The 72,089-nt window shown below is 38.1% G+C and overlaps 3 protein-coding genes across 9 annotated transcripts; 2 read left to right on the top strand and 1 right to left on the bottom strand.

Moving 5' to 3' along the window:
* Positions 1–34,824: 34,824 nt before the first annotated feature.
* Positions 34,825–38,969, bottom strand: LIG4 (DNA ligase 4). Of its 2 annotated transcripts, none has more exons than XM_014252751.2 (2): positions 38,945–38,969; positions 34,825–38,412 (listed from the first exon to the last, which is right to left on the bottom strand). In XM_014252751.2, exon 2 carries the CDS (start codon positions 38,396–38,398, stop codon positions 35,660–35,662), a length of 2,739 nt encoding a protein of 912 aa, XP_014108226.2. In that variant the 5' UTR covers positions 38,399–38,412; positions 38,945–38,969; the 3' UTR covers positions 34,825–35,659. The 2 variants fall into 2 exon arrangements, with proteins under 2 accessions (XP_014108226.2, XP_005516544.2); XM_005516487.3 differs by having other exon boundaries at positions 38,897–38,968.
* An 84-nt stretch (positions 38,970–39,053) lies between these two features.
* ABHD13 (abhydrolase domain containing 13) lies at positions 39,054–46,422 on the top strand. Of its 3 annotated transcripts, none has more exons than XM_005516488.3 (3): positions 39,054–39,206; positions 40,924–40,959; positions 45,054–46,422. In XM_005516488.3, exon 3 carries the CDS (start codon positions 45,089–45,091, stop codon positions 46,100–46,102), a length of 1,014 nt encoding a protein of 337 aa, XP_005516545.1. In that variant the 5' UTR covers positions 39,054–39,206; positions 40,924–40,959; positions 45,054–45,088; the 3' UTR covers positions 46,103–46,422. The 3 variants fall into 3 exon arrangements, with proteins under 3 accessions (XP_005516545.1, XP_014107026.1, XP_087908012.1); XM_088051886.1 differs by having other exon boundaries at positions 39,103–39,206; positions 40,928–40,959; XM_014251551.2 differs by lacking the exon at positions 40,924–40,959 and having other exon boundaries at positions 39,085–39,206.
* A 7,268-nt stretch (positions 46,423–53,690) lies between these two features.
* TNFSF13B (TNF superfamily member 13b) lies at positions 53,691–71,090 on the top strand. Of its 4 annotated transcripts, none has more exons than XM_088051430.1 (7): positions 53,691–53,799; positions 59,193–59,371; positions 59,455–59,560; positions 67,347–67,403; positions 67,723–67,835; positions 67,927–68,077; positions 69,752–71,090. In XM_088051430.1, the coding sequence occupies exons 1-7, from the start codon at positions 53,766–53,768 to the stop codon at positions 69,862–69,864; spliced, it is 753 nt and encodes a 250-aa protein (XP_087907556.1). In that variant the 5' UTR covers positions 53,691–53,765; the 3' UTR covers positions 69,865–71,090. The 4 variants fall into 4 exon arrangements, with proteins under 4 accessions (XP_087907556.1, XP_087907555.1, XP_087907554.1 ...); XM_088051429.1 differs by having other exon boundaries at positions 53,751–53,799; positions 58,959–59,371; XM_088051428.1 differs by having other exon boundaries at positions 53,752–53,858; positions 58,959–59,371.
* The last annotated feature ends 999 nt before the right edge of the window (positions 71,091–72,089 follow it).

Here is a 72,089-nt window from a genome sequence, read left to right as displayed (position 1 = left end):
CCAGCTTTATACTGATAAAATACATCTGCTTTTATAAAAAAAAAAATATTGAATAGAATTAAAATATATTTTCCAGAATTTTCACCAGGTTATTGTGTTGTCAAACTTCATATATAATGAAAATTCAACCAAAAATAAAAATATTTTTCACATTTTTTATTTAAAAACCACTTTTCATCCACTTTGTTCTTAAGATTTATCATTTGTCTTTAATTGTGAATTCCATTTTCTATTCCAAACGTCATTTAATCCCCAAATATGTGTTTCCCTAAACAGACTAATTAAAAAAAAAAGCTGCAGAAATCAGTGTTATAACTGAGATAATAATCACCTTAAATCCTAGCTGACTTTTTCATAATGTCACATAATTTTACCAAAGTTCCCTTAGTGAAACATGAATTGCAAAAGAAAAGCAGAAGAAGCTTTTTTCTTTTGGTAAAATGGAACAGAAATTATGCAATCTACAAAAAAAAGCTGATCCTTTCGTTTTCAGTCCAAGGTTAACAACAGCAATATGAGACTATTCCCACCTAAAGGTGACAGAGGACTCTCCACTGATCAAGGATTACATAGAATTTCACTGGACATGTATCATTACATAAGGATATTTCTTTCCCCATTTCTCAGCCTTCATTGCATACCTTGATTTGACTTCCCGTAATTTAAATAACATTTCATATCTTCAAAGCACTGTACATGCATTAACTAATTTCACTCATTAAAATTTGACACTGCTGTCTAATGATAAATTCTCAAATGCAGTGGATTTGAAAACTTTCTGTTAAGCATGTCTTGATAAGCCTCTTCCAGTACATAGCTGTAAACCATCTTTTGATGTTGTTAGATCTGTAACCCTTTGCTGGTTAAACACTTCCAGCTAATAAGGAGTTACTGGGTTTCTGCTTCAGGACAGGAGGCAGGACTTTCCTTTTCTTGGGGGAATTTGCATAACCCAAGCAGGCATTGCTTCATTTCAACGTTTCATTTCAAAGTCTCCATGACATCTTTGTCATGAAGACACATTGCCTGATAGACGAGTTTGGGACCATATTTCTAGCGCTGTATGATAAACTTTTTGTTCTAACCTGAATGCACAAATGGAGACACCTGGCATGTATTTATTTATTAGGTCAAGATATTAATGTCCTTTGCAGCAGCAGTGCCCTACACGGCCTGCAGATGTTATCACAGATTGTCTCCACATAACCTTTGTATTTGTATTAGAGCACCTCTCCTCTCAAAACAAGCTACGAAAGTTGGAGTTGTTCATCCTGGACAGCAAAAGGCTCTGAGGAGGAGTTATAGCAGCTTTCCAGTATCCAAAGGGCTACAAGAGAGCTGGGGAGGCACTTTTTACAAGGGCAGGTAGAGATAAGTCAAGGAAGAATGGGTTTAAAATGAAAAAGAGTAGATCTAAACTAGATATAAGGAAGAAATTCTTTACTGTGAGGGTGGCAAGGCACTGGAACAGTTTGCCCAGAGAAGCTATGGATGCCCCATCCCTGGAAGAGTTCACGGCCAGGTTAAAATGGGCATTTTAGCATGGATGGTCTAATGGAAGGTGCTCCTGCCCAAGGCAGGAGAGATTGAACTAGGTGGTCTTTCAGAGCCCTTCCAATCCAAATCATTTTGTGATTCTGTGTCACTGCTGGGTCACTTCTACATTTTTCCACTTTTCAGAGGCAGGTCTGAATGAGTCCAAGCAAAAGACCTGGTAAGTAACTACAAGGAGCAGGTATTAGGACTCTGTGTCCTGAATGTCTCAGGACCATAGGTCAGTGTGGATGTTGCCTAAATTAATCCTGGAGCACAAGATATCCCAAATATTGCTGAAAAATGGAGATGATAATCTGTTTGTCAAAGGAGATCAGTGGAGAGAGCAGGCCATGTGTCCTATTTTTTTTATTGTCCCCACTTTTAAAAAGACAATTTAGATAAAACCATCTGTTGAAGAGATGGAAGGATGGAAAAAGGGTGCGCAGGAATGACCATAGAGAAACTCTTTAAGGGTTCTGACAGTGTTTCAAATCTTGGAATTTCCTGTTCTGAAGAGCATTAGGTGGTTCATTAGATGAATAGGTCTCTTCAGTATTACTGAGGCTGCCTTGCTTTTTTTCTGACATACCAGGCTGCAAACACTGAGTGTAAATCCCTCTTCTGAGCAGTAACACCCATTAAGCATTGATAATACGATCTGCACTGCAGAAACCTGTCAGAGTGATAGGCTAAGTAATCATTAGTCGTAAACAATAATGTGCATAATAACAGTGAATCATCAGACAGAAAACAGAGCAGTATTTAGTTCTAAAGATGAATTAGGACAATTTGCTTTGTGCATTAAATGAATTTCCCTGCAGTACTTCAGACTGCTTTGTTTTCATACCTTCAGCTGCATCTGCTTCTCCTGAGAGTTGCTGTAGTCGCTTTACCGAGCTCCTGTTTTATAAACAGAGAAGTCATCTCTCTTACCCTGCCCTTACCAGCTTGTCTCAGCATATGCTGCTAGCTTTCACAGTTGACAGACACTCTGACAACTGGCAGTCTGTCTGTCAAGAAGATCCTAAAAGATGAAAGTGTTGAGTAGAAAGTTCAGTTCAGGATCATCTCCATGGCTTTAGGAGAATGTTTGCAGCAGAGATATTAGAGCAGGATGCTGATAAAATCATCAGCTTTGCTCTCCTGTGAACATGAAATCTACTTTAAAGGGGTAATATTTACTTTATAAAATGTTTAATTACCAAAAAATCACATATTTTAAAAATCAATCTCTCTCTTCCTTTCTCTGGGCCAAGTACAGTCCTCACAAAAGACAAATAGCCACCTCTCACCGTGCTGTGAGAAGTGGGCGCTCTGCCTCAAGGTGACCCTCCTAGATTTAACTCCCTCTCCCTCCTCTCCCAGTTTGGACACTTCGCCAGGTTGCTGTCACCTTCTTCTTGATTCTTCTCACCTTTCAGAACATTGTCTACTTTCCTTCTGCCTGGCTTATGTCAGGTGAGGAGCTGATCCAACGCCGTCACACCAGGCAACTGGCGCTGGGCCGAGCAATATTGTCCCTTTGCTGCTGGCAGCCGAGAGAGGAGGAGAGGAGGCGGTGACCTGCCTTGCAGTGCTGACAGCAGGGGAGGGTTGCCAGTGGCAGGGCTGGGATGGTGCCAGGACCCTTGCTGGGACAGTGCTGGGTCGGCATTGTGAGACCTCCACAGGAATACAGCAACTTCGCTGATATGCCCGACAAGCACACACATTTTATTCTCCCAAGTGTAGTCCTTGAGTTTAGGAGCTGAGGAAGCAGCTTTGTGCTGCTGTCACTGCTTCTAATTACATATCTGTAATAAGGTTTCATCCTGATTCCTTCTTCTTGTCTTCTAAACTGATTCTGTGACCTCCTGGGTGAGTGGGTTTTGCTTTCTGATAAGCCAGAAGCAAGAGCAAATCTACAGCACCTGTTTGAATATGAACCGGACTGACTTAAAGTAAAGTACAAGTGCAGAATGTTATGCGAAATGTTAATCCCTGAAAAAACAAGACTTAATACAAATAGATGACGGGAATGGTATGCAATCCTCTCCCTCATCTGCGGTTTATTTCAATTAATCATTTCAGGCAAATTTTGATCAAGAAAAACATCTTTATATACTGTATACTACCCTCTTCTTTCTGAATGTATATTTGCTTAAATAAACCATTTGTCTTTGACAGTTGTCTGAAGGACTTTTGATATAGTCACCTTGTAAATCTGCAAACTGACAATGCTACATAACTTGTCCCAGATGTAGTGCACAGATTTTAGATGACACTCTAGTTCAGCCCTTTCAGAGTCTGTGCAGTTAGATTTTAGGAATTTTTCAAAGTGAGTTTTCTTCTTTCTTTCTCAGTGAGTTGATTCACCGAGTCACACCATTTATTTCGTTTTTTTTATACGATAAACCTGAAGGATAATTTAAATTAGCGCAAACCATCTAAGATACGCCAATCAATTCCAAATGCCATCTGTCACAGTACACTCAAAGTGAAGGAGAGAAGAAAGCACCCACTGGTTCAGTTCTTCCACACTAACCAGCAGGTGCCTGACTGTCTGTCAGCAGCCCTGTTTTCCTGATTTCTGAAGCTTAATAGGACAACCAGTTGTCCTGATTAATCCTGGGATCCAAAGCAGACTTTGTAAAAATTACATCCAAATCTAAGATTACACTTTCTCTTTTCAGAGCAGTCAGAGCAGCAAAAATCTCTTAATTTTCCTTACCAGATTTAGAGGTTAATTATCTTCTTATCTCTCCATTCTTTACAATTAAACATATAAATATATCTGCTTTGCTGTCCGTAAGTACAAAGCTCCTTTTTCAACCTCAGAGCATCTAAACTTCTCATTTTGCCCCAGAGTATCATTTACATTTCTGCTTTTATGTTTCCAAAACAAAAGTGCTCAAGAATAATGGTTTGTGGTTTTCTGCCTTTATGTTTATTTTAGGTTTGCTGGGGCAAGTAAGGAGGGTGACTGGCTTTTTTTTACGGTGGGAGAAAGTGGTGCACATATATAACAATGCTTGTTTAAATACTGTCATGCTTTGCTTTACCTCCATTCTCTCATCTGTGCAGGCATTAGCTGTTACATGGACACTTGTGCCATCATCAGTACCAAACACACCAAGAGCAGATTACTTGGCAGAAATGGACCATACCTCAGGTCATTGCTTCCTGTCTGTAAACCAGACTGCATTTAGTGGGCTACACCATAGAAAATTTTCTTCTTGTTTTTCCCCCTCTGCTGTTATCCACAGCCACAGTAAAACAAACACTGCAGCTGTTTCTTCAGCACGAGGAGTTTTCTTAGATTTTCTAAATCCTTTCCCCAGGATGTCTCTGGTCTCTAAGTGGACCCCACCATCAAGACATTTTTCTGCTATTCCCTGGCTATTATTAAAGCACAAACAACATATGAAACTCTTGTCATTTTTAGCCCAAACTTTCCCCAGACAGCTGTCTTTATTCAGTCACTCAAGGGATCTGTGAATTTATTACCTTCATTCCCTCATGAAATTAGGAACTTCAAAATACTTTCCATCTTCTCTGAAGCTTTGGTGAGTGCCAATGATAAAAGCAGCATTCAGGTTGTTGGGATTTTGGCAACAGCTGAGAGCACTGAAATGTTCTTTCTTTGCCTGAGAGGGTGGCTCAGAGTGGGTGAATTGCTTGATCTCTTTTTTCTCACAGGACCTTTAATCTAGGCGCTGGGAGGTTATGTCCTACGCCTCTGAAGGCAGGCACAGGGAATAAAACTGTCTACTTACAAAGTCTTATCTATTTGCTAGAAAAAACAAAGCTATTGCAGCAGTGTCAACAGCTAAAGTCAGAGCTTCACTGTGCAAGGAGAAGAGGAGGAACTAGGTATTGTCCTAAATAGTTGCACAAACAAATTAAACAAAGGAATGGTTGAGAAAAAGCTTATTAAACCCCTAAGAGTCTAACCATAGCTTCTTCTGAATTTTTATGGCTATTTTGTGCCTGCTGTCAATCAGATACTGTTTTCAAATATAAATATAAAATACAGCGATGCTGGAAATCAGGACAGCTACAGGTCATTAAACAACATATGTTCAGATGCACTGATGCCATGAAGCACCCACTCAGGGGATGATGTACAAGATACAATCTAATTTTATATTTGATAAACAGAATGCATGTTAAGAGTGGGCAGGTTTAAAACAGCATATTTTTTTATAGTAGTTGTTTTTTCCTAAACAAATTATATCTACCTGCACTAGAGAAGCAAAATATACAAACTTTTAAAAATTATTTGTAGATTTTAATTTATAAAATTTCATTAGACAATAATAAATTATCTTAACTATATTAGATGACATAGAAAAGTTTTTTTGCCTCCTAAATCTGTAGCTTCATTCAACTCAGTATTAAGTAACATTAATTAATTAATATTAACCCACAATATTAAATTCTGAAGTATTAAAAAAAAATTATATAGAATTAATTATATTATTCTGGCTATTATCACTTCTGGAGGATTGTTTGAGAAAAATTCCTAATGACTATAGAAGTAGTCAGGAGTACATTTTGCAAATCCATATGGATATGAGTTTCATTATGGTTTGTACTCACTCAATACACTAAATAAATTAACCTCAATTTCTTTTCTTCTCAGGATGAATTTCAGATGAAAAGATAGAATCCAAGTTGTTTTTTCTTACCCTTTTGATTTAATTTTCCTTGCACAAGCACAAAATAAAAATTAAAAATCGTCTTGTGGAGTCTTCATATATTTGGATTGATTTTTATTAATAGGAACTTTCCATTTCCATGGATAAGGTGTCCACCTCCACCTTCCTCATCCCATCTGAACTAGTCATCACATTCTTCAGCAAGGTGTTCTCTGTGGAAAGGAGCACCTATAGATGTTCCAGCAGCTCCCCTTCCCCTGAGTAAAAAGTACCTGCACAGCTTTCATTCTCAGCAAAGAGAGTGCTGAAACAATCAGATATAAACATTTGACAAAGGGATTATGATCTCTTTTTAGTATAGCCCTTCATACAGAGACACTGCCTTTTCTTCAATTATTTAAAATTAATTTTATTCATGTTCCTTTATTACACTGTAACATCCCCTGGCTTCCTCTGCAGAATTCCTTTGTAATGTCTGAGAGGTCTAAAATGGCTAACATCTATCAGCCACATATCAGGTTGACTGATGCCTTCCATGGTCTGCTATGAGCAGCCTGCCTCTCTGCTCCAGGGCTGCACAGCAAGCTTCTCAGCTCCAATCAACTCCAAAAGCTGCCTGTGCCTACTGGTGCTCAGAAACTCCACAAGCATGATGTAAAATGTATTATCTGTAATCATGTAAATTTGTACAGTCAGAGAGTTGATTTTTATTTGCTTGGCAGGAGGCTTGCAACACTCCAAAGCTTTTAAATTGCTAGGTACGACTGCTGTGACATTTCAATTCAGCTGTGTTCATCCCAAATGATAGAACGACCATCTCTGACCTTTCACATGCACGTATATGCATAAAGCTCAACAGTAAGTAAATGTTTGAAATCTTTCTGAGCAACAAAGGCAGCTTCTCCCTAGCATGTATATGTGCAAAGATTTAGAAAGTTTTCATTAATATTCTGCTAAAGTAAGCCTGTGAAATTTTACTGTTAACAGTAGCACTCAGCCTCAGAGAAATAATAGGTGAAAGACAATATGTGTTATGCATTCACGTCAAACCTTGACAGAAAAGCAAAGCATTATCTAGGGCTGTGCTCCTCACAAAGGTTCACTCCCCTCACCCCTGGGCAGAGCTGCCAGGCTGATGTGGAGCTGTGTCACTTGTGGCCCACTCCTCAGCTGCATTATGCCAGCAAATGTCAGGTAGAGACCTGCATCCATACTGTGCCACTCCATTACTGTTTTCTTCATTCAGCCAGAGAGCCCAAAGTACATTCCCCAGACGAGGAAAGTGCTAGCTATCAGAAAAAAAAATCTGAAAGCATAAGGGCATATGGCATGCAGCAAATGAACTGATTTATTGTGGTTCCCAAGTAATCTCTTGCAAACACAGATCCTCAGAGGTTCTGCCTGTTGATCAAAGCTTGTTCCTCTACTAAACAACAGCAATGCAAATAACAACACATTTCCTCTTTCTGGCAGAAGGTTGAAGGTCACCTTTGAGAGTTTTATCTATTAATGTACATAAATTTTCTGCTCATGGCCCCTTATAGGATTTTATATAACAAAAAGGGACCAAAACTGCTTCTTTTCATGCTGCCCTCCATAACAAGAACATCCTTTTCTTTAATGTGAGGAATTGACTTCTTAAAGGAATAAAATAAATTACTTTATAGCCCTTCTATGAGAAGTGTCTGGTCCAAATCTCATGGCAATATTTCACACAGCTAAACTGCACAATAAATCTGCAGCCTCCCCTGTGTATGTGAATGGAGACATGATCTTTGGATCATGAAGAGAAGGGCCATCACAAACCCTCTTGCACCTCTCTAAAAGCCAGTGAATTTCAATAAAGGCTTTGTCAGCAAATACATTTTTGATTTATACCAGTTTTACTTGTCCTAGAACCCATGCTTACACATGAAATGTGATGCCCACCAAGGGGAATCCCAATCACTTACTCTTAAATCACCGAGAATAAAGCAGAAAATTACTTTCCTTGCCTGTGATATATTTTGACATAGCTTTCCAAAAATCTTTCCCATTCTACAAAACAAAAATGACAAATTTTGATGAAAATCCTAGATATTGTTACAGCATAAAGCAGACAAAAAAACCCTGTGACTGACCTTAAAATACCCGATGGCCCAACAGTTTGAAATAAAACAGACTTGGGAATGATCTATAAAGGTGTTCCACAACTATGAAATCATTAACTTTATGGTTAGTAAGATTGCCTCTAAATTAGAACTTTTCCTTGTGAAAAAAATTAAAATATTCCAGCAAAACTTGCTTTGATTCTGAGGAATATTCATTTTCTGGCACAAAAATCCTTTTGCAAATAAATTTATTACAAGATCACCAAAACAGAGCTCTTCAGAGCAGAATCCAACTAGAAAGTGAATTACAGTTCACCAGAAATTTCAATAGAACTTGTGCACTGCAATGGTATTTTGGAAAATCAGAACATAACCATCCAGGCAAATGATTTTGTCATCTGTATTTCCTATTTAACATGTGAAAAATGTGCATTTTTGTCTAATCACCATTTAGAATTTAGGATTATTACCTTGATTTTAGCTGTTGAACTGAAAAAGTGACTGAGCATTTAGTCTGCCAGAAGCAGGTACAAAAGGAACTCAAAAATCTCATTTTAAAATATGAAGCGACCTTAGGCTGGCACTTCAGATTATTTTGATGAGGTGGGGTCTCTCCCCTTCCACTTCTTCCTCACCAAGGTTTTTATTCATGGTAGTGAGCACCTAATGAAGGAGGAACCTCTTCAATAGTGAGATTTCAGAACGACTATAAGGAGCTTTAAAAGCCCTAGAAAGCATCACAAATGTTTCCTGAAAATATCTAAATCCTGAGAGGAGAGTCCACTTCCTGCCACCTTTTTCACTAAAGTGAAAAGGATGTCTGGCTACCCTCCTGCAGCCCAAAAACTCAGAAAATGCAGACAAATATGTGAGAGAAAAAAAATATTCTGAGGACATTATGACCATTTTGGAACACAAGAGGAAGGCAGATCCATCCAAATCTTAAAAACAATATGGTTAAACACAAACTTTAACTTGTTGTTTTAACTCATCCATTTAGAGTGAATAGTCTAATTAAACCATCATGAACTGAAGATATAAGAGCATATTTAAGGCATTTATATTTATTTTAGGTAGAATAGCCCTATACAGATGAAGTTTGAATCAAATAAATTCCATTGAATTAATGGAATAAATATGCTTGTGTCTTTCTGAAGTATCATCTTCTATAGAACTAAAGGGACAGCATCAAAAGACCCACAAACAAATGAAAAACCACCAAAAAAAAAACCTCCAAACTCCATAAAGAAAAACTTGACCCTCTCAAGACAGAAATGAAAAAAATATAAAATTTTGCTTTAAGGGTGGATTGAAAGGAACAAGAAAGTAAAAAAAAAATATTCATTACAACTGTAATAATAATTTTATTATTTTTGTGGGGCTTTTGTTTGAAGTGTCTTACAGTTGCTGATAGGTCTGAAAAGGTGTATGTTTTTCCTATTTGTTAGACAATTTTTATCAAGGTACTGACTTTTGTGAATTCTGTCTACCTGCTGTGATATTACTACATCCAGGTTTGACCACTTTAAGCCATACTCTTTTTCTCCATGGACCTGAGAGCAAAACTCCTGTTTACTTGAAGTTGTATGAAAGGCCATCATTGTGTTCTGACCATTTGCACCCACAGCGGACAGTCAAACCTTTATAAATGTAACCAAGCTGTTGAAGAGGTTACTGGGACACCAAGACTCACAGGAAAGTTTGTGGGCACTTGAAGGAGGAAGGCACTGGTAACTAGCACAGTCAGCACCTTGTCATGGAAGAGCTGCTAAATTAAATCTATGAACATCCCTCTAAAACATGCCCTGAACATGCTATGCTAGAAAGAATACAGGAATATAAACATTTGTATAAGGAACAAAAAAAAAATATATAAGCCATATTTATTCCTCTGTTGCTGATTTCACACCTTAAAATATTTCTCCATGAGACTACATGAAAATTGCTGGGATAAAGGAATAAAGGGCTAGGAATAAAATATACAGGGCTGAACCTACATGGTAGAGCTGTGTTATCTTAGATGTTATATTACACAATTAAGTATCTGTCTAGTTTTTAATTTAGTATTTTTAAATTCTATTTTTACTTGTTTTAATATAGCTTATTATTTTTTCTTACAGTTAGGGAAAATTCTAAGTCACATAATACTAACCTAAGCTAAAGGTGGATTCGATTTAATAATAAGTGTTCTTACTATTTTCACTTATATTTACATAGATAAATACATTACTAATATTAAAACATTACATATTATAATAGCTAAATGTGCAAGTAATTGTATCATCTGTATCTCATCTGGTTTTCAACTGAGACTTTTTTTTATCTTCAGTGTTCATCTGAAGGGCATGTTAATCTTGAAAGCAGCTTATTTCATTAAAATGAAAAACAACAGATGTAAAGGAGAGGAACCAGGTTCAGAAACTTGTAAAAAATTTTGTGTGTGTGTGTGTGTGTGTGTGTGTGCTCCTGTTATTCAATTGTGTTGAAAATCTTTTATTATTATTCTTATAAATAAGGTACCCACTAAGATAAGGCAGTCCTTTAAATGATGTTAAATTGATATGTTTGATTAACTAACTCTGAAATTAAGCCAGCAAACCAGCATACACCTGTACAAGTTAAACTAAATTTGACATTTTTACTTGCCTTGAATACTACTGACTAACATTATATAAATATTAAGGCATGGTACAAGGACAGCAACTCAGCCTCCTTCCCTGTCACACAGGATTAGAACCAGATCAGTCTTTCAAGCATCCTTGATAACCTATAAACAATTCTTCTTCACAATTGTCATTGCACCCAGAGGTGAAAGATAAATTATTATTTCTACCAGGGCAGGAATGGAAGGAAGATTTTTTGAAATTATGTTATGAACATTCTTCACTTGATTGGGAATGATTGAGAGATTGGCTGATTCAAAGAGACTTCTTGTGCTGAATTTTATGAGATGGATAGTTCTGTGACTGCAGTAGGACAATGCTGACAGAATAACAACTGCAGATATTTCAGTGTAAGTACAACAATGCACAGTTAAGTTGTGATCAATATATCTTTATTTCCTGGCAAGAACACATTTTTATTGTATATGATTAGTGTCTAATCTACCTCACACACTATAGCATATGTATAAAAAACTGGTACTAAGCTGGAGAGAAGAAAAAAAAAATAGACTGATGGCTGAGCATTAAATTATAGCTTTTGAGAATTTTAAGATGAACCTGAAAGAAAAATATTGAATGCAAGCATGAAGAAAATACCCTAGTGATAACTATGTTTCATTGCACTATTTCCTCATGTGTTTGCATCTAAGTGCAGGCACTACTGGTCTGGATGACTTGGGAAGAAATTCACACCTTTTGATTAACTCAGGGAAGGCAATTTACACAACCAGTTGATCCATTTGACTGCCGTTGACAGTCATCCAAAGCAAAGGTCACTCTACATCCCATTTGTGTTGAGGTACATTCAGTTTTCTTTAAAACAGCTGTTCTGATTCCCTATATATTTGTTTTTTAGTTCCATCCATGTCTTGCCTTTTGACCTATGTAAACTGTCCACAACCTTTTGAAAGCAGATTAACAACATCATTGCTCTTTTCTGTGTGTGAGTTTCTAGTAGGTTGATGCTGGCCAGAGGCCTGGCACCCAGCAAAGACGCTCATCCACTCCCCTCTGTAAACTGGACAGAGGAGAGAAAATTTAATGAATGTTCATGAATTAAGGACCAAAAGAGATCACTCATTAAACGCCATAAAAGCAAAACAGGCTCAGCTTAGAAATATGCATTGAATTTATTGCTAACAGCTAAATCAGAGCTGGATGAGAAGTAAAAAGACCTTTCCCCCTACCCCTCCCTCTTTCCCAGCTCTGCCTCCTACCCCAGTGGCTCAAGGAGGGAGGGAATGGGGTTATGGTCTGTTCATCACCCGTGCCTTCTCCCACTGCTCAGGGAGAGGAGTTGTTCCCCTGCTGCACCGTGGGGTCCCTCCCACAGGAGACAGTTCTCTGTGACCTTCTCCAGCCTGGCTCCATCTCACGGGCAGCAGCTCCCTGTGAACTGCTGCAGCGTGAGTCCATCCCACGGGCAAACAGCCCTCCCAAAACTGCTGCAGCCTGGGTCACTCTTCCACAGGGTGCAGTCCTCCAAGGACAGGCTGCTCCAGCACGGGAGCAGGGCCCCTCACCTTGGGTCTCCACGGGTTTGCAGCCTCCTTCAGGCACCCACCTGCTCCAGTGTGGGGCTCTCCATGGGCTGCAGATGGATCTCTGCATCCCCATGGACCTCCATGGGCTGCAGGGACACAGCTGCTGCACCGTGGTCCTCACCACCACCTGCAGAGGAATCTTGGCTCCAGTGCCTGGAACACCTCCTCCCTCTCCTTCTGCAAGGACCTTGGTGTGTGCAGAGTTGTTTTCCTCACATGTTCTCACCCTGCTCTTTGGACACAATTAAAACTGTGCAACAACTTTTGTTTTGTTTCTCTTTCTTCTTAAATCTGTTATCACAGAGCTGTTACCACCATTTCTAATTGGCCCTGCCTTGGCCAGTGGTGCATGCACCTTTGAAGCCATCAGGGACTGGCTCTGCCAGACACGGTGGAAGCTTCCAGCAGCTTCTCACAGAAGCCACCCCTTGGCAGTGGCCCACTGCCAAAACTGGTCCATGCAAACCCAATACAGTATTACATGAAGGGACAAGGCTATTCCTTGTACAGGACAGAATCTTAGGGAGTTTGGCTGGAGCTTGGAGGTAAGCATGTGCAAACACCATTTCCTCAGGGACAACATTTGTATGCTGCTCTAGTGCAGGAGAGAAGCCTCCAAGACATCTGTATAATCACCATTGACATCACTCAGGTTTGTCCCCATTCTCCATCTACTTCTGACCCTGAAAACTCCTCAGCTTAAATCCATAGCTGAATGAATTCCTCTCAGCATTGTAGTACTTCTGTGGCTTATTTTCTGTAAAGCTACCTGCTATAGTTCAAGTATGTTCTGCACCAGGTTCCAGACTGCACCCACCCAGCTGTGGTTTATCAGCCACTATGTCCTAATTAATGGTTTCAAGTAGTGCCAACCTTAACATTTTTTAAATTATCAGTGGTTTGGTTGATTTTGGGTTGTTTTTGTTTTGTTTTGTTTTTTGGGGTTTTTTGGGGGGTTTTTTGGTGTTTTGGGGTTTTTTTGGCTTTATGTTTTAATTTTTACAAGACAGGTCTTACTATGAAAGCATTCTGATTAATAAAAAGCTAAATATTCAGGAAGTTCCATTCCTTCAGTTTTAGAACTTTCCAGGATATTTTTATTTAGAAATATGTTTAGATCAGTGGTGACCAGAACAGGCTGTACTTTGCACTTTTTAGTGGGATAGAAAGAACTGATAAGAATAGGAATTTGGGAATTTAACAGGGAATTTGATATACCCTTCCATCTTTTTTTTTTTTTTTTTTTCAAGATGAGAAGAAGCTGTTTTAAATTTCTTATAAGATGTATTTGTTATTCATGTATAGAGGACTAAAGATCGAAAAATGTGCTAAAACTTTTGGAGATCAAGCCCACCCCCAGCATGTTTTTCTTGGGTTACAGTGCTATATCTTCACCCACTTGATATCTACTGTGGTGAATGCCCTTTTGAAAGTGAGTATCTATTTTGAGGGAATAGCATGGTTACAAAAAAGGCCCTAAATTTTGCATTCAGAACAGCTAAATGGTCTTCCTTCAAGAGCAGATATGTGCGGCGACCTTCTTCCTGCAACACCACAGTCTTGTGGCTCAAACACTTTAAAAACATGACTGTAAGTATTTTAATATGTGTCACTCTATAGAGAGCCTGTAACTCAAATACTCACTTGAGAATTCACATGCAACTACACAAATTGTAATAAAAAAGAGGCTTCCTCTCCTTCTGTCTGCTTTTAAGCAAAAGCTCAGGTTTATGGAATGGGGAAACCTGTGAAGTTCTGAATCAGGGGACACAGGCTTTTGTATAAGAAGTACTGAACCCTTTTACAGAAATTCTTGGCTCCTTATACAGAGAACAACTGCCTTGCTCAGATATCTGAAAGCACTTCTCTCTCCTCCTGCTTTGAAAGCCTAGGCACCTCACCTTGACTTAACAAATTATGGCAAAGAGCCTTGCATTCAAAACATTGCCACATCTGTGTCACAGGCCCAAAATATGTCTGTTTCTATGCAGATTCTGGTCCTGAAAGTTTTTCCCTAAGACAGCTTCTACGCTTCTCTTTCTGTTGCATTACAATCTTCGTTGCCCAACTGAACTACAATTTCTGTGTCTCTCTAAAGGCTATTTTCTCCCTTCTGCTTAATTCAATATCTCTAACATTTGTCTTATACTCCCTGCTTTTAATTTCGAGGCACTTGGTGCTAGGAGATAAGCCTGTGGCAGACGTAATTATCCAGTAGCCTATTAGTCACTTGTTACTGCCACCTACCTGCCTCTTTCGTACTGGTGTTTCTACTGGGAAGGGAGAGATTGGAAAGACTTTCATCTTTCTTATAATTATTTCTTCATAAAAAAATAGCTGTGTGGAAGCTAGACACAAAAATCAGAAGTTTAAACCTGCGACTCATCAGTCCTGTAAATCAATAGATTTTAATTGCAGAACCTACCTCATGCTTTATGCCTATTGAAAAAACAACAAATATAGTCATCTAGTTTAGCCTTAGGCTTTTGATATTTACTGCAGGCCTGTGCCTTCAGCTAGACCCAGACACATCTTTCAGTTATCCAAAGCTTAAAAAAGCTTAGAAAGCCAGAGTATAAGTGAAGTATACACTTTAATGTTCAGTTTTCATAATACTTTTGCTTCAGTTTCCTAGTTTCAATCTGCAGTCTTTGCAGCTCTTTAGCAGGCTTTTTATCAGCTGTAGCTGAAACTCACAGTGGATTTGGACAAATAGATGATGCATCTGAGAACCACTAGCTCTCTTCCATCCAGGGTAATGGAGTGGATTAGGACAGATGGGTAAACAAACAGGTGAAGCACCCTACATCATAAGGATGCTTGGCAACACGGTACAGAGGCTTCCAAGCAGCTCTGTGTAGACTCTAGCTGACAATAATCACTGAATCACCACCTGGACCTGAAATCACTCTCACAGTTGCTTCCTTGTATCAAACTTCCAGTTTGATATGGGTTTACTACTTCCAGTATAGCACTGCCTGTGTGTTGGTTCCATTTTCCTCATTCTGCACCAGAAATGGAAAATTCTGTTAGCAAGACTGATTGTTAGCAAGCCCAAGTGTTTCTGCAGAATTTCCCTCAGACATCCGTGACCTCATTCACCTTCCCTCTGCCCATGCTGGATCTGCACTGGCTTTATGCTGCATCACTCTGGAGGCTCTGTCACTCTTCTCAGAGCTCCCAGCAATGGGAATGAGTGCAGGGAGACCAGGGCATGGTTCGCATGCAGCAGTTCAGGAGCTTCTGAATGGCACAGTTACTGACTCGAGTTCCAAGCTGTGCAAAGTGAACATTTCCAGACACACACAGCCGGATTCATATGGCACTGCACTCGAGTTTAGAAGCCCAGCTCACAGAAATTGGCTCTGCACTGAGTTAGCTCACTGTCTTTGCAAGGATTTAATGGAGTGATTAATCAGGAACTGGATAAACGACCCGCAGATAATTCACAGTTGATTACAGTTTCTTTTATCTGTCTCTGCTCTTGTATTGAAATTTTATGTAATGCACAAGCCAAGAGTGTTTCTGCTAAAGTCATAGTGGATATTTGCAATCAAGATCCCTTAACACAGCTTGTTATAAATGTTAACTTTTCCTCAGGGGAGTATGGAAATGATGGGGTTATTGTAGGTCAGCATAAAATGAAAGGATGTCAGAGTAACAGCCCAGCTTCAGCCAAAGCTGACACTGAAATTTTTAAGATCCTGTTTGTTGAAGGGAAATATTGGTCTTTTGGGGATTGCAATTTGCAGAGGTACGGACTCGTTTGGTTTTAAAAATGAGCCTCCAAGGTGGAAAAAGACAAAAAAATCTTCTCCACTTTGCAATGGAAAAATTGTCTGAGGAAAAATATTTCAGTGGTGCAAAACTGATGGCATGGAAGAATGGACATGGCTTATAAAGAACCTGTGCTCTCAGGTACCCTTGCAGCTTTTTATTATTTCATCCCCTAATGTTAACTCAAAGATCCTATGGGTACTACTTTTGCAATGTTTGAGCAGAACTGATAGCCAACAAATTATTTTGAGAGATACCAAAACCTTAATTAGAAGTTTCTGTGAGAAGAAAAATTACTTTTCTAAATTACCTGCTGGTTTTATGTACTTGCAAATAAATGTACAGACTCCAAGAAGACGGCTCAGTTAAAGACCACGCTGTGCTGAACTAATATCACAAGGGGAACAACCTTTAGACATATTGTATTAATGCAGTAAATGAGGGCAAAAAGGCCTTTAGAGACTGAAAAATACCCTATAAAAATTCACAAAAGAACTCAGGTTTGCAGCTGTGCCTATGAGCTACTCGACAATATGTTTACTGCTTTATCAGTCTTGTAGGCATTTGAAATGCCATAGTAACTATAATTTCATGGATAAACTTGCCCTAAATATCTGCTGCTAGCTTCGCCCAGAATCAACTGCAGCCCAGAAGCTGGTAGACATCTTGCTGATCCTTATGACCCATTAATTATACTGCCCCTCATCTTACCTCTAGAATCCAATCTGAAAGGTGACATCAAAATTCACCTACCCAAAGGAAAAGTAGCTGTGCAGGGGAAGCTGCAGCTGATCACAGCATCTCACAGCCAATGTGGGAGAACCATGTTCACACTCATAAAAAAACTACCTCTGACAATAGAAGCAGGTATCTCACCCCCTGTTTTTCATATGTTCTCCCCATGACAGGAAGTCATGGCCTTGTGGAGGCTCTCTCCCAAGGGCATGAGGACAGAAAGATGCAAATCTCTCTGACATTGGTATACTCTGGATGTAAAGGGAAAATTAAGATGAGTGAAGAGTCCATCCTGAAACACCACAGAAAGGTATATTTTCTGTATGGGATCTGTGCAGTTTCCTTTGTAAATCACCTCATCTTATTGGATGTATGCATCATGTGCACATACATATTGGGTCAGGGGTATTGCTGTAGGCACATCTAGGCTCTAGTCCCAGTGATTCTGGGATTAGACCCAATTGATTTTAGGGCATATGTACAGAAACAGCAGTCTTGGGTCCCTAGTGGACTCTGCAGTAGAGACTGGAAATTCCACTCACCCCAGTCTTAGGTGGATTATCAGAATTACCAGTTTGCTTTTACCTACCTAAATTGCATTTAGATCTTGTTTTAAAGTACTTCATGTCTGTCTTCATATAAAAGACTATGGAACTAATACAGTAGGATTCATGGAGGAAGACAACTGTGTAAGAATTATGTGATATATTTTTGGTAAAATGTCTTTAACTTGTCCATAAATGTCCTGCAAGAAGTTAGTGCTGTAGTCTTGTGGCAGAGAAACAGGAAATGTTGAAGAAAAAAAGTAATAAGTATTCAATTTTTTAATCTGCAAGCTTTTAACTCATTTACAGCAGTCGATTTCTTGCCCATTCTACTCATGTTCTTATTAACTTAGCTGCAGTCCTTCTTGGAAGTAAATATTTTATTTTAATAGCCCATACTACCACCTGCTGTAAGCAACTGAAATTGCCATTTCAGGGCTTTTAAAGCTGCTTTAGGCAGCCAGCCTTAGATTTCAAATACAGCTAGATTGTTGACATCTCTTTCTGATGCTAATTTAATTAGCTATTCATCCAAATATTTTCTAACCCTGAAAGTTTCTTAGTTATATATGATTTGTAATATCTGGGATTCAGCAGTCTCTAAGAAGCATGGAAATTTAAGAAACAGTTCTGTTATAGATATGAAACTGATAATAAATTATTTAAGTAATAATTATGAAGATTAACCATTTCCAAATACAGAAAAATAAGTTCAGAAATTAACAATTTATTCAAGGTGAGAAGATTTTTTTTAATAAAACAAGCCATGAGGGATCAAACATCCAGAATATTAATTATTAAAATATTTACCTTTTTTATCCAGTTTCCCATTTGACTCAAAGGAAGGCTAAGAAAAGTGCAGGAAATCAATATGTCTCTATTACTTCTTAGAATAAGAATATTTTAGGGACAGGGGATATATTTAGGGACAGGAATATTTTAGTGACAGGAACAATTTGTTTAGTTTTAAGTGCTAATATTAATTAGCATATTCTATATGTCTATTTTAATATGTATTTCTCTGAGGTTTTTTTTCCCGGTATATTTGTCTAACTCCAAACAAAAAGCTAATTATGAGTAAACAACTCTTTCGCCAAATCCTCAGCAGGTATAAATCCATGTAAGTACTATCAAGGCATTGGCTTAGGCTGTTGTCACAAGCTGGAAAATGGTTAGTTATATCCACTCAAGATTTTGGAGGGGGAACAAAAAACGATTGAGTCTAGGGTAGAGGAGAAAGAAGGCAGAAAGAGGTTTATGTGGTATCAGTAATTTGCATGTGTATATGTAGTGCTTATGCTACATTAGAAAGTAAAAGTGCAGAAGGGGATTATAAGAGAAGCCAAACACATTTTCCTGCACCATATCCAGGTTTTTTGCCTAGCTTCTACAGCTTGCTTTCTGTAAAAAAAACAATCCTAATCATCTTTTCCCTGCTGTCAGTCATTCCAGCACACGGCAGTCTTGCAGCCCATACAATTTTCTCTCTTCTCAGTCCACACAGGGAGCCCGAACCCACACCAGCTGTGGGCTGCCAGGTGGTGATGCAGAGCAGAGAGAGCCCCATGCTGAGATGACCTTGGCTGGACACTTGTGCTGCACTGCTGTCTGGAGCTGAGGAACACTGTTCCGGTGTTTCCATGGTGTAGGACAGTTTTGCTTGGAATGCAGCAGGAGCCACCAGAGGCATAAGGACAGCAGCAAGCAATGGCAGCTCAGCAATGGCAGCTCAGCAATGGCAGCTCCCTCTCAATTCCCTTCTCCTCCTGTCCATGGCAGCAGCCACTTTCCAACAGTGAAAGCCGGCAATGGAAACGCTTTCCTAGCAGCTGGTACATCTGGTGATATAGCCACACCAGCAGACTGGAGAGAACAGAGGAGGCTGTGCCATGTGCACCCAGTCACTGGACTTGCAGCACATCTTGCACTGAGGGTGATGTAGGTTGGGCTGTGGGGAAAAGGTTCTCCTGCTCCAAGTGCAGCATGAGCACACACACAAGGGGAATTTGGGGCTAAGAGTAGTGCTAGAGCTGGGTACTTTTCTACCTTCTTGTCTCATGAGAGACCACACTGCAGGGCCAGAACACCAGTTCCCTCACCAGCCCATGCAGGGATTCTCTGAGGTTTTACAGTGGTTAGAGAGTACCTAAGGCAAAACCAACATCTGGCCAAAAAACGTGGAAAGGATTTCCCACCCCAGTGCAACCTACTGCTTAGGCCATTCTGTGCTTTTTCACCACACACTCATGCCAGTGACAGGAACAATTTGTTTAGTTCTAAGTGCTAATTAATATTAATAACAACAATTAAAATAACTAATAATTATTCCTTTTCCTTTTTATTTATTTTCGTTTTATGGTCACTGGTATTGTCACTTTACTTTTTCTTTTCCTTACCAATAACATTTGATCCCACCGTTTTACCCAGTAACCCCACCAAAATTGCTCCTCTTGCTCTTTCATCCCTTTGTCCAGGTTGGGCAGCCCCTAGACACATTTTCTTGGCAATTTCAGGCATCACTTCAGGCATACCCTCTCCTGAATGCCTTCTTTTTTCTCCTGATATCACTGTTCTGTTTTTCTTCTTTTTTTCCCCATTCCTCAGTCTATATTTATAGACTTCAAATCTTTCAGTCATAACCATTATCTTGCTAGACTTGATTGATTTCCTCATGATTTAGTAACTCTCAAAGCTCCCTTTTTCTAACTGTTACAATGTCAAAACATTTTGCCATATGTTCATGCATCTCTATCAAAAGCCCCATTGCCTTCCTCCTTAGAGCAGAGACTTTAGTATGAATACCACCTCCAGCAGCAGTGCTAGCATATGTCATCCCTGGAACAGCATTGGAACACACCTCACTTGGGACCTATCTCTCCTGAACATTGTGGAAAACTGTACATGCTGCCTGGGATCCACTGCACCAGGAAATGTAAAGGTCTCTCCTTCCATCTGTCGGAGAATGGGGAGAGGCAAGGCTATTTTGGTCTGCTTTACTTGCATATTTCCTTCAGTGTCACGCTGTGAGTCATCCTTCAGTCAGAATTAGCTTAATAAGTTGGAGTAAAGAAAGATTCAAGAAAGACTACAAGCAAAGGGTTTGCTGGGGGACTCCAGGTGATTTGTGCTTCTTCTTACCCTCAGACAATTCTGTCAATAAGATGTTTTTGTGAGAGAAGACATTATGGCTGAAAATTTTAGGCTACCAAATTAAACTAAGGAGATTTCCTTTGTAGGATAAGATGTAATGGAGTTGCTGGCTATGCCTCCCTTTCCTAGCCATTAATGGCAGTAATTCTTAACTTTCTGATTTCCTTTTGATGCAGTCTTTCCCCATTTCATTACTGACCTGTCCCTCTGGACAGGCTGGATAGGTTGGCTGAGACCAACATCATGAAGTTCAAGATCAGGTGATTAGATATTGGAATGGGCTGCCCAGGGAGGCGGAGGAGTCATCCTCCCATGGAAAGTCCATGGCACTTAATGTCATGGTCTAGTTGACATGCTGATGTTGGGTCATAGGTTGGACTCAATGATCCCAGAGATCTTTTCCAACTTAATTGATTCTGGATGATTCTGTCCCTAAATTAATTTCCTTTCTTTTTTCCATTTTCCCCTCCATCTTTAAAACACGTTTTCCAGTGCTTCTTCTAACGTTAAACATGAAGCCTAAAACTATTTGTTCTCTTAGGACCTGTCCCATATTTTGACTAACTTAATCTGGGAATAAACCATATGTTGTTCCAGGAAACAGCTAGTGCTACAAACTGCACTGTACTAATAACAGATGCAACAATTGATAATTCAGGGGTTTTGAGCATGGAAAATAAAGATTGACAAATTTTGGTGTAAGATTCATTTCAATTTAAAAAAAGAAAATTAAAAAGAGTTACTGTAAAACAATGTCCCAAAAATCCCAATATGTCCTTTAGGAGATGGAAATTAAGAAAACCCCACTTCTTTCTTCTTTAGTGATTGTCTTTGTCTTACTCTAAATAATCCCTGCCTCTCTGGAGAAATGCCATGCCTCTTTAACTATATAGGCCATTTCTTGTCATCTTGGTAACACTTAAGGACTATGATGTTTGTGAAGACATATCTTGTCTTGAAGTATTTTCCTTCTCTTTCTGCTCTTTTTACATGTGTCTTAAAATTTTTGAGGCAGGTTTATGTAGGTGCCTCATAAATATTTTCATATTTATGGGTACATGTGTTTGATAACAGGTCAGTGGCAGTGTATATACTTCTAAAGCAAGGATCCCTTTTATTTTCAGACAAATACATATACAAGATTAGTCAAGAGGATTTTTCTTAATGACATTCTTTCCATCCAAATATTTTTATTTTACCTTGTATTTTGCTTTGATTTAGTCAAAACAGAGTGGCAAATACACAGCATTTCAGTTTTACTGCTGCTGTCTCTGTTCTGCTGAACTCTGCGGGTTGTCTCCTAAAATACTGTCTGACAAGGAAATTGTTTCCACTGTTTTGTGCTTTCACCCACAGGATCTCTCAACCAAATCCACCAAAAATTGACTCTGCCGTAAACTAAACAAAACAGTTTGATCACAGCTAGTGTAAAATAGTACCATTCAATCAAAGTCAAACTGTATCAGGTTGACTTTCGTAAAAAGGGTTGGCTCAAAATGTCACTTGCGCTAAAGACGCCCAGAATAATCTGTGTGTATCAGATGTGAAAACTAAAATTTGAATTTTAATCCAGTCCTACACATGCTTAAATACAAGCCTTTTAAAAATGAATTAAAAAATACATGAGTCAGTAAAACCACTTCCACGCTTAAAAATAACCATCTTTTTAAGCAGTTGGCAGGATGAGAGCAACAAATATGCTACAATCCAAAGCACTGAATTCCTTTGGCTTTTTTGATGGCCTTTGATCTTACATCTACTATGAGGATGACACATGAACAAAATTGTTTGCTCTTGATGCATTAACTGACACAAGGGTTTTTGCCTGTGTTGATTTGACTTAGCACAAAGAGCAAATGCATTTTCAGCAACAAAAGAACAATATACCTTCAGGTTTTTTTAAAAAGGGAAAAACAGAAAAGGTCAATTATTACTGCAGATGCACTGCTTCTTCACTGATGATATCACCAGAATAAAAGTGATGCTCTTGCCAAGTCAGCACTTTGATACAAACCAACCTCCTTCTAATTTCAAAGACATATTTATGCAAATGTACAAAACCATAAAGAACATGATTATCCAGATATACTTCTCTTATATTTTGATTTTCCTTTTCTCAAAATGTCATTTCTATAAACGCAGTCATTTGGCTTTCTACATGATGCTAAGGTAAAGGTAAATTTTAACTCTTGATTTATACTTCAAATATTCTGCAACTCTTTCTACACATTAATAAAAGTCAGATGGGGCTTCTCACTGAATGCATCTTGAAAGCTCTGAGTATCTGTAAACCCTCTCTTATAACTCATACAGGCATAAGGAAACAAAATTATGCACAGGTGCATATAGAAAAAGGATTGCTTTTTCTATTTTTGACTATGAAAGAGGCACAGTAAGCAGGAATGTGGGTGTGCCTGAGAGGTCACCTACCTCCAGGGCTTAGACAAAGAACTCTAGGCTACGCAGAGGCATTTCCATCTAGTTAAAATGTACACGTGGAATGTCTTCTGGAGGAGGACAACAGTCTAATATATGTGCATATATACATATATACAAAGCTAATATGTATATACAAGGTATATATGTATGTGTGTGTGTGTGTGTATGTTTATATATACAGTGACAAATTAACCCATTAGCTTTGTGTTGTTTTAGGATGCAGAAGTTCCAACCTTGAATCTACTTGTGAAGTATTGTTTTTACATTATGCATTAAGCTGTTACTGGATGAAATATACAACCAGCTCTTGAAGCAGAGCTGGCAATGCAGTGCTCCTGCACAGCTTCCACAGATAAGTTAAATAATGCCCATAGTATATCAAGGCCTTCAGCCTGCTGCCCTGGGTTTCCTCTGGAAAGCTGGCACAAGTCACCCTGTAGCCTCTCAGGCACTGGATATTTAACACAGGTCACCCATATCCTGCATGTTAACATTTGCTATAACAACAACCAGCATCACTTCAAAGGAACAGCAAATTTCATAGCATACCAGGCTGAACCACAGCAGCAGGTTTGCTGTGAAGTGATAACTGAGTTGAGTCCTTGTGGAGCAAGCAGTGGATAGAATATTATCAGCCTTCATCACCAACAATGCTCAGTGCTGTGAAAACTGACATGCTGCTTTACATATTCAGAAGCAGGAGACAAAATATTTTTTTAAGATGATGTACCAAGGAGCATAGAATAAGAATCACAGAACAGTTTTGGTTGGAAGCTATCCAGTCCAACCCCCTGCAATGAGCAGGGATGTTTTCAAATACATCAGGTTCCTCAGAGCCCAGCCCAACCCAAACTTGAATGCTACCAGGGATAACATACAAAGCTTTAGTAGCTTTTGGTACTAATTAGAGAGGTCTTGAAGATGCTAATTAGTAGTCTAAACTCTGCCTAAGGTGTAACAGCTAAATCCTATTTTTGCAATTCTAACAAAATGAAGATAACAAAGGGCTTTTATGACAAAGGACTTAGAAAACAAGAATAATACAAGAAAATTCTCATGTCATTGGAACTACTACAAATTAGGAGGTCAAGGCCAGCCTATGCAAGCTGATTGATATCTTTCAAACATGCATTTTCTCATTAAATGTTTCACTCCAATGGTGCCACAGTTTGTACTCTGGTCTTGTTCATTTCTACACTTGGGAATGCTGGCTGATGATTCAAGAACTGTGGATTGAATGCTTCATTTATTTAACCTTTACAGAGCCTAGGTAATTTCAAAAACATTGAGTAATATCTTTGCTTTATTTTTATGCTCAGGAAGTTAAAGTTATGTTACTTCAGCAGATTTTTTCAGTTATATGTCAGCTGAATTTTCATGTACAAATGTATTCCCTAAGCTGAGTGATCATAAGACTTTAAATGTCAACTCAGTATTCATGAGGAATCTTTTGTCTGCATTAAGAGCCAGCTGCTGTCACTGATATTGGGTTACAGAGCACAAGAACAGCCAGCCAAAAAAAAAAAAAAAGAGAAGAAATACAAAGTCTTTGCTTGATTTGATTGTTATTCACTTTTAAGTACTTTCATTCAACTCTGATTGCTGTAGAATTTGTCTGCTTTATGAGTGTCTTTAAAAGGAGACATTGATGTTTTATGCTGTCTTAAGTGCTAACAATCATCACTGCTAATGAACAGAGACTCATTAATGTCTAAATCATTCACAGCACAAGGGTGTTTCTTTCCCTCTTGAGTTTGCTTTTCCTGGGACAATTAATTTTTATATTAGCTACTACATCTGTTTCCAATACCATCCATGAATTTTAGTTTATCTTTTGGATTACAACACTAAGTTTTCCACTGTAAAGGTAGAATTTTTATTCAGGAGAAGAATTTTTAGAACCCTCCCTCTAGCCGTAAAAATATACATTTTTATTTTAATGTTTTTTTAATTCTTACATCTATAACTTAGCTCTTTTAACTATTCCCTAAATGAAAGCTGATATTATTTTAGTATAAATAACACTACACTGTGAACCATGAAGGAAACATATGCCTCTTGAGCCCAGGACTATTAAAACTGACAACATCACACAATATTATCAAATCATGCAAGAACAAGTTAAAGAAGAAATTGTATAATCATACCTGTGTTTAGATTTGGATTTTATATTTTGGATTCTGAAGAACAAAATATTCTTTAAAAAATGCTTTTTGGTGACATATTATTGTGACCATTTCAGGAAAAGCACAGCACTGCCAAAGACTTGGATTGAACCATAACCCTAAAATTTCTGAGGAAGAAACTGCAATGTCCTGAGGAAAATGAATACTCTGAAACTGCATTACCAACAAAAATATAAAATTACTGGTTTTCCTGTATGGTTGGACAGTGCAGCAACCGTTCATCCCATATACCATCCAGTTACGCTGGTGAAGAACTGGGATACCACCTAAACCAAACCACAATCAAACCACATGATTTTGTTGGAATTGTCTACTGGTTATCAAAACACTCTCCCTATGCTCTGAGCTTGGTAATTATATAGTTTATGGAATTAAAAGGAACAATCTGTGGAATAGATTTTTGTCTGTCTGTTTTCCTCATATTTGGCTCTTCCTGTTCATGTTGAAATTGCTTTCTTATATGAGTACTCTCCTTTTATTTCCATTCAATTTAGATTCACTGAATATTCATAAAAAGGATGTGATAGCATTGTATTTTTAGTATCTTTCTCCCTAAATAAAAATGACAACTAGCACCATATTACAGCAGACAGTAACATAGAAGGAATGTGCTAGGTTCAGAGAGTCTGAATGAACAACCCAAATAAAAATCATGGCATTTCTCAAGTGTGGTGCACATCAGGATATACATCACACTGCAGCAATGCTGAACATACAGAGTTCTCTGGGCAACACAACCAGATGAGAGTGGTTTCAAAGAGTTTTGCAGATCAGTGATTAGATACTTTGATGCCTAATGAAGTACGAGATTTTCATGTGATTGGGCATTCATTGTTCCCTCTTCATGTGAGCACTAAGCAGCAGACTGGAGCAGGAGAGGCAATGTCTCAACCAAAGAAGCTTGTGTTCCTGTTTCTGTGCCTTGGGTGGATTGACTTCATGAGAAAATGAGGAAACTGGGAGAAGTTCTTTCAATACCTGAAATATTTTTCTTTACACAGACTCTTTTGCTCATAGAGGTCATTACCACCTTCTCTTCTCAGGCATCTCCCATACTGGGGCTTGGGCAGAGGAGTGGGCAGAGAGAGGGATACTGCTGTTTCTTTGTGAAATTTAGGTAGAACTGGCCCATTGGCTCAGAAGTTACTATATATGAACAGACACAGCCACAGACATTCACACTTTGATTGCTCAATGTTCATTCTTTTCAGGCACCTTGATTGAAAATGTGAAGGGAGGGAGAGAGAACAAGTAAATAATCTGCTTTCTATGTAAAGAGGTCTGACTCCTAACAAGCTGCAGTTCCCTTCATTTTGCCTCTGACTTCTCACTTTATGATTAACACAAAATTCTCATAGGGAGGAAAGAAAAGAAAAAAGCAAGTCTCTGGAAAGACTATTTTACTGCACACAGCACTTAATGCATGCAGCTTCTCTCTGAATTCAAAAGAAGTATATTTCAAGTTACTATATATATATACACATATATATACATGTATGTTTTATGAAGTTATCTTCTTCATACAACTTTTCCTCCCTCACAGAATTTCAGCTGATTTTGTTTCAAGAATCCAAGGCTTACCTCTGCTAGAGAAAGCTGGCTCAGACTTCTGAGGAAATTGCTAAGTTGGAAGAAAAGCTGTGACAACATCTGCAGAGTGGAACCGTATGAGACAAGAAAGGTAAAGCTACAGTGGAGGTAGAATTATTGAAGCTGGGTCTGTGAGTGTTTCAAAGATTCTGAAGTAAAAAATTCCAAGTTGGAAAAGAAAAACTGTAGGAAGAAGAAGAAGGTGAAAGAGAACTCAGAAAGAGAGTAAATCCAGAGAGCATCTATGGCTAACCTTGGTGCCTTTACCTGAGTCGGGATCTTCCTAACCTGACCTCATTATTGATCCCTGGCTATCTCTCCCTGCAGTCTCTGAGTGTCACATGGGAAGGGGTGAAGTCTGAGCACTCTAACATTTAACCTAGCTCTTTATTAGGTGGCTAACATCTTTACATGCCAAGCCATGAAAAATTGTTACATACCTTATTGCTGTATGTATTATGCTGTCACAGTCTCTTTGCAAATAAAGGTGTCCAAAGTGTTACAAAATGTTGTATCAGCTGGGGAAATCAAACAGGTAATTACTCAACACTTTATATATCCCATTTTCGGACTTCACTCCTTTACCTTTTAACACATACTAATCAGTCAGGAGCAGTTTGGTAGCTGACAGGTAAACTGTTGCCCTAAAACCAAAAGTGAGACCTGACACTTTGGAAATTTATAGATATTTTCAACCGGCAGAAGAACTGTGGTGAGAAAAATCTCTGTCTTTTAATTGGAGAATTTATCAGAAATACAGTATTCACATCAGCCCAAGACTTCTCATTATATCCTGTGGACCAATGGCTGGGGCCTTTATACGGATTGCAGTATCTGTTTCTATCATGATTTCTCAATGATGTCAAAGAAATAAACTGCTTTGAGAGCAGGGACTGAAACTTCCCACAGCAAATACCTCATTTGTGAATTCAGGTTAAAAAGCCATTCAAAAATCTGGATGTTTACCACTCCTTTTCAAAGATTATTTTATGTTCACCCAGCTTTTGGAATAATTCAAGCTCTGTGCCATCCTTGCCTTAGATATCTAAATTTGGAGGAAAAAAGAAATAATTTCTTTCAGTTAATGAGATTTTTCTTTGCCCTTAACAGTGTATTCAGATCCAATTTTTAAAATTATTAGAGAGATGCCACTGCCTGAAGTAAGGTGCAAATAAGACCATATGCAGAAGTCAATAATGCAGATTTGTATTTAACAGTAATTGTGAGGTAGAGAGATAGACATATAGATAGAAAGAAATAGGAAAGAGAAAGAATAAGAGTAGAAAGATCTATAGTCACACCCTGTTGGAGCTTGCCACAAGATTTGATTTTTGCAACTTCAAAGTCTGTTGGTCAAAGCGATGGTCACTGTCTTAATCCATCAGGGGTGGGGGAAACCCACAGAACAGCATCTACTGAGTTTATATGTGCTCAGGTTCAGATGGGAATGCCCAGGTACCTTCTCTGGGGCATGAACATTGGATTACTGGAGCTTCACACTGAAGGATGTAATGCTGTGGATCGTGGCCTGCTTCAGGCGTCTTTGGTGGTTTAAAACCTCTCAGGTCAGCACAGCTGAGTCAACAATAAACCATCAGAAGGGGTGAATACCTTCAGGTTTAAAACCTCTCAGGTCAGCACAGCTGAGTCAACAATAAACCATCAGAAGGGGTGAATACCTTCAGGCTACTTGTGAATGTCAAGATACTTCTCTGGAGGGGAGTTTTCATACCTGAGCCATTATGTAAGGAGGACATTGGCATGATAAAAAACACTGTCCTGCCTTGTGGAATTTGCCTCTTACCAGCCTCCTCCCTTATCTTGTTCAAGGCCCAGCTGTAGCCTCCTGTGATGAGTGTGCACTGCCCTCTCCACCTGGGCAGTTAAGAGGTCGATTGTTTGAGTTATTAACCAATCCAGTCTCTCCTACGGTGTTTCACCCAGTTTGTGGGGTTTCTAGAGCCCTCTTTTTGTGTAATGAATGGTCCATTAGTCAAAGAACCAGGCAGCTGGATGTTTCTGTACAATACAACAGTATCATGGTCCTCCCATTCCTGGGAAAAAACTCAAACCACAGACTGCAAATTAAGTAGGTGGAATACATAGAAAGGTGAAAGCTCTTTTAACTGTTCTCCCAAAACATGGATCATGCATAATTAAGAATGTCAAGAAGAAAGAGGTGTGAAGAGTGAAAGGGAATCAGATTTCACTTTTACAGATGTCTATGGAACAGATTAAGGCAGGCTTTCTACCTCTGAATTTCTGGGGTATATATTGACCATTTTACAAAGAAGAACTCCTGGGAAGGGGACCCACTTAATCTTAGAAAGTCTTCACAGAGCACTAAGCTTACAGCAGCAGTGAACAGGCTGGACACCCAAATCAGTGATCTGCATGATACATGGAAGTGAAGGAAGTGTTTTTACAAGTAACTTGAAACAAGCAGACCTGATTTCTCTCTGTTGTTTAGCAAATTTAAGCAGTTCTGCTTTGAAGCCAGATGCACATAATGTTGATGGGTCAGCATTTAAGTTAGGATATACTGGTAAAACTTATTTCTTCCTTGTGATCATCTTGAACCTCCTCACAGTATATTCATGTATGTAAAACAACTGGCCCAGCCTATTTGTCTCATACACAGAAATTATTTCACACCATTTTCAGCACAGCACATACTGCTTAATGCTGGTGCATAAACTTCTTTATTTGCATTTAACTAACTTCCAAGTCATCTTGATAAACATATTAATTGAAATAACTTGTCTCTCTCTTTCAACAACATTTAAAACAAGACCTAGCACAGGATTCTGCAAGGTGCAATCCCACCCAAAAGCAGTAAGGGAAGGCTAGAAGAGAGGTTGGGAGGTGGTTGTGGCATGGAGGGGGAAATTAGGCTGTTATATGTTCCATAATAATGGAAAGGCTGTTCCTGCTTGAATACTGATGAGCCAAGTTATCTATGCTGGCCACCTGCCTAACGATTTATTTCCTGCCAATGTTTGATTGCTGTGCTGATCTTTGGGGAGCTGTTATTGTATGAATGCTGCTAAATTATTTTAATCTTTATTTTAATTCCTGTAAGCTTTTAATATAATTGTAAAAGATAAGATGTGATTTATGTGTTGTCTGATTGCTAAAACCTTTGTGCAATAACAAATGAGTATTGAAATTCCCTATGGAAATTCTGGAATATAGCCAAAGGGCAGATAACTGTGGGTGAAGGCTTAAGTGAACAGCAGCAAAGTGTTGCCACTGCCCTTGCTGGAGATACACAGAAAACACTTTGGTTATGTCAACATAGCACCCTTTATCTCTCCTCAGCCTGTGTAAGAGGCAGCTGTGGTCTGTTTTCTTGGCCTCTATGCATTCATTCAGCTTTGACATTACCTATAATTGCATGGCCAATCGTGAACACTTACTTGTCTTCCCATGAGCTCAAATTCCTGCAGCAGAGCTGTGCCTGTGTTCAGGGACCACAAAACCCAGCCACCTCCCCATGTTTCCTGTCTGCTTCTGAACATAATCCAGGGCATAGCATGTATTTTCTATGGTCTCAAGGCTCTTCTTCATGTCAGATGTTCAACTCAGGCTCAATTCCTCATCCTGACTAGACAGATCAGTGGCACAGGCCTGCCACCACCATCCTGTTGTCCATAATGCAGCCTGGTCTGGACCAAATAACATTCTCCAAAACAGTGATGAAGCACCAGCTGGGATGGCCTGATCAAGGCTAAGAGTACAGCTTTTACATGACCAGACTTTTTTAAGAAATGAGAACTTTTGCTGTATTAACAAGAAACAGCTGGTGGTGGCTGGCAATATAGTTTTAAGAACTGGAACTGGGAACCACTTATATTTAGTGTAGGCAGCAGAATGCAAGAAATCGTCTGAGTCCTGGGAACTTCTTGCTTCTACTGATCAAGTAAAACAGTTCATTTTCCAGATGTGGAGGAAGAGGTCTGTGCATAAAGCACAGTCATGCCAGTGACTGTGTGTAGGTGTGTTGGCCTGATGCAGTCTGTAGGTACAAATTCTGCAACACTGTCACAAATTCTTGTCTAGCCTTCCCATCCATTTCTGAGATCTCTAAAAACATCATCCAGCATTGCTAAAGATGAAGGAATAATAAGAGGTGAGGGCAGAAGTGAGCCATCATAAGCATCACATCTTTCTCTCTCTCTCAATATTTATACATACATTTATATAGATGTACACATACACATACATATATATATACACTCTATATGTGTGTGCACATTTACACATGCTCTAGCAGGTTTTGGCTACTCTGATTTAGAAATTTCCTTCCCCCTACAACTCCTGTAGCTCACTCACATGCTGGACAGACAATCATGCAGTTGCAGAAGTCCAGAGCAGGGTCATGACCGAGCCACAATCCATCCCTGAGCAGCAACCAAAACATGGGCCAAGGGTTCAGCACCCCGAAACAACCACAGAATTGTGTAAGTCAGACCAGAACTCATAAACAAAGACAACCCAGTACAAAGTCCATAATTCTAAAAGCATTTTGCACTAGAGCAAATGTAAGCATGATTTTGGAAAGGTTAAACTGGTCATGTCTTCAAAAAACACACATCAGGAAGGCAGGTTATCCAAAACACATACAGTAGAATAATTCTTCTGTACCATTACATATTAAGAAGAGACAGGTCTCTTCCTAGTGGTAAAATGTTTATTTGTATCTCCTAGTCACTAAAAAAAGTTAAATATTTGTCTTAAAAATTTAAATATTATCTGTACTGCACCTTAGATGCCTTTACTGAGTGACTGCCAGGAATCTGTATAAGATCTGCATGCAGCAGTTGTTCTGTTAATACAGGTCTTCATCACCAAGCATAAGAATTTAGATAATTGATATAGAAGAAAATTATTCTCGAGTTACCACATAATTCAGAGGGAAAAAAAGAGTAATGATTTTTCTTAACTGTCTTTTACTTATTAACCTTGTTAATGTTGTTAATGCATGTGACCTCACTGATCTGCCCTGCTTGCTGCTATAGCAGTGTGTCAGGCAGTCTACTCCCAGCACCTGCTGTATTTCAGTTACAGAGAGATGTAATCAGCAAAACTGGCTATCCTGTTTCTTTCTCTTTCCTTCATATAATCATGTTCAGACACCTGAACAATGGGGTACCTATCATCTTCATATTTATTTTTGAATAATCGTATTTTACTAGCACTCAGAAATTTTAGGTAAAATAAAAATTTTAAAAAGCCCAAAAAAGAAAACAAACAAAACAAACAAAAATACCCCAACCCAACAAAAACCCCAATCCAAGAGGTATGTAACTATGTTTGGTATAATTATATGTGAACAAGTTTACAGGGCAGACTGAAGCATAAGAGAGGTATGCAAACTAGCTTTAAACTGTATGTATAAATTCCTTCCACCTTGGCAGCACACAGGTCTGATATATCTATAATACACTAGTCAAAAGAGGCTAACTCAAGAGAGAAGCTGTGGGAGACTGAGAAGGAAAAAAGCAACCACAAAAACTTAGCTGAGACTAGCTGTGTTACACATCTGTTTGCTGTCTTTTACTTGAATATGTGTATTTATGCACCAACAGGAACTCCTATCCAACTGCCTTTGACCAGACAGTTATTGCATTAACTGCAGGTGCAAGATGTGCAGGCTAAAAACATAGATTTCAGAGAACACACTGTCTCCTTGCTGCTGTTGCTCCTGTAGCAAAGTCTGCTGAGGCTGTAACGTATTAGCTGCAGGAGGAAGCTTCCACGTGCTTGGAAGAAATCCTACCTCCTTGGATCTGTCGTGTTTCTGTTTGTAAAGTCTACCATGACAAGAAAGAAGCTGTTACCTCAGCACTCCCAAATCAAGACTGGGCTATCAAATGAAAGTGGTTAAATTACTGGAGCCTGTTTTCACTTTCACAATTGGTAGTTATGCATCACCTCAAACTGAAAACCAGCTTTTCTGTTCTCTCAGATATGGCTAGTATTTAAACATTTATACACAGCACTCAGAGAGTTCTTTCCACCGCTCAGGAGACTGAACCACCTTGGCGTTCATGTTCATTGTAATTCAATTTGATTTATGCTTTGGGTTTTCTTGGTTTGCTTTGTTTTTTCCTCCAGTTTATGTGAATTCATTCTATTCTGAGAAGGACTAAGGCTAAAAGAATGGAATACGCAACCCCTCACATCACACCCACTCATTTTCTGTGTAACAACCCTTTTTAACCCCCTGGTATCTTATTTCTAGCAACTTTAATCCTGGAAAATGTATTGTACTTTATGCATGACACAGAGAAAAATGAACTCTGGTTTCAGAGCTTTACATAGTTCCTCTACCTATAATATTAATAGAAGAATAAATTAAAATATATTTTGTCACTAATCTAGTGACAATTATACACGTTGAAACATTATTACATCAGTTTTGAAATACAATCACATATGCTCTGAACATTAATGCTTGCAGTTTGAACTTAAATTGAACTCCCTTTTATGTTCTCTCAAGATAATCTTCCCAAAATTACAAAGAAAGAAAAGCTACATCTGTTAAAATATACAAAAATAATGGTAAATATCTTCTTTCTAAAAGACAATAATTTTGAGGTTGGTGGCTTTTAATTGGCTTGGTTCAAGAAAGGAACATGGAGAAACATTATGATTATACCTAGAAGCTCCTTCACTGTTAGGTTTGTATAATAAGTCAAACTTACAGAGAGTTCTCTCATTCTTATCCCCTCACAGCAAAAAACAGTACCATAAAATTTTACAGGCATATCTACTGTTTTGTGGTACAACAGCTGTTTCCAGCTGGAGATGCTTTATGCTCAGTTGAACTGTTAAAAGGCATTTCCCTAGTCATCTTCAAATGAACATTTTTTAATCTTTTTATGACATTTTATAGCTTCAAGTCCCTCTTTTGAAAGAATTCAAGCTGCAATTACAGGTTCGAAAGATTGAATGGCTTTTGATTGGATTTGAAAAGAAAGTGTGACACAAAGTATTACAAAACCCCACAAGCAAACTACAGAGCTTTTTAAAATCTCTCACCTATTACTGAGATGCCATAAACAGAATACTACATCTTACCTGTTATTTGCTATAGCTGAGAGATTTTGACTGTTTCACCTGAGTAAATGGATCTGCTTTTCAAGGATATTAATACAATCTTAAAATATACAGATGTACTCTTTCAGAAAAGAGTAACTGGAAATTGGGCAACAGAAACCAGTTTTTAAGTGCTTCACCAAACAGATGCACTACAGTAAAAAGGTAACAAGCTTTCCACAATTTTTAAATTTGCTTCTGGAAAGGAGTTCACATCCAAGCTAAAGACCAGATAAGTATCAGGGAGACAAAAGAAAGGTGAGGCTTTCCCTCATTCATTCAGATCCCTGTTAGGTAAGGGGTGTAACTAGGCTGCTCCACGAGGGAAAGCATGCTGAGGGAACAGCAAGACAGGCACAAGGCAGTATCCTCACCAACAAAAAGCATGTCCCACTGTACCAGCCCCACCTGAGAAAAAGAGCAAAGCAGGCCTGGTGACAGGAAATTTGTGGACAGTGACTATTGAATTTTACCTACCGAGTATATTTCAGATAATAAGGGAGCTGCTAATACACTAAAAGATATCAATACAGTCCTTCAAATTAACCTTTAATATAATATTTCCCAATTCTTTTTACAGGAACTTTTGCATGACCATTGAACATGACCATGGAGAGCACTGAAGAAAGAGGTCAGCTAAAAACTGACTCTGCATGGTCTGCCTAACTTCATTTATGTTTGATACCAACGCTGGCATAATAAAATGCAAGGCCTCAACCTTTCTCCCCTCAAAGTTAGTGCATGAATTATCTAACAGTAAAATAAGAAATTTTGTGCTTTTCCAAAGTGACTGCTTACTAAAATAAATACCAGGCACACTTTAAAAATATATTTTATTTAGTAATTGGAAACATATACATTGAACTGGATATTTGGAAATTATCCTACAATAACTTAAGAAGCATTCTTAAAAGATAAACTGGTTAATTGTAAAAGCCTAGACCTGTCACAATTCACTGTTAAACTGTAATGAGCACTGGTGATTATTACAATTTTTAAGTAATTGATTTGTATTTCATACATATATAGGTCATTATTAATTCATTATCAACTCAATGAAAAGTTAGGTTTTTTGTACAAAGGCTATTTACACAAAGAAACATGGGATCTACACAATATTCTAAAATCAAAGTGCTTCCAAAGCTGTGTGGTGCTTAATGCTAAAACCAATGTAAGCAAATTTAAAAAGTCCAGATGAAGTTTATAAATTACTGAATTCTCTACCATATGGAATACATACAAAACAAGTCCACAAAAACATGTATGTGACTGCAAAATGACAATAGCAGAATCCCCATAAAATAATAAATTATTGTCCCCACTTTGAACAATCAAGGCAAGCATTATTAAAGCTAAAAAAAACTAGCCAGTTTCAGACATATTTTATTTATGTAAAATTTTAGACCTCTCCCGAGATCTGTTTGTGGATTAAAAGGCTTAAATTATTTATCTTGTGGTGATTTTTTTTCCCTTCAGCATAGCTTAGCATCCCTGTGCTTCCGCAAGAATAAAATTAAAAGCCTTCCTCTGATTTCAGCAATTCAGTGTTGTTCTTCAGCCAGAGCCAGCTTTAAACAGACATGAAGTCACACAAAAATTTTAGGACAACCTCACAAAATCCGCATCAAATCATGCCTTTGCTCAAATCTTAAAAACTGCTTTAAACTAAGTACTGATATTCATCCTCTGCAACTCCTTCCTCTACTGAGTGTGCTACCCACAGCTCAGATACAATTTTAAATTTTTTCCCAAATGTCCTCCTGAGCACTTTCATCTCTTCTACCCGTGAATGATCTTCTCCTACAACAACATGGGAGACACCCTCTTCAAGGTGAGAAACTACTTTTGCACCATAAAAACGGAGCTCCAAAGCTCTAATTGATAGTGTAGTTCCAGGGATTTTGCTTTCGGGCTCATTAACAACAGCATAACAGTCCACATAAACAGTGCTTCCTCTGAATATGCCAAGCTGACAATTGTTCCACCAATAACGTTCTTCTAGCTCTGCAATCAAGTCCACAGGCATTGCCTTATTGTCTTTCATTCTTGAGAATACCTCCTTGAGCTGCACAACATCTGTGTTTGCTGTGTAACTGTCTCCATAACAATCATACTCACGAGCAAAATGTTCTCTTGTGTCAGGAGACATGTGAATCATAAAGGCTGGTTGCCAAGGCACCAGCATTTTGGTTTGAAAACACTGAAGGAGCCACTCTGCCCTCACCACATCGTATTTGTTGGAAGCAATGATGTTTTTCACTCTGACATTCTCAGCTCCTACAACGACACAGTATGTCTCCGGCCCCGGGTTCTGTACCACACTGCCACCACATTGAGCTATTCTGCTTTCCAGCTCAGTCTTTGAGTATTTTCCTGTTCCTGTCATAACACAAAACTCAACATCTTCAAATATATTTGAAACCTTGCTTACACTAGAAAGATCAGGAGCTTTAAATTGCTCGGCTATTCCAATTACCTTCCTCACCTTTGAAACAGTTTTCCTTTTTTTCTCATGTGGCTCATCATACTCATCTATAGGAAGGTGCTTAGATGCCAGCTTTCCTTGTGCTTTGCTCCTGAGGTCTTCTAACATGTCTGAAGTCATGCACTCATACCATTCTTTGTCTTCCCTTATCTTCTCAATTCGGGGGAATCTCAAAGTACAGTCAGTTTTGTACATATCACTGTCAACAATCTCAGCTGCCTTGATCTGAACTATGACAGAGTTGCAAGGTTCAATGTACATTTCAGGTTTTTCAGTTCCACACAAAATGTTACCAGGAGGGTTCTTCCTATGGTACGGCTTCCAATGTTTAGCCAGTTTCAAGCCTAGATCATACAACTCTTTCATGGTATAGCCAGAGCCAACACGACATATGGAGTGGAAAATGGTCGGTTTTTCATTTGGAGGGGGTGTCTCCGCAACAGCACAGAGAAAATGAGACATCATTCCACCACGAGACCCCTTCCCCCAGTAACCACCAACAATTAAAAGGTCCAGTTCATCCATCAGTCCATTGACATATTCTGGCTTGATTTTTAACCAGCCTTCCCCACGTTTGTCAGGCTTGTAGGTGGACATGGGATCTTTCACCATAATTCCCTCCTCTCTGTTATCTATTGCTTCATTTAAAGCATCAATTACTTCTTTTCTTGTTCTGGCATTTCTCTTATGGACAACATGTATCCTGCCCTTTACCGGGGTAAATACAGTATTTAAGATTTCACATCTTTTGCTCAGTACTTCATGGCCCAATTTCTGATCATTAACCATCAATACATCAAATACACAGAAGCAGGTCTGCAGATCAGAGTCCTCCACCATTCTTTTTATGTCAAATTTGTTTCCTTTTTGCATAAAAGTTTGTGTCTCAGGATTGTAAGCCATCATTTCACCATCAAGAATGCAATTTTGTATATTGCTCTTAAATACATTATGAATAAATGGCGTTAACGAACCTTCTAGGGGTGAAGCACCAAACTGCTGAGTATAGTCAAACCCATTTCGGGAAAAATACTTGTACACATCCCCATCTTTGTGCATCTGCATACGTTCACCATCCAGCTTAGTTTCTATGTAGAATGTCTGGTTACTCATTTGTTTCTCAATTTGCTGGACATCTGCAATAGCAGCAAGCATTGGTTTAAAGGCAGAGAACAACATGATAGAAACATCACTAAGTGAGACAGAGGGATCATGCAGCTGTCTGCAAACTTTTTCCAAATCGGTAGTAACATTGTGCAATTCAGCAGCATCAGGATGAAAAATGGAAAATATAGTTTGTTGACTAACACCAAGCTTTAGATCCTTTATAATCATTCGGATAAGCCATTTTTGTTCCAGTGCTGTGCTCTGGGTAATTAACTGAAGAAGACTTTTCTTTAACTGACCCTTGTTTTTAGCAGCATTGTTATTAGCTATTGCATCTAAATGTTCATTGACTTGTTCTATTGTCAGTCTGCCCTGTTTTGGGCTCCTAGGTTTTAGCACAAAGTATGCGATCATTGCAAAATCTCCAGCATCTCCACGTGAGCCTGTAGGTGTTCTGTAATTTAAAAGCTTTGCAGCATCTTTTCCATCTTTTGGTAAATTAAGCAGTTCAATATAGAGCTTTGCAAGCATAGTTTCTTTAATTCCATATGCCATCCTCTCTCTTTCCAACTGTGGGAGAATAAGTCGCATAGCCGGGTAAAAGGAATCTGTGACATCCTTCTCTTTTTGATGAAGCGCATCATGGAACTTCCTCCAGGATTCCAGAAAAACCTTGAAATACTTGGTTTTCTCTGGACGAGATTTGCACTTCTGTATTTGCTCCAGAGTAGAACACAGATGTGCAAAAGGCACATGAGAGGCCACCGTTTTTTTAGGAGGAGGCTGCGAAACAGGTGCAGAAGCCATCAGTCTGTTTTTCACTGGGAACAAAACAAAATTATGTATTTATAAACAAAACGCCAGCCCGTTATTTCGTTTTAAAAAAAACAAAACATCACTAATTAGGATTTACGTTTTTACTCATTCGTCTACCTAAGATCTAACCACCATCTTAAAGGTCACCAGCTGATTCCTCATTCAAGGGTCAAACTCAGCAGCGAGGCTGCGACACCGAAACACTGGCATCACCTAGACAAAGGTCTGCACGGCAAGACAAGGCACCGCGCCCCCCTCGCTGCTGCCCAGGCGGGAGCTTTCAGTGCTCGGAGACCGATTTCCCTCCACCTTCCCCGAGAACGCAGCCTGCCCCCGACACCTCCCGCCTCGGCCCCTGTCCCCCGGCGCAGGGAGCGGTGCCCAAGGGGGCCGGAGAGGGCCCGCCCTGGCCACCCCACATCCCCCAGCACGGCGCTGCCATGGCCGCAGCGCGGGGCAGCGGACACCTCCCGCTCCGCACGGACCGACCTCCGGGAGCACGGGGGAACGGCCGCGCCAGCGGGGACCCACGGCTACCTGCGGAGCCGGGCTGACGCCGGCCTCCCACCGCCCCGGAAGAGGAGGGCCGACCCGGCGCCGCCGCGGTCCGCGCTCCGCCCCCGGGCCGGGGCGGGGAACGGCGGGGAGAGAAGGGAGAGCGGCCGGGCTGTGCCCTGGAAGCGGAACCGCGGCTGCGGTGACTTCCTGCCTCGGGAGGAAGGAGCGGCGGTTGAAGTTGCGCGTCGGGGTCTGCGCTGGCCCGAGGCAGCGGCGGCGGGCGCCCGGGAGGATGCGGCGGGTGGGTCTGGCGGGTCTGGCGGCGCCTCGGCCCCGCCGCGGCACGGGAGGGGGCGGGCCCGGCCCCTGAGGCCGCGGCGGGCCGGGGGGAGCCGGGGCGGCGGGGGCCGCCGGCGCGTTTGGGGTTCGGTGTGGGGTCTCGCCGGGGCTAAACGTGGCTCTTCCCTGAGGCGGAGGCAGGAGGGACATTGTCCCGGCGGTGTGCGGCTCCCGTGTCCAGGACCTGCTCCCCTGGCAGCGCCGATAAAAAGTTCCTGCAGGTGCCTTCCTGCGAAGCCCCGGGAGATCTTACGCTTCTTGGCAGTAAGGTCTCGCTCCGGTGTTTCGTTTGTCTCTACTGCCAGATGGAACAATTCCTGCAAATGGGTGCTTGTAGAAGGTGGGGCTGATGGTAGCTTAATGGGCCAAGTGTTTGTTTTGAAAAGGCTGAGCTGGGTGTTTCGCTTCAGTCAAAAAGGGAGCAATTTAACAAGCTTGGAAATTGCTATGTTTTAGGAGCCTATGGTCCCTAGAAAGTTAAGGTTCCAAGTTAAAGTATAGCCAGCCTTGGTTTGTTGTTGTTTTGGTTTGGTGTTGTTTGAGTTTGTTTGGTTTCTTTACGCAGTATCATCGTAATTCAAGACATTGAGTTATGATGATACTTTTTACCATTCGTCTGTTGGGAGGAGAAGTGTCACGAGAGTTAAGGGGAAAGCATTTTCTGCTGTCAATGTGTACGACTTGATGCTGTGGATGCTGGCTGCTTGAAATAACTAGGACAAGTGTCTGGTTAATTTTAAAGCCAGAGCCATGAAGTGTGTGACGCTTAACTTACTCTATGTACTCTTAATGTACTTTTTGTTTTCTTAGGAGTAGCTACTTTGCTGTTGTTTTTCTCCTTTTTTTTTTTTTTTTTTTTTTTTAAGTGCACGTCTCTGTAGGATTTTAATACCGGGAAAGTGCATTATTCTGGTCTTTACTAAGCTTGTATGTTTTGTTACGGATCAGTTTCCCCATCTGAAACTAGCTTTTTATAGTTGAGGGCCTAATATTTCTACTTACGGATGTCTTCTGAATAAATGTGGTCAGTGTAACTCTTGTGCAAATTTTGTCTGTATCTGGAGAAGTTAGAGTCTAGGAAAAGGAAGTGGAGACAGATGTAATTCGATATTTCTTAAGAACACAGAGAAGTATTTGGTTTTGTTTGTTTGTTTTGAAATCCAAAGGATTTGGAGTGAGTGTTGAGACTTAACTTTTTTTTAAAGCTCTTTAAAGAGGAAGCAGCCATTAAACACCTGATTGTGATTCAAAGGACCAATTTTAATACTACTTAGGCACTAAAAGTTAGTTTTTAGAAGAGAATGTAATATTTGTTTTTATTCACTGTGTATGTATGCTGTGTTATTATTAAATATATTACAATTATATATGAACATTATTATTATAATTTTACAGTATTGTTATATACTCTGTGTTGTGTATATAGTCCAGGACATTTCACTGTGTTTCTTGAACTTCATTATAAGATGTTTTCAAGGTCATCCAATGTTTCAAACAAGCATTCAGCTTGATAGGAGGAGCATGAGATGCACAGTTTCACTAGTGAAGTAGTTGTAACTTCTAGGGGGTTTGGATCTTGCCACTTCTAAATCTTCTTTCAAGTAATAAGATAAGCAGTAAATTACATGTGTAATTCAAAACAGTTTTACTCAAAATTCATAAATGGAATTGTTTTTCAGGCAGAGATGAAGCCTGGGAAATCACCACATCTAAAGGTAAATGTTTTATGATATGATTAGTCTTTGAAAAATTTTATGTTTAATATTGAAAATGTAGACAGAGACAAAACAACAGAACCTGTGGCAGATACAAGAGTAATTTCAGCTGCCATTCAAAATGAACCAGAAATTGTTCCCTAGTTCATTAAATACACACTTGAGTTTTTGTTATTCTTTCAGTTGATAATGGTGTTAACCATTTTGAAATAACATCAGGGCAAAATAGAATATTGTTAAAATTCCTCAATCATAAAGAAGTTTTTTTTTTCCTCAAAAATTTAATTGTTGTGTGTGATTTGTATTTTCAGTAGCTACCTAATTTTGGGATTTGTAGCTCATCTGATAGAATATAAAGGTCTGCAATAGTTCCTAGGCTGTGGATTCGGCTGTGAAGATGTATAGATACAGAGGGTGTGTGAGTATATATCAACATATGTGTATATCCCACCACAAAGCTGAAACTCACTGCTTCCAAATTTCCTTTCTGTTTTGAGTGATAATACAGTTCCATGGTAGTTTAAGCCAAAGGTACAACAGCAGTCTGGCTAAATCTTACTTTCATTAGGTCTTAAGACTGAGTTGGCCCGCATTTCCTGTGTGGCAATGGTTTCCACAGTAAAGCTTAGTATTTCAGTACTGTCTTCTGTTTGTCTTTTAAGCTTACAAGCATTACCAAATAAATACTTGCCAGAAGTATTAGGATTCCCAAAGGCTAGCCTTTCTAATGCACATTATCAGAGGAAACAATTTTTTTAATGACCTTATGCTTCTTTACCTAGCCTTTTACTTAACTTAAATAATCAGTGATTATGAAATACTGTGAATGCTGTAAAATAGGATGTGACTCCTTGTTATAGGAAAATCTTGTTTTCAAAATTACAACAATTACGTGAAATACAGTGCTGTAATAAAATAATTCTACAAAAAAAAAATGTGACTTTTTTAGTGAAGCAAGAATGCCCTCCAAGAACTTAAAGGGGTGAATGCTTCTTGATATAACTGGGACCTCAGACAGTTATGGGGCAAGTCCATGACTGGTCGTTGTAGTCTAGGAACAGAAGCAGTCTTGTCTAGAGAGAGGATCAGGTTTGTCCAGGTGGTGGGTTGGTGGGTCTGCTCTGTTTCTCAAGTTGACCACATCAGACATCAAAGTCTAAATACACTGTTCTCCCACTCATGCCTTTTCCAGATTATTCTGGCCCCTACTAGTCACAAAATCAGAGATGCAAGAGAAAATGCAACAGAAGATGAAATGCATGCTCTTCACAATTCATGACAGAGTATTTGCATCGTAAGATGTAATACTGTAAACTGCCTGAAAGAGTTATAACTTCCCATCCAGTACACCTGGAGTGGGAAATAAACACCAAGAAAAGACTTTTGTGTGTGTGTTGTTTTGCAGTATGTTAAACCGTCTCAAATCTCATACACTTCAAAAAGTGCTGACCTTACTGCTCACTGAATATTACTTTATTAGCTTACCCCTTTTATTTCTGTCCTTCAAGTGGAAATTCTAGTCTGTTTCTATCATCTTCTGCTGTCCAAGGTAGTTTGTGGAAGGTCTGTTGCTTTGAGTGCCATAGAAAGTGTGGGTTGTAGCTTTATTGAGAACGAGATTTTATTGATTTGACTTAGAGTCTCTTCTAGGCCTGTATACTTGTTTGAGAAATCATCCTTTTCTGCTCTAGCGATCTTTTAATTGGTATTGAAAGGTGGGAAGGAACCTAGGAAAAGTTTTTATCTTCATTTCCTAGCTAACAAATCTTGCAACAAGATGTGAAGGCCTGGAAATGATTTGAACCGGTGAAGTTTCACACAGCTGGGAAAAAAAACTTGAGTAGTAATGCAGTTGTTCAGTATTGCAGAGTTGTCAGCTTTATTTAAATCTGTAGTGAGCATGAAACATTTGTGGCTGTGTAGTTTGCTCTTCTTGTTAACTGCTTACTGTATGCTGAGCTTTAGTTATAAGGTGTACTGGCTTTACAATTCCAGTAGCCAAGTATTTGTATATACCTGTATGTATATATATATATAGGTGTGTGTGTGTATATATCAGAAGTAATCACACAGTAGCGCTATCTCAGTAGTATAATATTTTGATATTTGCTTGCTGAAATAAAAATAGAAGTGGTGCTCTTCTCATGAAGCTAACATGGCTTATAAAATGAGCTATGGGTATCAGTCTCCAAATAATAATCCTTAGTGTATGTGGGGTAGTCATTGCAAAACTTCATTACTTGAAGTGAGATTTTTATTAATTCTTTGTCTCTTAGTAGTTTTGTTAAACAGTGGGTCTCTTGTGAATATATTGTTGAGAAAGCATTTTTGGAGTTTCTTTCATTTTATAAGACAGTCAGCAAAATGTTGAATAGTGTAGGTAAGGAGAATGGTTTTATTGTCTCATTATCAATGTTCTTATAGTCTTGAAATGTAATGCAGGAAATGTATATTAACTTCTTTAGGAAGTTCTCTTAGAAATTGAAGTAGCTACTTTATATGTCTTCTAATAATTTTGAGTTCTTTTCAAGGGAAATGGATCACAAGAATTAAATCTTCCTATAGACAGTATTTGTACGAACTTGGATATGGACAATAAACATGAACTTATAAATAATATAAGAGAACAAAGTTGAGATAACTGGTCTTTTAGACTACTTTATATTTCACCAGTTTTATGTATTTGGAGTAGGTATACTATATAAAAGCTGTAACATTGGTTATTATATGAATCTTAAGATGTGACATTTTTCTGATTTATTTATAATTTTTGCATAAAATGGAGATGCCAATTTTTCCTGGTCAGATTGGGTGCTTATATCTGTGGAATGCAAAGGTTGTAGCTGCAGAGATTACGTTTTATCACTCAAGCCTACCAAGATGGCTGGCATGAAATGCTTGGATGAATCTCTGCATGTCAAACTCCACTTTGGAGTTTGAATTCAGAGTATTGCTGTGCTATATCATTTTAGGAAATTATAACTTTGTTTCCAAAGTGTAACTATTATCTGCTATATAGCTCAGTGTTCTCGAACAAGGAGCTTTGTGTTGTCACTTCCAGGTAGTGTGATTATTCAATTCAGTGGTGACTGAATGGTTACTGTAATTTTTGTGTAGGTTTGTCAGTTTTTGTCTGTTTCCATATGAACCAGGAGTATTCATCTTGTATGCAAGATTTTGTATGGATGCTGGGAGACATAACTTTTGGTTGGAAAGAAGGTTTAATCCACTGTCATTAACATCACTCTCTTCATTTTATGCTGTGCGTGTGTTTTTGTCATGAGTCTGTTTTCATGTTTGGTATTTTCAGCAGTGCTTTTCATTGACCAGAGAAAAATATAGTTAACTGACTGTTTTCAGTGGTCTTGCATGATGATAAAATCTTCCATTCAGCTAAAGACTTAATGCAGATTATTGATCTGATAGTGGAAAATGATTGTTATAAATCAAAAGCAATCAAAATATAGCAAAAAAAATCTGTCATAATGGTAAATACAATGTGGTATCTGAGTAGAGAGGAGTCACTCTCTTCTGAGCAGTTCAGGTGTGGCTCAGTTGATTGAGATGCTGAAAGGCAGCCACTAACCCACAGCAGTGCTGGGATGTGTGGTGAACCTCCGCTGGCTGCAGAGTGACGTGCACAGGCTTACAGCATGCTACTTAGCAACTTAGAAATGAGGGCTATTTTTGTTTGTGTTCTCTGAATTCTAGAGTTACTTATATGAGCAGCTTTGACAAACTGGTGGCATAGTCTGTATGGTTATTCTTCTGCTTAGTAGGAAAGTCTGAAGGAAAGCAGAAGTTACTGTGGTCTCAGTCAACCAGTCTTCTAGTGCTGCTAATGGACTGCCTGCAGAAATACTGTAAATGGGGTTTTGAAGAGTTCTAAAGCCTTTCCTTATGAGTGCATTTCTGCATGTATAACAGAGCCAAATGGTTGCCAAAAGTTCAAGGGGAATTTGCCACCAAATTTTATGTTAATGCTCCAATACATTGACTTGCCATTAATTGTCATAAAGCAAGTTAAAATGCTTAAATTGCAAACCTTTTTCTTTTTCCTATATTTATATGTATACATTTGGGTTCTTTTACAGGATTTACTTGGCGTAAAAGATCACTGACTTCTACAATGGAAAAATCATGGATGCTTTGGACCTTTGTTAAAAGATGGCTGCTAGCTTTGGCTTCCTGGTCTTGGAGTCTCTGCCGTATTTGTCTTTTGCCCTTGATAGTGACTTTTCACTTGTATGGAGGCATTATACTCCTTGTATTAATATTTGTATCCATAGCGGGTATATTATATAAATTCCAGGATGTTCTGCTTTACTTTCCTGAACAGCCCTCTTCATCACGCCTTTATGTTCCTATGCCTACTGGTATACCACATGAAAACATCTTCATCAAAACCAAAGATGGAGTTCTTCTCAATCTTATTCTGCTGAGATACACAGGGGACAATGCAGCATATTCTCCAACCATCATTTACTTTCACGGGAATGCAGGCAACATTGGCCACAGGTTACCAAATGCTTTGTTAATGCTGGTAAACCTGAAAGTAAACTTAATTCTGGTCGATTATAGAGGGTATGGCAAAAGCGAAGGAGAAGCAAGCGAAGAAGGCTTGTACTTAGATTCTGAGGCTGTCTTAGACTATGTGATGAGTCGGTCTGATCTTGATAAAACGAAAATTTTTCTTTTTGGCCGTTCCTTGGGGGGAGCAGTAGCTATTCACTTAGCTTCTGAAAATTCCCATAGGATTTCTGCCATCGTGGTGGAGAACACCTTTCTTAGCATCCCATACATGGCCAGCACTTTGTTCTCTTTCTTTCCGATGAGATATCTTCCATTATGGTGCTACAAAAATAAATTTCTATCCTACAGAAAAATCTCTCAGTGCAGAATGCCTTCTCTCTTCATCTCTGGGTTGTCTGACCAGTTAATTCCACCAGTTATGATGAAGCAACTTTATGAATTATCCCCAGCTCGGACTAAGAGATTGGCAATATTTCCTGATGGAACTCACAATGACACTTGGCAGTGCCAGGGTTATTTCACTGCACTTGAACAGTTCATCAAAGAAGTAATAAAGAGTCACTCCCCTGAAGAAATGGCGAAAACTTCATCTAACGTAACAATAATATAATTGATATTCTTCTTTGGGATGGGGTGGGGCAAGTACCTGCACTGTACCTTGATTTGTGATAAGTGGTAAAAGAATGTCTGTTCTTAAATGTATGTCATGCTTGTACTTGCCTAAAGAGTGAAATTAAACTTGGAAAGGTCTGATATTTTATTAAGGTGTTCCAGATAACTTTTACATTTGCAGCATTGTAAATGAACCATTTTATGTCTTTCTCATACTTTTTTGGTATCTCTGTCCATATATTCCATTTGTTTGATATGTACAACAGATGCTATTAAAGAAACTTGCTACAAAAGTAGTACAGAATGTATTTAGAACAACGGGAGGCTCTTTGGTATTCACTGCTGTATGTGTGAGCTTTTTGGACAGCCATGGTTGGCACAATGATTTGTTGCTTCACTTAGAGTTTATTTAAAGTGTGCCATGCATGAGATTAGTGTTTAATTTCTTGAAATTTTATATTATGCAAAGTGGGAAGTCTTTAATGTGCTAAATAATATAAAATAACATAAATGGTAGAGTATACTTGCAAGTATACTGTCCTGGGTTATTACTGGTTTTATGGTTATGCAAACTTACATATTTCAAACTGCAGCTGAAGATGAAAAGATCCTTATTTTCATTTACTATTTGTATTATAATAGTGCACAGAAAGTTGTATGTGCCTAACATCGTGACTTCAGGATTTTACCCAGGCAATTTCTCTATAGAAAAGAGAAGTAATTTTTTCTGAAAGAGATCAGTGCCATCTAAGCTCCTTTCTGCCTCAAGCTCTTCTCAATAATGTACAGGTAAACTATTTGTTAGAACTAGTCTGCTTGTGCATTTGAGGTTATATTTCTTAAGGCAAAATGGGTGGTCATACAAGGTAAAAGTAGGTTTTTGTGTTCAGACTTTTATGCTGGCATAGGTAAATGTTTGTGCCCTTTATTTATACCTCCTAAAGAAACAAATTTGAATAATTACAAGTGATCACATGATTAGAGATAAATGTGTACAATTGTTACAGTAAGGATAATGAAAATGTCCAGATAGTCCTAGATGGTCATATCATTGAGGGTAGGAAGGCTCTGCAGATACTGATTGACTGGAGCAACAAGCCAAAGCCAACTGCATGAGGTTCAGCAAGACGAAAGGCTGGGTCTTGTGCTTGAGTCACAACAACCCCATGCAGCACTACAGGCTGGGGAAAGAATGGCTTGAAAGCTGGTCAGCAGAAAAGAGACTTGGAGGTGCTAGCCAACAGCTGCTTGGATATAAGCCCAGAGTATGTCCAAGTGATCAAGAAGGCCAGTGGCATCTAGGTCTGTATCAGCAGTGGTGTGGCCAGCAGGAGCAGGGCAGTGACTGTGCCCCTGTGCTCCGTACCAGTGAGGCCACAGCTTATGTCCTGTGCTCAATTCTGGACCCTTCACTACAAGAAAGATATTGAGGTTCTGGGAATGGTATGGAGCATGGGTCCTGTGAGGAGCAGCTGAGGGAGATGGTGGTGTGTAGTCTGAAGGAAAGGTGTCTCAGGGGAGACCTTACTGCTCTACAATCACTTGAAAGGAGGATGTAGCAAAGTGAAGGTCAGCCTCTTCTGCCATGTTTCAAGTGCATGGATGAGAGAAAATGGCCTTGCATCATGGAAGGCTCAAATAAGGTATTACAAATTTTACTGAAAGAGTGGTTAGTCATTAGACTAAGTTGCCCAGGGAGGTAGTGGAATCGCCACCTCTGGAAGTGTTCAAGAGTCATCTGCATGTGGCACTTGGGGATATGGTTTAGGGGTGATTATGGTTGTGTTAGGCTGATGATTGTACTAGATGACTTTGAAGGTCTCCTCCAACCTTGGATCAAAGACATAGCGCTGTTAGCTCAGGCTCTAATGGAGTGTGGGAGCTGTTTAGATCTCTTCTGCTGGTTTAGTTACTCATCTGCTGCAGCTGAGTTTGCCTCATCTTTTTTTTTTTTTTTTTTTTAATGGAAAGAACAAATTGGAAAACCTTCCATGCAATCTGTAAAGTTGCCCTGAATCAAATTTTTAAGTAAACTTTTCTGCCATGTCCTGATTCAGAAAAGCTTCTCAGCACACACTTAAAATCTGTTTCCTGAGGGACAGTCATATTTTAAGCTTGTGCTTATGTTCTCTGGTTGAATAAAACTGCTTTTGTGAACTGGTGCCTTAATGGTTATGCCTCCTGATGGAATTATAGTTCTTACATACATGTGGGTAATAGTTGTCAGCAGTTTGTAGATAGGGTGATACATCTTTTCATAAACATGATTTTTTGGGGTTTTGTTGTTTGTTTTTTTTAAATAAACATATACATACCAGAAGTTGCCGCTTTCTCTGGTAAGTATCTTATATAATACTATTATTAAGGTTTTCTTAGAGTTGATAGAAAAAAACTACACATCTTTGTGGATCTATAGACGTGAAAACATAGAGCATACTTTTCAATCTGAGTGAAACCAAAACTATCTTTTCAGCCTTACAGTGGTGATATTTATTTTTTTTTTCCTTTTGGGAAGAGGGGTACTTTGGAAAAGTGTATTGGAGAAGTTTGATTGGGGGCTGGGAGATGAGGCTGTGTTTAACTATCAGAAAGAAGTTAATAGACATATCATTGCCTTTCCCTGATGTATTCTACAGTGAGATATGAGCTGTTTGCGTAGATTTTCATCTATTTCACATTGCTTTAGAATAGCTGTGGAGGGAGAGAAGGAAAATTAGCAGTCAAATATTGCTTTTCTAAAATTCAGTTTATAAAGCCAAAAGAGTAAATTAATTGTTGGAGACACAATGAAGAGAAAGTAATTGCTTTAGAAGTTGTCATATCTTGACATTAAATATCATTGGGCGGAGGGGTGGGGTTCACAGAACATCAATTTCTAAAGCAACGTGTCATTTAACCTCACTTCCCACCAACTGAAACAAAATTCTCAACCCTAGAATATCCCTAGTATTATGTGGCACTTGTATACAAATGAAGTATTCCTGTTTGAGCACACTGTTGCTAAGACAAAGTCAAATGTGTGGTGTTAGATTATGGCAGTGTGAAACTTCAAAGTGGGCTGTATCTAAACATTACTTATTATCAAGCCATATATTTTCACTATATTGTCTGCAGGATGTAAATATGAAACTTTAATTTTGCAGGTATGGGGTGTGAGTTGGCACAATTGTTATGTATGCATCCTTTATACTTATGTGGTTTCTTCCACCTTTCATATATGCACAGTTTTGTTTCTCAGTTAATGGGTTGGCCACATATGCTTGTGAATGAATGTTATTATGCTGTTTTTCATTGCATTGGTTATTGTCAGGAAAATTAACCCACAAACACCAGAGCCTCTCCCTTTATTCGAATAAAGTAAAATGACTCCTCTGTCTCCTTTTTGGACATAAACCTCTGGTGTTTGTGGATTAATTTTCCTGACAGTTATGAAGTACAGTGAAGGAAGATAGAAGTGATGTTTTTATTCAAATATTCCACTGCTCTGCATACAATTCTTTAAGTGAGGGAGGGAGGAAGAATGGGGAGGAAACTTGTTCTGACAAGTGAAGACTTGTTTTTATTTCATGGTCTGTGTGATAGAAACCACAGTTATCTGCTGCTAAAAACTGAACTGCAATGAACATAGTAATAATAACTTTAAATTGCCAAATGGTGTGTTATGATACTGTTGCATTTATTTAATACCGTTACATGTTTTCCCATAAGAGTTATCCATTTGTGTATAGATGTTTCCCAAATACTTGTTCTGTAGGTACAAATTTCTAATTTGGGAGGAAGTCGAGTTCTTTTCAGAGGTTTATAAGAAAGCCTTAGTTTAAATATGTTCATTAAAGGAATTTTCTAAGAGGAAATTAAATTTAAAAAAAAGAAATAAAAGTAAAAACAAAATTCCTGGGAAGGGATCAGGAGTTGAACAGCTGTAGCAGTAGAGTTCCTTGTTAGGAAGTATAAAACCTGATGTGTGCACACGTGTGTGTGGTTTTAATTCTTGGAAATACTTGCGGCTTCCTACTAACCCAAGTTTACATTCCCAGAATTTGTTTCTGAACTGTGAAATGCAGAGAGAGAAGCTGTGCTTTCTTCTGGAGAAACATTAACTGGTTAACTGCCCTCATGTCCATTTCTCAGGTAAAATTAGAAATAGAGCACAAATACATTTGGTAGGCTACGGACAATCTGTCAGCTGAAGGGCAGAAGGATTAACTATTTATACAAAATATGCATATCAGCATCTCTGAGCTAATAATTGGGTCATGTTGGATGTTCACAGTGAAGAATGCAAGGCAGAATTGAGAGTCCAAGGTATGGTCTTTTCTGTTAGCAAAAAGATGCAGACGTACCTCCATTTGTATTTTGTCAATTCTTGAAAAACACATTTTTATTTTTGTTAATGAGAGTTGATTTTGCTGGGGGCACTTCTGCCAAATATAAAATCAGTGCCTCTTGCATGTAGTGGGATCAGCCTGATGTATCCCATTAGGTATAATTTGCAATGCCGTCCTGCTTGTATAATTTAGAGTAGAACCCCACAGAGGTGTAAATAGAGATAGCATATTGAAGTTCTAAATAAAACTTATGTTTTGAATTCAGAAACGGTCACTGATTATGAGATGCAAGCTTTTAATTTGATTTTTCTTTAATATATAGTTAAGGCAAAACTGTCTTATAAAGTATTCTTAAGTTTTGTAGACAAAGCATAAATGTTATTGTATATGTGCTAATTGTGGCAGAGTTTTACATTATCATTCTAGTTGGTTTTTACAATAAAGTTAATTTTACAAAAAACACTTTTCTATTTTTATGTACTGACATATGCAATAAATTGATACATTAAAAGTGCTGTTAATGTCTTGTTCTAGTTTGTGGCTTGTCTTCAGTGTGTGTGAAGAGGTAGTTTTGTTTGCATGGTAACAGATCAATCCCAAGGTACCGTTTTCAGTCACTTAGTAAAACCAGAGCACATGGACTAGCCATCTGCATTGTTAGATGTGGCCTTTGTGGAAAGCTATTACAGCAGGGGAAAAAATTACAAATATGTTTCTAAGCTTTGTCATGTATCCTCACTTTCAGTAAGTGTTGGTAAGTAAAACTGGTATGTGGTAGCTATCCATCACTTTCTAACACATTTTGCATTTCAAAATTTCTCTGTTGTCTGAGAGATGGTATAAATACTATGTCCATTAGAAAGTATTTTGAAGTGTTTCTGACTATGCTTTTTTGCCATCTATGCTGTCAGTATTGTAAATGTCAATTTTAAATCCTATAATGCCACTCAGAATTATAGTTCATTCATACTATTTGATTAATTTATTAATTTATTATATAATTTATTATTATTTTACAATTTAATTTAACTAGTTAATTCATACTTGGAGTGGGATACTCAGACTGAAGCAATTTCTATTTTCTTACAGAGAATTGTATTACTAAGCTTATATCACCTCTGCTCCCATTTGGCATGGTTAATATGAAATACCCAGAAAATAAGGGCTTACTGCTGTCTTTTCTAAAGCTGCAAAATATGTGTCCTCTCCTGAATTACTGCAAGGCTTATAGTTCATTTTTAACCCAGTACCTAGGAAACAGGGCCGTGGGTGTGGGGTGTAGGTGTGGTACATTTGGACACTATGTTCAAGATACCTATTAATTTGGAATGAAAAAAAATAATTTTTGTAAAGGAAGAAATGACAGTACAGGAACAATTTCAGATTTGGGTACTTTATGTGAATATTGCCCTGCATGAGAAGCAGGTTACTGTCTTGTGAACTATGTCACTAAAATTTACTTGCGTGGTGCTGTTCTGGAGAACACAAGTCTTGCATTTGCTTTTTCTTACTTGAAAATTAATAAGCAGCTGGGCTACAAAGTGCAACACAAACTGTGTCTTGGAATGTCTCATGATGTTATACTCATTTGCTTAGTAGGTGGGTATAGGCCTTCATACCAGGCAAAACACTGTATTTGAATTTTTCTCTGAATTTGCGAGTACTGATTAAAGTATAGTAAACATTCATAAGAGCATATGAACATCTAAACTAATACTGGAGCAGCCTTGCTGAGAAGGACTTGGTGGTGCTGATGGATGAGAGGCTGGACATGATCCAGCTATGAGCACCCACAGCCCAGAAAGCCAAACATGTCCTGGGCTGCATCCAAAGCAGTGTGGGCAGCAGGGCCAGGGAGGGGATTCTGCCCCTCTGCTCTGCTCTGCTGAGACCCCAGCTGGAACCCTGAATCCAGCTCTTGATTCTTCAGCACAGGAAGGGCATTGAGCTGTTGGAGGAAGTCTAGAGGAGGGCCACCAATCTGATTAGATGGGTGCAGCACTTCTTCTATGAGAAAAAGCTAAGAGAATTGGGCTTGTCCAGCCCAGAAAATAAAAGGTTTTGGGGTGACCTAATTGCAGCTTTACAGTACCTCAGGGAGGCTACAAGATAGATGGAGAGACTTTTTACAAGGTCATGTAGTTTTATGTAGTTTACAAGACAAGAGGGAAAGGCTTCAAATTGAAAGAGTGGAGGTATAGATTAGATATTTGGAGGGAGTTCTTTGCTGTAAAGGTGGTGAGGCACTGTGGCAGGTTGCCCAGAGAAGTTGTGGATGGCCCATCCCTGGAAGTGTTCAAGGCCAGTCTGCATGAAGGTCTTGGCAACTTGATCTAGGGGAGGATGTCCCTGGCCACGACAGAGGTGTTGGGACAAGACAATGTTTATGGTCCCTTCCAACCCAGTCTGTTCTATGACTCTATGAAATGAAACCTAGACCAAAGACTTGCTGTCTGTTAAAAAGATCAAATATAGACAGATAAGGTTTTGAGAAAATGCTGAACTATTGGCTTAGCAAAAATTATTTGCCCCAAAGATATTGAACATGCCTGAGCTTTAAATCTCTTGTTGGACCCTATTCAGGGTCTTCATTTTAGATTTTGGAACGAGTTCTGTCCCTGTAAGTAGATAAGGAAGATACACTGATTATGTTCTGGATTTGTTTTGAAAACATTGATGTGATTAATTTGTTATGCTTCAGCTTGGATGGGGGCAGAATAACTCTTGTATGTTTTGGAAAAACAGCAATTTTTCTTTCTCGGAAAGGCAGTGCAGCTTAAGAGCAGACTTGGTTTTACTGTAAAAGAAACATGGTTTCTCTCTCAACTGGAGATACATATTTAATAATCTGAAGCAATGAGCTGAATAATGCAAAGCTGCAAGGTGGTTGACAGAAATGTAAGTATGTTCACATACCAAGTTCAGAGAGACGTTGCCGCAAGTTTGACCAAGTAACTAAGGAACGGGTTGTGCTCCTTGAAGACAGAAAGAAAGGAAGTTCTACAGCTGGTTCGAATTACACTTAACCTCTAGTGTGGGCTAATTATTTACAAAAATTCAAAGGGAAAGGTCAGGCAGAGAACCCTTTCCTGTCTCTCCTCTAAGACTCAGGGACAGTGTAACAAATACAGCTATGAGGAAATTACATTATGGTTTGAAAATACTTGAATCCTTGTCCTGTGCCCTCTCTTGAAGGTCTCCAGACTGTAGCAGCAGCAGAGCGGCCACTCCCACGTGAAGGGCCATGGCTCCGTGTTTATCTTGTTACCATACAAAAGCATTTTTAGCCCATCTGTGCAAAATTAGGTTGCATAGTGTCAAAGAAGTGGAGAAATGCAGTTCTCCGTGTTGCTGGATAGCAAAGCCGGTGAGACTGTAAGAGAAGTGGGCTTCAGCTGTGTGACAGAGCTCCTGTTTCCCTGGGCAGTAAGAAGCAATTGCTGTAACATCATGGAGGGAGGGGGGGAAAGGGGAGGAGGCTGGCATTAAGCTGCTGTAGTATATAAATCCTGGGCTGTCTTTTTGTATTTTATATGTTTTTTAAATTATTTTCTAGCTGGTTCTGCTGCATATTTTGAATGACACCTATAATAATTGCTTTTCCTTTCTATGTCAGTTCATTTTCTCTTTGAAAGCACAGTAATAATAATTTTTTAAAAAGTGACAGTGGCTGCAAGTTCCATATAGGTTTGTGTGGTATGCATTTGGACCCAAATTGTCTAGATATCTAGAGAAATAAAATATTACAGGGAATAAAACAGGGATGGCATACATAAAATGTGCAGAGACCTTTGTGTTATCCTTGGCAATTTTGAAATGTTGAGGAAAGGGGAAAAGATTTTGCCTCAGAAAAATCTCATAGAATTTTTTGTTTTCCTAAAAGGTAATTTATCAATATAACAAAATTCAAACAAGGTATAACAAGGTAATTTATCAAATAAGGCTTTAACTGTTTGTATAACAGTTAACTTGCATCCTTTACTTGCAAGGTATTCAACAGCTTCCTAGAAGTTAAAATTATAAGATATACAGCTACAGGAGTGGAGTATCCAGAAATAAGAGTACTTTTTGGATCCATTTGTGAGGCAGAACTTGCCTGGATTTGCTACTGTGGAAGTTGCAGTTAATGGCTGAAAGAACTATTTAAGTGCTCCTGAAGGGAATGTGCACTGTTTCAGAGGGGTATCTGTGAATATTCTTAATACGGATCTCTTTATTAGCAGAAAACTATAATACAGGATTTATTCTGATCTCCAAAACAGTCCTCTTATTTTGTCCATCTTCAGAAAGGGCTCGAAATTAACTGTAAAATTTCAGAATGGAACCTCTGCTTTTTCTGCGCTCCTCTATCTGTTCTGCACTGTCTTGTGTGGTAAGGCGAGATGTCGTGGTCTCTTTCTTGTAATAACCGCAGGGACCATTTTGTGGCTGCTTCAGAAGTATGTGAAGCTGGACCCTTGCCACTGGAGGCGTACTTTTAGTGTGGCTTTCGAAACACTTGCCTGGATCTCTGGGTTGCAACATCTGCACAACTCCATTTTTAAAAACAGAACATTTATTTTTAAGCAAACTTTCATGTTTCTTCAGTAAATTAGGTTTTTACCCAAGCCTTCACAGACATATCAACTGCTTCTCTTTTGTGCATTGAACTTCATGATGGGTTTTTCCTCCCTCACAAAGAAGATGCTTTTGTGGTTAAAGTACTTAACTGGATTTCAGGAAATCAAGAATTCAGTTTCTGGTTAAACCACAAATTTCCTGTATGATTGGTTGCTATCGCTGCCTTGGTTCCCCACAGATGTAATGTTGATCTTTTATAAATTCTCGGATTAGCAGGACTCATCTTGATCATTTAATCTGATACTCTGCATAACAGAAATGAAAAAAATTAATTACCTGCATAAAATTACAGGGCTTGTTTCTGCTATAACACCTTGGAAGTTTTAACCAGCCTTCATTTTGTTCAGGAACCCATTTTCCTGTCTTGTAGTGAAACATTCTCACTTTTAAGAGTCTTCAGTGGTAGTGTGTTGGGGTTTGGTCTTCATTTATTTCTTATTTTGAATTTTATTTAAACATTTAAATTTAAATGTTTGCTCTTTTTCCTGGAAGTGAAGGACTTGGTTAATTAGAATTCTTAGATTAGCCAAGGGATTTCTTAATTTTTTATCGTGGCTAAATTAAAAAGTTTTTTAGTCTGTTAATCTGAGTGTTCAACATAGCTCATCCTTTGGGTTAAGGAGACACTATGTGTATGCAAGGATCATGTACTGTGCATGCAAATTCAGAACATAATTTCAGAGTACCTTTATTTTAAGGGTTTATTCATATTTGTTTGCAGAGTTAGATGGCCAAGACTAGGCTTATGCAGTTTAGTGCAATGACCTTTTCTTTTGTAGAAGTAGTTTGGAAAATGCTGCTTTGAACTGGTCTCGAGGTGGCCCCTAAGGTTTTCTGACTGCATGTGTGTCTTGAGTCCACAATTGTTGATATGCTACAAAAGTTTACAAAGGGATTTTCAGGAAAGCTGTCCAGTGGAAGCAGGCTGCTAACCAAAACCTGAATACCATTTCTGAGATTACTTCTTATATTATAATTCTCTTATATTCATTTTGGACTTTTGACCTTTTTCACAGTTCAGTTTTGTCAGTCTTAGCTACATGCAAGTAGGTTTGTTAATATAAAAGCATGATGCTATTTCCCCCCAGCATATATATCCAAATAGTATGCCTCTATTTCAACAAGAATATTCCACTGAGAGCTTGTGTTCAGCTGAAATCATCACCTTCCCATGTCTGCTGGTGGGAGGCTGATCTGAGCACTCCTGAGTCCTCTTTAGTCACGCTAAAGCACAGCAGAAACAGCATGTGCCAGCCTTACTGACTGTGCTTTGAGCAGGCTAAGGACCGCTTTGCACCTCTGCCAACAAGAGGAATCATAAGGAGAGTACATTATGACAGGACATAGTGTCAAGCATTGAGGCACTGAGTCCAGGTTCTAGGCTCTGCATTAACATGGGGTTTTTGTTTGGTTTGGGGCCTTTTTTTGGGTTTGGTGATTTTTGGGCGTTTTTTGGAAGTAATTTCTGTTATTTACTTTGATGCAATTAGCCATCTGCAGTTAACTAAGGCTCCATTTGATTATATTAGAAGTTGTTTGACTAAGTATATTTCTAGGTAATTCATACTGGTTTTCATGATTGATCTCATATTATCATTAGTTATTGTTCCACCAATTTTGTCATCACAAAAGTTGTCTGAAGTTACATTTTCGTTCAAACCACAAAACTGCTTATAAATCTACAGAGCAACACAAGGTTGCCAACAGAGAGATCCTTTTGATGCTTAGCTACAAATTTTGTATATATGTAATATATGTATATATATTATATATATATATATATATTATATATATTTTTTTTTTTAATTAACAATTTCCCATGTGTGGGCTGTTGTGATTTTCCTCCTCTCCCATTTGAAATTCTCGTTGATCAGAATTATAAGCAAGATGGAGCCAGATGTCTTACAGAAGTCCTCTATGTCACCACAATTGTCAGCCCAAATAATGACCCCATTTAAAGAGGCTATGGAGGCTGGGAACAGCCTATTTTCTCTAGAAATGGCTAGAGCACTGCTATTTATATACCAGTCTATTATTTTCTGATACATTAATCACTGCAGAGACCTCTGGCCAATAGTTTCTTGGTATTCCTGGATAGCTGGTTATAACTTTCATTCTCTCACTCGGTTTCATTTTCTAAAATAGCACTTCTTTTCCAGCTGTCACATTATTTTTTAGTTTTGGAACAGCCAGTACTAGGCTGGTAATGTTCTGATATCTAGGGATACTTGAAGGCATGTCTTCTTAGTTCCAATAAATGCTTATTCTGTTAAAAAACCTTACATTAGTTCATCTTAAATTAACTTCAAAATGCAGCCCCATTTGCAGCTTAACTTAGCCTTTAAAATGGGAACAGAAATGGTATGGTATTCTATTTTTTCCAGCCCACACTGATGTCTCACAGTGTGTATGTGGCTTCTAGGCACAAGATACAGGGTGTATTTTTTTTCCTTTGCATTTAGGAATAGATTTACTGTACTGTGCAGGATGTGTGTGGTTGATAGAGGTGGCAAAATAAAGAGTGCCTTGCATCACAACGGAAGATGGTAAAGCTCATAATCACACTAAATTTCTTGTACCCTTAAGAAACAGAAGAGGGAGAGGCTACAGAAGTTGTTACTATACTGTTGTTCCTTCTTCCTTCTCCTTCCCAACAGAATTAATTGATCTGAACTACTCTGGTAGGTGTTGTCATCAGGATTTATTACACAGTGTTTGGACTGACCTGTAAAAGTTTTCTCTTTTGCAAAGATAAAGTTTACTTACATGGTAAGAGGGGTTGACCCATTGATTTTAGCCATAATTGTGATACTGTTTATCTTTTTTCTTCTGTCCCAGACTGACGGAACTTTTAACAAAGGGGTAAAAGCTGAATTTTGTTTGAGAAGATAGTAAAAAAATCACATGAACATATGTGGGATATCTAGGTAGCCTTGATGTTGCAGAGAAGACAGAAATTCCTAATATGGAGTTTTAAGATGAAAAGACTAATAAAATCTTAAAAACCTTACCTTAAACCAGACACTCAGGATTCACGTGAATGTGTCAGCATGCTTGTTTAAAGTTTTGGGTTGTGTTTAATTTTAAATTCTCAACATAAATAATTGTCCTTTCACCCTGTTCTTATTTCTTCCTCTCTTACTCTTTTCCATCCCCTAGATTTCACCTTTTCTAGTTCCACCCCACCAAATTTCCTCTCCCTGCTTCTTTGCATTCCCTTTTGCATTAATGCAGGTTCTTAAATTCTATAGAGAGACTGTATTTATTAGAAAAGTTTAATAAAATGCCATCCTTTTTCAAGTTAATTTGATGAATTGAACTGCACAATTTGCATCTTCATACAACTGAGAAGCCTGTAATTTGTGACTCATACCTGGGAATGTTTTTCATTACCGTTTTAAGGAAAGGACAAAAAATTTATGTAATAATTTGTCTCCTCTGTAGGCATATTGGCACTTTAGATATGAATATAAACATGTTAATATAGGTGATATAATGTATGTAGAGAGTACATCTGTATGCCTTCACATGCACAGAGGCACATGCCTGTCATACGTGTGTATCTTTTAAGCAGCAGTGGATGAAATGCTGCCAGGAAACTTTGCACAGTTTCTGCACTTCTAGATAAGGCTCAAAGTTACCGGTGGTGCTGGCTGTGCCTAAATTTAAAAATAATGGGAAATGGCTATAGCAAGCTGCCACATGAATAACTAGTGGAAAGTGAAAGGAGGAAGGTAGCTCATGAGAAAGTATTCATTTTCAAAATGCAGCACAGAGAGGTGAAAACAAAGGGAAGACAGAATCTTAGATGTTCACTCTGTACAATAAGTTTAATGGTGCTATCAACAGCTTCATATGACAGGAAATGGTCTGGGCGTTTTGTTCACTTATTCTGGATGCCCTTAGTTTCAGAGAGCAACTGGTAACATGGATTGCACCTCGGAAGGGGACAGCTGAACTCTCCCTCTGGCTTTAGTAAGGAAAGAGCAGCGATGAAATCCGTGGACTGTGTGCACGTCATCCAACAGAAGGATACCGCCTCCTCTCCCTCTGCCCCCCCTGGTGCTGTTTCAGGCGCCACGGGACTTTTTTCTGTCACATTCCTGTGGCTTGCAATGCTCCTGTCCTCTTGTCTTGCAGCAGTGTCTCTTTACCATGTTATCACCCTGAAAACAGAACTAGAAGCTCTGCGCAGCGAGCTGATCTACAGCGCCCAGGCAAGGTCTCCGCTAGACCAGCCACTTGTGTCCCGCGGTGAAAATAAAGCAGGTACCCCTGTTTCTTCCTTCCTGCAAGCGTCTGCAGCTGGCTCCAGGCAGGTAAGATGGAGGGGTGGGTTTTGACTTGCAGGGCATGGTCAAATGTGGAGCTGCTTTCACTGAGTGTTGCTTCTCCTTGTTAGGAGAGCAGGCTTGCTGGTACTGGCCCAGCTGAGAGCTTCCAAAAGGAAATCTGGAACGGGATTAGAAACAGGGGCAGGCGGTCTGTCGCCAACACAGAAGAAAAAGGTAAATACCAGCTGATGAAGTGGGTTGGGATGCTGCAGTTGGATACTGTATAGAGAAAAGCAGGAGTGTTTGATTCATGTTTTCCTTCTCGTGTCAGTTGATCCGTGCTCCTGGAGCCCATTCTTGTTTTCAGAATTATTGGTGGATGAATAGTGTTAATGATAGGCATATTCTCTTAAAGGGCAGAATACTGAATCAAAGAATTTTTTGGGTTTGAAGGGACCTTTCAAGGCCATGTAGTCCAACCATCCTGCCATGAGCAGGGACATACTGTTTAAGATGCCAAATATTTATGCTATCTGCAGGTTAAGCTTTGAGTGTTAGATTCCAAATCTGCATGATGTCTTAGAGTTGGAAAAGGCAACTTCAAATCATTCAGATTTTTAACTGTTCAATTCTCTATGATCAAAGTAGGGATGGAAATCTATTAATAAAAATACCAATTCACTATTCTGGGGAACAGAGGGAAGTAATGAGAACTTTAGGGAAATAGGAGCTTTCAAAAAGAAAGGCTGGCTTGTACCTGACAAAGGAGGCAGACTACAAGGAACTCAGAAGTTTAGCATCAGTTCTACTTTAAAACATATCAATAAATAGTAAAATTAATAAAGGAATGTCTCTCCAGTAAGATTTTTTTTGGTCATGGTTCTCCTTTTTCAAAGGTTCTGCAAAGAACACTGAAGACTGTGCTCCATAAAAGACCTCAGATGTGTAGGATTGACATATTAATGGGATATATTTGTTTCTTTTGGGACAAAATGCCTACATTTGTTTCTTTTTCCAAACACAATGAGGCCTTATAAGATGAAATGCATAATTCTATTATACCAGTTTGCGCACATACTCTAATTGCACTGAATAACTAAAAATATTCCTGAGTAGTTAAATCAGTTCACTCTTCTTATGTATACTTTTATATTATTTTAAATGGTATCTTAAACTATTTAGAGAAGTTGAAATGGACTAAATTATAGGTAAATACTAAATGAAGTTTTGCATAAAATGTCTTTCTCAGTGAGCAACTAATGTGAAATGTATTTCACTTGAGCTTCAGTAAGCTAAATGAAATTAAAATTCTAGAGTATAATCACTCTACTTCCAATATTCAAAAAAAACCCATTAATTTAGGACATCACTTAAAATCCACAAGTCTATAAGAGATTTATTCTTATTTCATTAGTAGTCTTTGATTCAAGATATTGGCTAAGAAAGATTTCGCAAACAGGACTGAGGTCATGATTGCTTAAATTGCATTTCTTGTAGCCTGTTTCCTATTACAGAAACCACAGAGCTCCCCTGCCCTCTCCCCACCCTAGGAACTCCCAAATAAAAACAAGTGATCTGAAGTACAAATATTGTAAAAAATAATATGTCTTTTTTTAAATGAATGTTAGAGCATCAATACTGTGCAGTTTCCTTCACAGTAGGCTTTCATCTTTAGTCTTACTGCTATTTGAGGCAAGCAGGGTTTGGGGCTCCTCAGCTGTGCTTCTGAGTAGACTTGAGATTCTTCTCATCATGTAGCCACCTTTGATTACACCTGTGTACCTCTAACACGTAAAATTTCAATTAAGCTACTTGTTTCTGTAAACAGTTTTTAAGGTGCAGCTGGCTTTAAAGTTGTTTAGGATGGATGACAGAAAACATAGAATATAAACATTCATTTTAAAGGGAAATGCTACATAAGTTGACCTATTACAAAAATATTTTCTAACATGAACCTCATATTTTTGTATATAAAAAAGAAAAAAAATTAATTTCAAATCTTGCATATGTATCAAAGGTTGTCTGTTAGAATTAGCTTTCTGTCTGCTCTAATTACAAAAGATTTAGCTTTTCAGAGTTCAGTAACATATTTTCTCAGATCACATTTCACTGATGACCATGAACCCACTAGTCAGTGTTAAATTTTGTTTTAGCAGAGTGAGTTAAAGAAGAACATGGTGTTGTTCATGGTGCTGAATCCAGTCTACTATTGGTCATGTACACAGAATTACAGGCCCTGCATTTTGATCTTTTGACATTCATATCTAGGTACCAGAATCCCATCAGTCTCCAAATTGTCCTGCAGATGTGTGGCACTCATTCTGTTATAATGGCAGCTAAATCAGGGTATTGAGTGAGGTGCCTGTTCTTGTCCTACTTCTGTTTGCTTCAGCGGTGTCTCAAAGTAGAGTCCGATTTCATAATTAATTGTTGACCCACCATTTTTACTTTTATATGGATCAATTCCTTAGTTAATATTTGGAAACATCACTGGTATCTAATTGCTTCTCTTGTGCTTCAACAGAGCAGAAGTAAAATATAGAGCTAATATATTTTTTATAAATAAAGTTATTGTTCAGTTCTGGGGTTTTTAAGACTTTAATCATTAAATTTGGGAATGGATGCCCCATCATTCTTTTTTTAGACCCAGCACAGCCTTTCTTAAACATACTGAATTTCCATTTTAATGCATATCAGTGGCCAAAAATTAGCATTTTAATTGAAAGGTCAGTTGAATGGAAGTAGATTTAACACAATGTTTCTTTTTTTATGGTATACTCATTTGTCTGTGCTAATGCATAAAACTATTAGTCATCAGTAGTCACACATTTTGTGTCTTGCAAAAATTTCCAGCTTGGGTAGGCTGAAGAGGAGTGTTTCGAGCATCAATTCCAAGTAAAGCTGCACAGTTAGCAGTCAGAACCAGAGTTCCTGATGCAATGAGTAGGAGGTAATAGGTGATTTTGAAATGTATGCTTCTGGCAAATGTCATATCAGGACACGTTACAACAGATTCATTTGTTCTTTTTATCTTTCTCTTTACAAATTTCATCTGTGGAGGAAAATCGGTGCACAACAAAAGACCTCTCCTTAATTTTATATTCTATTCACAATTATTGATTGCATTGCCTGTGTGTTTCTTCCTAATCTGCATGTGCACTTGAGTCTAGGAGAAAGATTTATATTGTATTGCCTAAGCCAAAGTACAAATGGCAGGTTTCATTTTCACACTCCCTCAGTGCCTCATTCTGATCATTATTGTGGGACTCTGACACCAGTGACGTAGGGAGGTGAGAATTAGGACTTCTGTAAATGCAAATGCAGGTGACCTACTGGGATCAGACTGGAGCCCCCATGGACTACATTTACTTTGGTGTATTGAGGTTACCCAGCTCCTAGCATGTGTGAAGGAGCTGAGGAGCTATTCTATGTAATTCCACAAATCAGTGAGGCAGGGTAACCTGGCATGTGACTTGGCAATTGCTTTTTTACTAGCAATTCTCAGGTTCTATTCCAATATCTGTTGTGTCCATGGGAAGTAACTATTGCCTTCTGAGCATGGTGTGAGGATTTTGCCATTGCTCTTGATAAAATTGCTGTACTGGAAAATTGGTACATTTGTTGGTAGGAAGTGTTTTGACTCTGTGTGTTCTTGCTTTAGATATCTATCCCTCTGACAGAGGGATAGCAAGAGGTTTTACAAGTGGTAATTGACTTTAGTGATCTTTGAATTGAGATGTAAGCTTTTTTTACTAGCCTAAACAAATGCCACATATAAAATTCCATTACCAAATATTCACAATTCTTCATATTTTATTGTTTAAAGAGGTCAAATATAAAATAAAACTTAAAATCAAATTAAAAAGGAAAAAGGAAGGCCTACTTCTTGAAAAGATATGTTTACCTTATTTGTTTCTGGTGGCAACGGTCTAACTCAAAAGCAAATAGACCCTTCCATGCAAAATGATAGAAAACTACTTTATGCAATTCCTGCAGTTTTACATGAAGAATTTCACTGAATGAATAAGTGAATAAACCAGTGCTGTGTTTTATGAAGAACACTGTACAGTTAAGAATACATCAAATAGGCTCTAAGTTTTAAAACCAATATTGTGCTTCTTATTGTATAATAGAAGTCTTAATTCCTTGTAAACAATTCCTTTGTTTTTCTAAATGTAACATTATTGCAATTCTGTGAAGGTCAAAATAATGCTACTAATTCTTTGAAGATGTTTATTAGATCTTAGTCATATGTGCAACTATGATCAAGGCATTTTAATGCAGGGACTGATTGAATCCATATTAATGGCACGTAAAGACAACTCTATTAAAAAGCAACAAATTAACCAGTTGCCCTAGTTTCTGCTGTGGTAGAGGTCATGAAAACCAGTTTATAAAAATGCACAAGCAAAAAATAGAATAAGATCTCTTGTGATGAGAAATCAAGAAGTTAAGGTAAGAAGAGCTGCAAATGGTTCAAGAAAATGCTTGTCATAAATTAAATTGTCTGGTGTTTAAATGTGCTTTGGGAAGCTTACAAAGAGATCTAGACAGAAAAAAGGAACCTAAATAAGCAGGTCTGGTGTTTTTTGGGTTTTTTTTTTGCAAGGTTAGGGTTTTTCCTATGTTTTATTTCAGCAAAAATTGGCACAGATGTCTCAGGCCTCAGATACTAAAACTTTAAATTTTATACATGAGCTTAAAAATATTAAACTTGAAATGCTGTTTGGATGGATCATTAAATGAGATTGCAAAATACTAAAATTATTATGCAATTTAAATTATAAAGTTTGCATCTGAGGGAATATTTTATTTTAATTTATTTTAATTTAAATAAATTTAATTAAATTAATATAATTATTTTGATTTAAGGTCTTAAATCATGGAGGTATGCAGAAATCTGAATTGCTGTCTTTCAGCAAAAGATAGTAGGTTTTTTTTAAATTCTGACTACATTGCTCAACCATTAGAGAATGCATCATTTCATGTGCTGGCTGTGGTTTATAAAGGCATCTGGACTGACTAACATCTTCAGAATTGAGTCTTCTGTTCATGGAATAAGACAGTCTCTGAAATTAAGTTCTGCCAACCCACAGCCTGCAGAGCAATTAAAATCAGTGGGGAAAAAAGAATGTTTGTCAAAGCAAAGCTATTACATGAGCTCACAAGTGGATGGGACAAGCGTTATCATTCTAGATACACTCATATACAGACGGATCTCATGGTCACACTCAGTCTAGATATTTTTTTTCCACATTTTCAAGATGTATTTCATTAATCCTGTATTTTTCTTTCATTATTAATCAAAAATCCTTTAGACCATAAAGATGTTTCTCAGGTTTGATATACACTGGGCTGAAAGATGTTCAATAGCAACTATCCAACATGTATTTTGTGACACATATACTTTTCTTATTGTACTTAAGGTAAGATTAGGGTACTTGGAATAGAATTGCTAGCATTTCTTAACAACATTTACTTTTTACTGAAAATTCCTGTTAATTTACTCAGAAAATGTTTTTTGTATGTCCAAATCTTCTCCTTAATAGCAGTAGTGTTTACTTGGAATTTGTTTCAATTAATTAGTTAATTTTAGGCATGTAAGTAGTTCCACTAAAGTCAAAGTACTTGTATATACTGGAAATAGTTACGTGTCAGCTTTGGCTTCTGAACATATTTTTGAAGAACATTGTTTAATCCTTCAAGCACTTTTTTAGAGATTGTCTTTCATAGTTTTAGGCAAAATGGCCACTGTGCTAATTTCTGTTGTCATGAAGGGCACTGTTGCATGCATTTTCTCTAAAAACAAGCTTACTATATTTGGTGGAGGCTTGTTCCTATCTTCATTTCTTAAAAGAAAAGAGATGGATTTGGTTGTTTTTAGAGATTAAATGCAAATCTGGTGTCTGTAGAATAAAGTAGAGTTGGTATGTTTTTTTAAAAAAGATGGAGATGTTCTCAAGCTGTACTGATCTTACAGCTTTTAATTACTGTCAGCAGTTCTCATCAATGCTGACTAGAATTTCAGGGCTGCTACCAGCTGAAACAGAAATCCAGACTTGAAAACTGAGAATTAGGGTAGTTTATAGAATGCCCACCAAGTTTGCAGAGCGAGTTTAACAAGAGTTGTTAAAGTAGCCATAGCTGTCACTGCTTGTAGACACTACTCACTGGTACCCAGCTGGGTAGCAGCTGATTAGTGGGAATCATCACAAATCCTCTCATTTGATTCGTGAAAAATCTGGTGGCCACACTAGGGAGTTCTTTTAAAAGCAGGAATTAAAATTTTGTTTTAGGGCTTACTGAAATACTAGGGAATTAGCAAAATCCATTCACTAGAAAGGCATTTTGTTCAAAATAAGAATTAATACCTTGTGAAATTAATTGCCTGATGTGCTGTGTTGTGTGTCTCCATAAAACCACATTTTAATTTGATTTGGAAGTTTATTTTCCAGAAAACTCTTTTTCTCACAAGTGTGAAAAATGTATGAAGTATAATACCTTTTTTAATTTTGCCTTGCCTTGAGTTCTTTTTTATTTCTTACAAGAAGGTAGATAATTCAGATGCCTTTAAATTCTTGGTTTGAAAAATTTATAGATTGTAGCACATTATTGATGTGTACTGATGGGACTCAAGGACACGTTTCAGTGTAAGAGACAGGAGTTTGGATAGTAGCATTCCTACTACCATAAATAGGGCTTGCAGGTTGTGTGGTCATTCTGGCACAGGAGCGTTCCCAGATGTGCTCTTGAATCCTTGTGTGCTGCCATTTGGCACTGCTGAGTGCTGGTGAGCATCCAGCCCTCTGCTGCTGTTTTCAAGAAGGACCCCTTAATAAGGAGACTTAGAAACAGAAAGAGATTGCTTTCCACCCAAATCCTCCTGCTACCAGCTGTGCAGCAAGAGGTTTTTGCTTCTGGACACAGGTGGGTACCACTGACAGTTGCAGAAACAGGATCCCACATATCCATGGCATTCCTCATTATAGCCAAATCTGTGTGGTCAAATCTTGTCTGAGAAGTGCTAAACAAAATGGAGCAATCCGTGGCAGAATTTTCTTCTCTTGACTCTTAATAAATTCATTTGGTCTCTGTCATGTGCAGTAAATATTAATACTCAGTTTTCCATCCTTCAAAGTGGAATGAGAACCAGATGTTTTGATTAAAATCTGCTCCAAGAAAATGCAGCTATTCTTTGTTCCGTTTATCCGGTTGCCTGACACTTATCCTTAGGACTTTTTTTACAATATCTTTGTTTCACTTGCAAATCTATATTTTAACATTCTATAGTATTTTTCTTTGAAGAAATACCTAATTTTTCATTAGTGCCACCATTCTCTACAGTTTAGAGCAACACTTTTTGACAGAAACCAAGCTATTTGTTATGTGTGCATTAATTTGCTAAGACTCATCTCTCTGTTTTCCCTCTTAGTCTCAGTATTGGTTGATTGAGGGTAGGTAACTGAAAACATATTGAAAGTACATATATATATATATAATATACATACATATATATATATGGACTTTGAGAATTTATTAGGATATAATATATGGCTAATATTTCACAGCAACTATAAAAATAAAGTGATTTCTCTAAATAATACAGCAAACATAGTTGGAAAGTCTATCTATCGTAGCTAGCTGGGTTGGGGCTTTTTTCAAGCTTTTGCTTAGAAAATTAACTAGGCTAATTGACCTGATGATTTCTAACTCATTTGACTTACTGCTACATAATTATATTAGGACCAGATATTAAAACAAGCAGGGTACTTGTGCTGCTACCTGAGGCCTCCTACTTATCTGCATGATCTCTGAAAGTCATCTAGTATGTTTTGTGACAGGAATTTTCATTTTGCGCACATGATAAGATCTGTGTCAAAACCAGTGTGTTCTGTTTTAAAATAAGTGATGAGACTGAGTGATTTCTTTCATGTCCTTTTCTTTTTCTTAAAGTAGTTTCATAAGTTTATTCTATTAATGATTTATGTTTCTTTGATTTCAAAATGCTTTCACTTTGCAGTGCTGCAGGCCTGCTTGCAACTGATTGCTGACAGCAAAAGTGATATCCAGCAGAAAGGTAAGAATATGTGCCATGATTTATAGTTAACTGTTCCATGGGATAACTCTTTCAACAAATTCAACCTAACTTCAAAGCATTAACTGAGTTCTAACAGCAGATTTAAAAATAAAACAACAACAACAAAAATCAAAAAACAAGGAGGTCCCTGAATCTGGAAGGTCCCTCTATCTGGATGGCTCTTAAAAATATCCTTTCAGTGGGGAAATCCACCTAATGAGTCTGGAAGTTCTGTCTACAAGTCAGCTTTGTTAATTTTTGGCAGGTGAAAACTAAGGAAATAACCTTTCCAATCACCCAAAATTACGTTTTCTTTTAGATGATTCAAGCATTGTCCCTTGGCTCCTGAGCTTTAAACGCGGAACAGCTCTGGAAGAACAAGGAAATAAAATAGTGATCAAAGAAACTGGTTATTTTTTCATATATGGCCAGGTGAGAAAGCTCAATTCACTTCAGCACCTGACTTTTGTAAGGACTTTTTAATGCCTCTATAAAATAAAGTTTACACCTCCTCTTTCTGTAGGTTTTATATACAGATACCACATTTGCTATGGGACACCTAATACAGAGAAAGAAGGCTCATGTGTTTGGTGATGATCTCAGCTTGGTGACATTGTTTCGCTGCATCCAAAATATGCCACAGTCTTATCCAAATAATTCTTGCTATACTGCTGGTAAATATCTGCATTTTCCTTTTCTTTCTTTGCAAATAAGCTGTATAGAATAGAATCTGTACTGCTGGGCAGTTGCATTGTAGCAGTCATAAGGAGCAGGGTCTGCATTCATGGATCTGGCTAACTGAAAAATTACAGAATACTTCCAGAAAACACAGCTTTATATAAAGTATCAGCAATTGGAGATCATGCATCCAGCTTGGTGACCTGAACAATTTTGCTCTCTCCACTGACTCTGTAATGTGGTTAGACATTTTGGTGCTTTCAGTTAGATGCCTGAGGCAGGCAAGAGTAGTACCAACCATCCTTATTGAAGAACTCAGTTTAAGTTAGGAGTTGAATTCTACATTTAGTTATCCCAAGAAAATATTAAAGAGCTATATTCTTCTTTGAAATGTCATGTATGGATTTTAGCCATCCAATACTTGCATACCTTAATGTGATATTTCTACTCCTTATAAAGGCTACTGCATTTTTAGGCTTTGGTTTGATGGAAAGCAGTTAATTCCTATACGGTGCTCTTTGTGACTGCACAAATTAGAAACACCACAAGAAAGACCAATTAAAATATTTAATGCAAGTCCAGCAGGCTCGATGATGAATATATATGTTAATTCCTGCAGTAGCATTTAAGGAATTAGTATCAAGGCCTATAAAAGCCCATATATAATTTCTTATCTGTCTGTCTTCCCAACTTAATGGTGAATTTGAGGGTTTTATCTTTGGTTATTTTCCAGCAAGATTTTTTTTCAATGCCTTATGAGGAAGTGAGTGACATTGAGGGATGGAATTGACTGTCGGCAAGTAATGGCGTTAAACAGATGGGATGTGGCAGGAAGCTAATTTTTCTCCAAATAAAAATAAATTCCAACTAGCTAACTAACTAGCTAACTAACTAACTACCTACCTACCTAACTAACTACTTTGTCCTGGCAATTGAGGCTGTCCAAACGTTTTCTTTAATTTTTTGCCCCTTCAGTCACACATTCTCACAACATAACCACCTTCAATTTAATCTATATTGTAATTTTACCCTTGTATTACTCCTTCCCTTTCCTAGCTAGGATCTCTATTTTGCCACTCCACGATTCCTGCTTCCCAAATTCCCACTATTCTGTTTTCACCTGGAAAAAAAATGTTTCTGACTGCTCTCTCTCATGAGTGTGTGTCACAGCAGATGTTAGATGTGTTCTCAGCTCAGAGGCTGCAGCTTGAAGGTGACGTGCTCTTGGTTATCACATCAGCTGATGTGTGGCTGGCAGGAAGCAAACTTTTGTGCTCTGCAGTCGCAGTGGATCAGCTGATGTGTGGTAACTTCATTAGGCTGGTCAAGCTCTCCCCCAGACATGTAGAATAGAGTAGTCTAGGGCCAGTAATACTCAGCGTTGACCTTGACTGTCTTATCACCATAACATGAGGAACCCGGGCACACCACTCTTCAAAATTTTTGCAGTGTTTGCTTAAGTGAACTGTGTCGTGCTGAGTGCAGTGTGCTCAGAGAGGATGTTAAGGGCCAGTTTTGGATACGCTGTAACCTCTAAGATTGTGCCTAAAGATCAAAGCACTCATAAGTAACAAGCCATGCTTACATTTGCAAGATGATTTTTTGAATACCATTTTATAAAACTGTGTATTTGAAATATTAATTTTAAAATATTCCAAATCTTTTGCCAGGCATTGCAAAATTAGAAGAAGGTGATGAACTTCAACTTACAATACCACGGAGAAGGGCTAAGATATCCTTGGATGGAGATGGTACTTTTTTTGGTGCAGTAAGACTCCTCTGAAGCCCTTCATTTCTGTTATTATGCTTAATGCCATTTTCTTCTCTGCCTATACCTTCATCAGAAAAAAATATTGAATTGCAATAAAGCTGCCAATTCAGCCTCTCCCAATTCACCACAGGCTTCTAAGAATTTTCTTCGCTTTGATATGCAAACCCAAAACAGGAAACATACCAGATGTGCTTGTGATAAAACCACCATGTGATTACCAGAAAGCCAATTTATTTTAGACAATGGGAGGCTCTAAAAAACAACTATAAAGCAATGAGATTTTGGCTTTGAAACAATTTGTTGTCCATATGATAAATCAAAGAAGGAATTGACCAAAAATAACAGCATGACCAGGACACAGACTATCAAATTGTTATCAATTGAAAAAGAAATCTAAAATAAAAGTGTATTTTATATTTGCATTGTTTAATCAATAAAGTATTTAATATATAAAGTGTGGGGAAAAACATCAAACATTAGATTCCTCACCACAAAATTAAATTGTTAAGTGGGTTCTGAGATTTGGGGTTTTTTTCTTTTCCCAAAGATACTGGGGAAGGAAAAATTCTAAATGTCTGGGATAATGAAAACAAATATGAAGAATAGTAGCCACTGTCTTGCTTCTTCCCTGTGAACAAGAAGTGAATAAATTACGAAAGTCTATTAGCTATTCTAAATCTATTTGCTAATTAGAATTAATTTTACTGGAAAGAGGATATGTAAAATGCTTCAACAGCTCAATCTTCAAAGCACTGCTACTCATCAAGGAATATGTGTACACTTCTGTGTAAACAAGGCTGGCACAGGAAGAAACACAGTGCAATTAGACACAATACCATGGTTGGAATTGGATTCTGGCTCCATAATTTCTGCTGCCATATATAGATGTGTGTATATATATATACACTATATAGACATATCTGTATATATTTGAAAGTATGTATACACACATGGGCCTTGGGCATTTGGGCATAGAATTTTATCTGCTTTTGAGCAGTTTATCCAATGGAAATACTCCTTCATACATATTTTTTTATATTTTCCTTACTTCTTGCTATGATCCATTCTATGCAACATAATAAAAAGAAAAATCCAATAGATCTGAAACCAGCCATGCAGCTAAGAAAATCGACTTGTATCTCAGAGGCTTTTTCTGCAGTTTTGAATATAGTGCTTAGCTCTGTTTTACAAAAATATTCAGATCTGTAGAAAGAATAAACAGATATTCTTTTTCCTTTTCTTTTGTCTGGCTGATTTGTTCAGTAGATAGTATTTATGCTTTTTTTTATCCCAAATATTTTGTGGTCAAAGGAGCTATTGTACTTTTACCCCTGATCTTAAAGAAGCATTGAAGTGCTATTAGAATAGAAAAAAAGTAAAACCTCAAGTAATGAATTTTTCTTCATTTGAAAATATTTTTAGGACCAAAGAATTATATTATATAAGCTCACTTAGTAAAGAAAAGATGCTCTGTATATTGCAGTTTCCTTGTCTGTTTTTATGAACTGTGATTTGATTGATTTCTCATGGTGATAGATAGTAAATAAAAGATTTGGAGCTCAGAATTATAAAGTATGATAAACTAATGAAACAATTATTTCATCCTCTCTAGCCTTCAGGAAGACATTTCAGCAATAAGCATATGTGTATTGGATTTTTTTTCTGGGATTTTTATGAGCTTAACTACATTTTCAAAATATCTTTAAGTCCTCCATTTTAAAAATATTTTTAAAATATCTTTATTTATGGGTTGAAGCTGCAGCTGCTTTTTTCCTTATTATTATTATTATTAAACTTTGATGTGCTGAATTTGCCAAAAAGTCATTTTAAATCCTACACAGGAGCACTCCATTTAACCAAGGTGGTATAATGCTTCATATAGGTAAAACAACTATTAGCATGTAGCAAGTTTTCTGTTATTACTGAAATACATTAATGATGCCCAGGATCTCTCATCAGTTTATTGGTTTTAGCATTGTCTGATTATAGGAAAAATTATGTTGTTACTGTTGCTTTCCCAGAGACTTGGTAGCTAAACTTGCAAATTTAACATTTTGTGTAAGCTTCCCCAGTGGTTTTGGTGGGCTTGTGTGTGCTTAGCTTAGACCATTTTCCTGGCTGTATCCCTTCCTTCTGCTGCTGACAAATGTGCAAAGTGCAGAAGTTTGGAAAGGGTCTGGCACATGATTTGGCTTAGAAGAAAACTTCTGTCTTCTGAAAGAAAAATCTTCAAAGGT

This window comes from Pseudopodoces humilis, chromosome 2, assembly GCF_049639895.1.
Source record: "Pseudopodoces humilis isolate 2021_Gansu_Grassland_sample_001 chromosome 2, ASM4963989v1, whole genome shotgun sequence".
NCBI classification, from domain to species: Eukaryota; Metazoa; Chordata; class Aves; order Passeriformes; family Paridae; genus Pseudopodoces; species Pseudopodoces humilis.
The sequence above is the reverse complement of the archived record's forward strand: the minus strand, read 5'-3'. Positions and strand labels throughout refer to the sequence as shown.

What these genes read in the sequence shown, in the direction of transcription:
- TNFSF13B (XM_088051429.1), top strand. Translation starts at nt 59,045, where the DNA reads ATGAAATCCGTGGACTGTGTGCACGTCATCCAACAGAAGGATACCGCC. An exon ending in CTGCAGCTGGCTCCAGGCAG is followed by an intron (nt 59,372 to 59,454) that starts GTAAGATGGAGG and finishes TCTCCTTGTTAG; the next exon opens with GAGAGCAGGCTTGCTGGTAC. An exon ending in AAGTGATATCCAGCAGAAAG is followed by an intron (nt 67,404 to 67,722) that starts GTAAGAATATGT and finishes GTTTTCTTTTAG; the next exon opens with ATGATTCAAGCATTGTCCCT.
- ABHD13 (XM_005516488.3), top strand. Translation starts at nt 45,089, where the DNA reads ATGGAAAAATCATGGATGCTTTGGACCTTTGTTAAAAGATGGCTGCTA.
- LIG4 (XM_014252751.2), bottom strand. Translation starts at nt 38,398, where the DNA reads ATGGCTTCTGCACCTGTTTCGCAGCCTCCTCCTAAAAAAACGGTGGCC.